The sequence below is a fragment of the Notolepis coatsorum genome (genome assembly GCF_963971535.1).
Source record: "Notolepis coatsorum genome assembly, chromosome: 10".
Classification (NCBI taxonomy): Eukaryota; Metazoa; Chordata; class Actinopteri; order Aulopiformes; family Paralepididae; genus Notolepis; species Notolepis coatsorum.
Window position 1 is genome coordinate 98287991 of NC_140174.1, and position 72089 is coordinate 98360079.

Genomic DNA, 72089 nt, shown 5'->3' on the forward strand with positions numbered 1-72089 from the left:
TAGAAAGCATACTCACCAACTGCATCACAGTCTGGTACGGCAACTCCACTGCCTCTGACTGGAAAGCACTGCAGAGGATGGTGAAAAACACCCAACGCATCACCGCTGCATCACTCTATCCTGCATGCTATTGAGTCTATCCATCACAAACGGTGTCTGAGGAAGGCGTTGTCAAGGACAGCATTGTCAAGGACACCTCTCATGCCAATCATGGACTGTTTGCTCTCCTGCCCTCCGGGAGACGCTACAGGAACCTCCGCTCCAAGTCAAGCAGACTCAGGAACAGCTTCTTTCCCTCAGCTGTCATCTCCCTGAACTCTGTGCCACATTGACAGCCCCCCCCCCCCCCATACTATACTGTAAACTCCGAACTCTGACTCCATGCCTATACACCCTTGTACCCATACTGTACGACTCTGAACTAATAATCCTAACTATCCACCTCATACTATAGTCTATCCATACTCTGTATGATAGCATGTACAACAGTGCTGTATATACAACATATATAGTAATTTATATATTTATATTTACAGCATATTTATACACACATATCCATATCTGTCTGAATATATCTGCATATAAGCCTTCTATATAGCTACTTATGAAAGGTGCTATACAAATAAAGTTTATTAAAAGTGTATTACTTTTATACACCTCTACATAACTGTATGATAGCATGTACAATAATGCTGTATATACCATATATATGTATTCTTACCGTATATATATATATATATATACACATCTGTCTGTACATGCCTGCACTTGAGCCTTTTACATATCTGTAGATATTAGGGATGTTCGATATTATCGGCCTACCGATATTATCGGCCGATATCGGCATTAAAATGTGATATCGGAAAATATCGGTATCGGTTTAAAAAAAATATATATATATATATTTTTTTTTACATTTCTATAACCTTTATTTACCCAGGCAAGCAAGTAAGAACAAATTCTGGTTTTATTTATTGTCAAAAGTATACATAATGTTGTGTTAATTCCACAACAAGAGATATGTAATGTTAATTACCTGAAATTATTCCATTTTTGGGGGGGGGGGGGGGGACCCTGCATATATCGGTATCGGTTGATATCGGTATTGGAAATTAAAAGTTGGACAATATAGGTATATCGGTATCGGTAAAAAAGCCAATATCGAGCATCCCTGGACCCTAGTAGATATCTATATCTGTACATATCCCTTACCTATTCTTGCTAGTTACGGTGCTAGCCAGTATGACTACTACCATACTATCTTTATACCTGCATCACTGTACATATTAATATTACAACTCTGTACATACATCTGATTAGGACTACACTAATTTATATATTTAATGCCCATGAGTTTAATCACTTGTACATTGTATATTTCTATGGCACTTTACTATTACATTTGCACTCTGGTTGGATGCCAAACTTCTTTTCGTTGTACTGTACTTGTGCTGTATGATGACAATACATTAGCATCTAATCTAATCTAATCAAAGGCCTCTTGGCGCCACAATTGAAAAAATTATAAAACAGGAAATAGTGTCTAGTTGTTAGGGTAGTGATAACTGGAGCCCAAGAGCAGAACACAGGGAGAGGAGAATGAGGCGGGTTAGGTTGTTTAATATCAAGGTACCATGCAGACAGGGCTTTTAGAATGAAATAGGAATGTGCGACAGGTGCGAGCAGGAGCACTCCTCGTGATCCACGGCCACGGGAACGTCCAGACTCCAGGCGGGTGGTGTCTCGGGAGAGTCGGGACTACAGCATAGACCGAACGACAGGCGATCCGGCTGACAGCGTGTGGAAACAGGAGCAGGAAGCTGCCCATATAAGGGCGTGGAAGCAGTAGGTGCAAGAGAGGCCCTGGCTGTAACTGTAACACTAGTTCCTAATTCATTGTATGTAGGCTACAATACAACGTCGATATTATATTGTTACAGTGACGCCAAGTATCAATATTTAAATTGTAAAATGTTTTAGCTTGACAACCCCCTTTTGTTGCAATAAAAAAGATTGGAGTGAGCCTAGTGAGGTGAACAGACTGAAAACGTTGTCTTTATTAGATAAAACAGATAATGTATATATATATCTTTTGCAGATGTTGTCTATTGGGGACATCATTTAACATAAAAAGGTAATAAATCGCAATACACTGATTGGACATCCACATGTCGGCAAAGTGCTCCTTTAATTGTTGTGAATTGTTAAAGTTTAAACAGACAAAAATACCACATCTATGACCAAAAGGTTGCCGGTTCAATCCCCCAGGTCGGCAGGAAAAATCAATCAAACTCTGCAATAGTTTATAGTTGTCCCCCTGTCCAAAACCCATCATGCTAATAGGCCTACAATCAGTAAAACATTTGTGGACTTGGTAAATGGCTGCTTTTTTATATAGCGCTTTTATCCAAAGCGCTTTACAATTTGTTCCTCACATTTTTTAAAAATTTTTTTATTATGTTTTTGGTAGATATTCTATTGTTTTTTTCGGACAAGTCCGGCAGAGAGAGAGAGGAAGTATGGGAGGATAGATAGGGGAAGACATTCGGCAAAGGTCGCGGGGTCCGGGAGTCGAACCCAGGATGGCCGTGTTGCACCGCAGTGCTGTATGTGGTGCGCCACCCTTACCCTGGCGCCCCTGACTACTCTTTTTCTAATTAAATATACCCTTACTGGGTTTGAACAAGACCTGTTCAAGACCATTGCTCATTATCGTAAGGTTATGTATATAACCAAGTTCTATGAATTATGGCAACGCTCAGCATCATCTGCACTGTACTTCACTTCGTGCACGTGCACTGAATACAAAATTCCACCATGTACCTTTACATCCCAACATTCGTCTGGCCACACCCCCATCCGCTTACCTTCATAAGCAGGTGTGTGGTCACCTACTCGCCTCCTTCCCAAACTTTCACCACAAGGCGAGATCAAGGGCCGCAGCGGCGTCTGATGCTGAGCGTCGCCATAATTTATAGAACTTGGTTATATACATAACCTTACGTTCTATTTCATTATGGCTTTCGCTCAGCATCATCTGCACAAGAGAGGCTGAGCGGGAGCCATAGCCCGACAAATGTACCCCGCTGAGGCCCCCCACAACCATCAGACCGGGGAGGACCGAGCCCCCCGACCCTCCCTAATGGAGGATACCCCCCCTATTGGAGGCTTACGGGAGGGAGACGGATCCGACCGTGCGAAGAAAAACTCAAGCAACTCAACGCACAGGGTGAGCAGACCGTGGCTTGACCCCACGACTACACACACGCACAACCCGCATGCCACCAGAAAAACGAACGGAAGGAACAACCTCGTTACTGCCCCCAAAACCCTGTTGCAAGGCTGTAGCAGCGGAGCGCGAAGGAAGACCCAGACCCACTGAAGGGACTGGATCCCCTGGAAAAAGGGGGCCCGGAGAGGTCAATGACGCCAGGCATCAAGACCCCACCAGGCGGTCACTTAGTGACACCGCCCCCCACATCGCCAGCGTATTCGGATAAGGCCCCTCCAAGAGCGGGCCCTTTCCCCCCAATAGCACACCGCCTGGCACACTGACCCTGCAGAACAGGCAGTCAGCATGGCCGTAAGCACACAAAAAGGTTAACCAACGGAAGCAGGCAGCGCACCGGGGAAACCAGGCAGCAGGCTGTAACCTGAGCCTGGAGCACTGCGGACGAGACAGGCGCCAAAGGAGTCAGCTGAAAACAGCCCCCCCCCGGCGGAAGGGGCGTATGCTGGCGTTGTTGATCACCATGACAAAGCCTCCATTAAAAAAAACCCACCCAGAGGGGTCGAGGCAGAGAAGGCTGACATGATTGGCAGACGTCATGAACATGCAGGGGCACACTCAACCGGGTAACCCGGGAGTTGACTCTGCTCCAACACACCAGGGAATCAACCACCCTCTCGGTACACAGACAGTGGTTGTTCCTATAACCCCTCAAGAAAAAACTCCAAAACACACCTGCGGGTATACACTGGCTATACCGCAGTACAAGTGTTTCAGGTAGAGTTATTCCAGGCCTACGGGTCGACGAAACATTACTTTGGACCGGGCCCGGCGGCTCGGGAAGCACAGGGTTACCAGAGGAGGTCCAAGACCACCCCAACAGCCCCCTCTTCGCCACGTGTGAGAGAGGAGCGAAAAGAATGGAGAACCAGCCCTAAGCACACCGCACTTGGTATTCCCAGGCGGTCTCCCATCCAAGTACTAACCAGGACCGAACCTGCTTAGCTTCCGAGATCGGACAAGATCAGGCGTGTACAGGTTGGTATGGCCGTAAGCCATTACGATAGTGCAGAGTACAACATGTACCCAACAAAGGGTCTCCATAACGCCTAACCCTGTGACACCCGGGCCGACCCGGCATTATTCCCCCCGAAAAAAGCACAAGTCCCTCAGGGTACCAGAACAGCAGATCTGCATCCCCGGCGGACAACGGGTTAACTGACCTGGACCAGCGCGACCAGACCAGTCCCGTGCCCTAACCACGCCGACATGCCCACTCCAGAAGAGGGGGTAGGTATGCGTGTCGATCTAAAACATGAAAAGAGGGCGCCACCCAGACGGTCCCATTTGTACCGCGCTCAGTGGCCCACCCCAAGGGCGTGAGACCCCTCTACCTATGTTCTGATCTATTCCATTAACATCCCCCAGATATGAACGAGAATTCATCGAGACAACCTAGTAAACTGGCGCTCGGAAGAGACAAAACTCCATCCCAGTTGCCCTATAAAAACGCTGTTTTAATAACGAGCAACCAAGGCGCGCTTAGCCCCTGCGTGATTCTTAACAGAAACACCCCGAGCCAGCACTATGTACGCGTCGAGACCCAAACACATCAATGGATAGTCTAGCAAGACACCAAACATTGTTCCTCCAAGTCGCCTGGGAGAACGACACGGAGCCGTCGTGCTTCATGTTCCTTCCTCTTTTTATTTAAAAAAGAAAGAAACACAGACTGACATGAATCCCACGTGACGCAGCTGAGGGTAATTTTTTTTTACATTTTTACATCCCACCACCCTCGCCACAGGGAGGAGACGGAAATCCCCAGAGAGACTTCCCACGCGAGCTGTATAGATTGAAAAGAATATATTGCAACATTGAGCTTTGTAACACTTGGGTTAGGGCTCTCCGAGGAGGAGGCACTGAACCAATACACACTCAATAATCGAATTGAATCGAATATACACACAATAGAGCAGAACTCCTTTTTGAAGTTCTACTCACCTTGACAATCTGAGGAGGAGGCTCTGAAACTCTGAGGAGGCTCCCTCACAGGGAAGGAGAGTCCGAACTCACAGAAGGCACTTCTCCCCGAGGAGGAGCTTCGTGAGGAGGAGCTCTGACAACTCCCTGAAACAGATCCATAACATGGACCTGAACAACCCACGGAAGTCTTACCAACAGAGACGCGCTCAGTGACGTACTCTATGGCGGGGGAATTTCCGCGGTGCACACGCCCAATCTTCCAGGGCGTGGGACCAGGAAACTCCCCCCCCCCCCCCTCTTACCCTGTAACGTGCCAAACAGCAACGTGACAGGAACCTTGAAGGACAGGAGGTTTTAACCCCTGACCAATCAGAAAAAGGGAGGAAAGGATTACCAGTTCACCCCTTTACGACCCCACACCCATGATACGATGTAATGACAAGTAGAGCATGACACAGTCATAGCCTGCTACATGAAGCATCGAACAGTCTCACATAGCTCATGTGCTAACCTGCTATCTGATTTTTACTAAGGAAAAAACACAGAACAGAGAGGGCCCCCTTTAAGAGCCCCGGTACCAAACTTACACATGTGCTTCTGTGGGCCAAACCTAACCCAGTTGTAGATCACAAGACACACACAACCCTTCATCACAACAAAAAATGGCAAAAGTACACTCTTGCTACAGAGGAACGCCGTTTCTCATAACGAGAGAATACAGAATCCTCGATTATGTATTGGCCACAGGCCTTGCTAAGCACACATGATAAGTGACCAAACAATCTTTTCTTAAGGAAAAAATAGTTTCTCAAGCGAAAAGCACAACCCCAGCAATTAAGCTGAGGGTTACATCGTATCCCCACAAACACAGTGACACAATATATTGTAAACAACATGTCTGAGAGGAGGATGGGGAAGCCCCAGGGAAACCGGGGGGATCACCCCTCCTTCCTTACCCTTGATACGACCAAGTTGAACAGGTAACCCTGTTAATATGTGAACACACTGTTCATTGTCATTACAGGCTGAGAAAGAATTCTTTCCTCAATCACATGTCACTAAGCATAGCTTCATAGGTTAATTAACCCCCTTAGTTGTGAGTTCACGTTACATGAACACACATGTTCTCATCACAACTAACCAGATCATTTTTACACATGTAAACAACAACTCGATTTCTATGGAGAGAGAAGCTATACCAGTGACAAGACAATTCACACACAACACGCGTCGTATCCTCAATGTATTGCAGCAACACACGTTTTGGAAAACATCGTTATTACAAAACATTTAGAAGGGAAGGAAAGAAGAAGTGTTTAAAGTCCGGTCGGGACTCCTACCCTGAGCGCAGGCCAAGAGAACTGCAATCTGGCTAACGGGACACCGAAGTTGAACACAGCATCTCCTGTGTTGGCGACGAGGGTAACGTCACTGCGCCACCCAGCCGCTACGTTTCTCCATGTTGACGCAGTCCTCGCTGGCAGGGCTCCCGGTGTAGGTTCGACTAACATCCTCTGTCAAAGATGACGTCGTAGTCAGAGTGTTTAAGGCATGTTATAGTCATAGAAAACGTTCAACAGTGTAACATTAAGCTAACAGCCGTCCGACTGATAGCAACAAGCTAACGTTTACTAGCCTGGTAAACACAGCAAGCTAGCGCCGCAGCTAACAGCTGACTGGCTAACACAGTAGGCCACAACTAGCACGCCAGCTAAGCAGCTATCCGACTGATAGCAACAAGCTAACGTTTACTAGCCTGGTAAACACAGCGAGCTAGCGCCGCAGCTAACAGCTGACTGGCTAACACAGTAGGCCACAACTAGCACGCCAGCTAAGCAGCTATCACCTGAACTGTACACAACGACATAACAAGCCACACTTCAGACAGGCCGCTGTCCAAGTCCCTCCCCTAAGAGGGAAAAGAAAAAAGAATGTCAAACACAGTTTTCAACGGTGATCCAGACATACAGCGGGGCCAGCAGTGCCCAGCACAATTCCCATTTTGGGCTGCAGCCGAATTTGAGCATGGAACTCCCGATAAAGAAGATCCTATGCCCACATTTCCTTGTTAGGGTGTACTTTCATTTTTATGTGAAAGGTGGGGCCTGCACGGGACAGAGAAGCATCCGCTCGAGAATCCTGGGTTCACCAGGACCTGGTCGCGGCCCACTAGATTGACCATCATGGGCGTCAGACCAAGATCCTCCAACCGCCGTTTAAGCCGAGCAGAGGACCCCAGTCTGGAGTCGGCGTTTCGTAAAATTGTCAGCTAACCCCCACAGCATCAACAACAACCAGAGCTCGCAAGCAAAACAGTACGTACCCCACCCTGGAAACAACCGCTTCTCACAACAGTCGGTGCTTCCCACAGTCCAGCTGTATGGCCGGAGGGCAACCCCATCCAGCCGCAGCAAGGAGGACTGTAGCTGGGGAGCATGTCAGCGGCGTGAGCTCCTAATACAAAAAAGCCGCTGAAGGTCAGAATGATCATCATCTTCCAGACACTCCAGTAACGAAGACAATATCGCCGTATTTTCTCGAAATAGTGAGAGAGAAAATAAAGATATGATGTCAACGTATCTTCCCGTTCTTTTGTTTTCCAACTTTCTTCTACTAACAACCTCGTCAAGTGGGGATCTACCGAAGGCACTTCCTTGTGGTGAAAGTGAAGAAGGAGGCGAGTAGGTGACCACACACCTGCTTATGAAGGTAAGCGGATGGGGGTGTGGCCAGACGAATGTTGGGATGTAAAGGTACATGGTGGAATTTCTTATTCAGTGCACGTGCACGAAGTGAAGTACAGTGCAGATGATGCTGAGCGAAAGCCATAATGAAATAGAACTGCATATTGGGTTCAATACGTCAAGTCGTGACAGTTTCCACAGGGTTAATCAGAGGTCTACAGGCATTCATGAATATGTTTAATTCAAGGATAACTCTGTGATTTATAAATATCACAAACACAGACATGTAAAAAGTCAGCGATGATGATCAGGTCAATGTGGAGTAATATGATCTGCTTTTTGTTGATGAGGTCGTGAATGCGTTCATCACCTTGGTGATCCTCTCTGGGAAATGCTTTTAGGGTGTAATGAGTGCCTGAAGTCCTGCCATGTTGTCAGGGTCAAGAGGAGGGAGATGGGAAGTTTGGCTCTTGCTAGCATGACCTTGTCCTTGAAAGATGTAGAAAGAGAGAGAGAGAGATGTGGAAAACACAGGAAAACGTTTTAATCAATGGGCAGAATGAGAATCCAGTCCCAAGAGGCATGAAGGACACTGTAGGTGGTAAAAGGAAAGAAAAGTGATCTGTGTGTATGTGTGTGTGTCAGTGTGTGTGTACATGTGTGTGTGTGTGTGTGTGTGTGTGTGTGTGTGTGTGTGTGTGTGTGTGCGTGTGTGCGTGCGTGCGTGTGTGTGTGTGTGTGTGTGTGTGTGTGTGTGTGCGTATGCGTATGCGTGTGTGTGTGTGTGTGTGTGTGTGTGTGTGTGTGTGTGTGTGTGTGTGTGTGTGTGTGTGTGTGTGTGTGTGTGTGTAGACGTGGGCGGTGTGTGTGTATGCATGTGTGTGCAGGCAGGGGTAGTGTGTGTGTTTGTAGATGTGTATGTGTGTGTGTGTGTGTGTGTGTGTGTGTGTGTGTGTGTGTGTGTGTGTGTGTGTGTGTGTGCGTGTGTGCGTGCGTGCGTGCGTGTGTGTGTGTGTGTGTGTGTGTGTGTGTGTGTGTGCGTATGCGTATGCGTGCATGTGTGTGTATGTGTGTGTGTGTGTGTAAGTGTGGGTGGTGTGTGTGTGAGGGGGATCAGGAGCTTCCCTTGCTTTTCCCACAGAGATATATTTGAAACTTTCTGTGATACGAGTAGATGACACACGAGGAGGATGAGGTGGGTGACAAGGGAGGGAGGGAGGGAGGGGGAGAGGGAGGGAGGGAGGGAGGGAGGGAGGGAGGGGGAGGGAGAGGGAGAGGGAGGGAGGGAGGGAGGGGATGTATTGATGAAGGGAGAGGGAGAGAGAGTGGGACTGCACAGTGAAAAAGAGGGAGTCACCTTGGGAGGGACAATTGGCAAAAAGGCTGTCCTGTCGGACTCAACATGACTCAGCTGTAACACAATTAAGGCCTCAGATCGCATTTCCTGACTTTAGACCTCTCTCCCTCTCTGTGTGTGTATATGTGTGTGCAGAAATGGCTCTATCTCTGCATAATGTGTGTGTGTGTGTGTGTGTGTGTGTGTGTGTGTGTGTGTGTGTGCGTGCGTGTGTGTGTGTGTGTGTGTGTGTGTGTGTGTGTGTGTGTGTGTGTGTGCGTGTGTGTGTGTGTGTGTGAGAGAGAGAGGGTTACAGATTAAGTTATATAAAAAAAACAAATACATACCTTTATAATTTCTTGCTACTTTATGTCTTTCTGAGTTGGGAGACTAGTATTAATAACTGAGAGTTAAATTAACAGCTGTGCATTTTAAAGCTTGTTCATTATGCTGCTATTTCGTGCATGTTCATGTGACATCTTTCTGCTTCTGCAATGCTGGATCATTTATATGAACTTTGGGATCACATCAGAGTATCGCCCGATTTTAGCCCAGACGTCTAATAAATACTGTTTAGATGCCCAAAACGTGACATGTCTATCTCATCAAAATGTATGTAGACATCTCACGTTTTGAAAGAAGCTGCAGGCTCTGCATCATTACAATTTATGAATTAGTGTTATTCAAACAAGACGATTTTAATTACTTTGAGTTTGTTTTATCAACGTTTTTAGGAAATATTATTAGCAACGTAACAACACGCTCCTAGCCTTCTCAGTGTAGGCTTCAATCTGATGCTACCTGGACGGATCTATGGTGTGTTCCTGCTCTCATTAAGCCAATAATATGTCTGGCTAGCCCACTTTTAGACCAATCAATTAATTTGATTTCATATTTTTATATTGTGCATCTCTGGACATTTAACGTTGTTTGGGTGATAATAAATATGTAATAATGTTAGATAATGTTAGTGCTAGAAGTGGGCTATATAGCCTTGACATAGTCAGACATCAAGAAATTCCAATTCAAATATATTTTTTGCACAGTATATGTGTAATAAATCACGGAATGTCCATTGAAACGGAGCAAGTTCACTGTTATTTATTAGCTAGCTAGCTTACATACTGGTTACAGGTGTACAACAGAACATCTACCAACAGGTCCACTGCCTAGAACGTCTACTCAAGTCAATGTATGGTCATAAGGCGACCTGTTACAGGTCACTGTCGTGCACATAACCGTATTAACTATAATACTATGACAATATGGACTTAATTGGCATCTCACACATTTACAGTTATTTGTGTGATATTATAAATATGTAATAATGAATTAAACAGCTTGTGCAAAAACTGGTCTATATTTAGCCAGGCATATTCTGGACTATATGAAGGCCACAACATAGCCTCAATGTTGAAATCGGGTCTAGTGCTTACTGGGAATAACATTTTATATCTGTTTAATTGAATGTTGTATTTTAGGAAGAAGGGAATGTCCACAACATCTAATATAAAGCTTTACTGGGCTGTTTGGTGTGGCATAGTTAAATTGGCATGACACCAATTTGCATTCTCTGCCTGTCTAACTCAGGATCTCAGTTATTCTACAACATAATCTCTGCCACAGTGTAATCTCTGTCTCACAGTGTAGGATCTCCCCCTACTGGACTGGCCATTAGCAACAGCTTCTAACAGGTGAGTATCATCAATATTATTTACAGGTCAGTGTCTGGAGGCGTGAATACTTTCCCCAAGGTGGTTGTCCTTCCGCGTTCGGTTTGCACGGCTTCTCTCAGCGCCCAATCGCGTTGCGCCTAGCCTTCAGTTCCACAGCCCAAGTCCTTCAGTTCCACAGCCCATTTCCTCGTATTGTTTTAATCTTTCTATATTAACGTAGCCCATTTCCTCGTATTGTTTTCATCTCTCTATATTAACGTAGCCCGTTTTCATCTCTCTATATTAACGTAGCCCATTTCCTTGTATTGTTTTCATCTCTCTATATTAACGTAGCCCATTTCCTCGTATTGTTTTCATCTCTCTATATTAACGTAACGCGCTATTCATATCAATCGACATCACATCAATATAAATAACGTATTGTTTTCATCTCTCTATATTAACGTAACCCGCTATTCATATCAATCGACATCACATCAATATAAATAACGTATTGTTTTCATCTCTCTATATTAACGTAACGTGTAACTCCTTCCAAGCACAGCAGACACAAGTGGTTTCTTTCTACGGGTTTATTGAAAGCTTGGTCCTCCAATCCACCTCTAATCCACCGTGAAAACTTAAAACAGAAAACATAAGTCGCGTTAGGTCGCCACAAACAATAATATACACAGTATGGAAAACAACACGTCAACAAAGCAAAATACAAACAAACATTAGATACCTCGTTGGCTGCATGCTACATAAAAGGGGTTTTCATTCTTCTGTTCTTGTCAACAGTCTTGGTAGAACCAGTACAACTCCGACCATCCCTGCCGCTTGCTCGCAGGTGCCGTAATCAGTCCCCAAAAGTAAAACGCGAGAGCAGCCTAACGGGACACCATATATAACCAGACGTCAAAATGAATATACTATAAATGGTAGCTGTAAGGGACCAAGCAGCCAGACAAGGAGGACACAGTGGTTTTGCCAAAAAATAAGGGTTTTATTTTACCCATTTCAAAAACAGCCAAAGAATAAGGGTTTTATTTACCCATGCAAAAACATAATTTAAATATAACATAAATGGTCCAAATAATACAGCAGGACAAAACCAGACCTGAACAGAACGGAAGACAATGACAACTAAGAACACAAAACTATATATAGGCCCTGGCCAGATACATCTAATCTAAGTGGGCTAATTGATAATTAATATTTTACTAAATAATATGTTACACTTCTAATTAATCTAACAAACAATAAACACACAACACACAACACAACTACCAAACTGCACAACTAATAATCTTAATTAATAAGGAAATACATATAAGGAAACTAAATTACAATACAATAAACCCCCCCCGGCATCTCCCGCAACATGGTTTGGTCCACCCCCCCCATCCGGCCATTTAGGACCGATCAGTCACAGCTGCTCTGTTTGCCCAGAGTGGGGATGGCTGGCTGCAGAGTTGGAGAAAACAAACAATGAACAACATGCATGCACTTAACCATGTAAGTCAAATAATAAAGAATGGATATGATATCAGTACGCAAGTCTATGTGTCATGTGTCATTATGTGAAATAGAAATTGTGTATGTGTATCATGAATGTAAACGTGTACAAACAATACGGTTAACATGTGCGGGTGCGGTGCACAGACGTATCCGTCACATACTCCCCCTCCTCTGGAAGCCCGCTGGCACAGCGGGACAGGTAGTCAGCAGTCACATTGTCCTTGCCCAGGATGTGGAGGACACGGAATCTGTAGGGCTGCAGGTCGAGATACCAGCGAGTGATCCGGCTGTTGGAATCCCTCATCCTCTCCATCCATGTCAGCGCCTTGTGGCCAGTCTCCAGAATGAACTCGCATCCCAGAAGATAGTACTTCAGAGAGGAAATGGCCCATTTGACTGCCAGACACCCCTCCTCGATGGTGGAGTACCTCGTCTCTCTAGGAAACAGCTTCCTACTGATGAAAACCACGGGGTGTCGGTCATCAGGCGGGCCCTGCAGAAGGACGGCCCCTACACCCCGATCTGAGGCATCAGTCTGTAGAAAGAAAGTCTTAGTGAAATCTGGGCAACACAACACAGGGTCACTCCTTAGAGCTTGCTGAAGGTCTTTAAAGGCCAAAACAGCCTCTTCTGTCCACCTCAACGGGTTGGGACAGTTCTGGCTGAGCATGTCAGTGAGGAGGGCAGCCCTGGCAGAGTAGTTGGGCACAAATCTATGGTACCAACCTGACATGCCCAAAAACGACCTCAACTGCTTCCTGGTTTGTGGCAGGGGACACTGCCGAATGGCTTGGACCTTGTGGACCTGAGGCCGGCAGACCCCGTTCCCGATGACATATCCCAGGTACTCGGTCTCGACTCTGGCGAACGCACATTTGGAGGGGTTGATGGTGAGGCCAGCCTCCTTGAGACACTGAAAGACCCTCTTCAGGTGTCCCATGTGATCTGTCCAGGTGTTGCTATAAACAACAATGTCATCCAGATAGGCTGAGGCAAACCCTGACAATCCACTGATGACCCCATCCATGAGCCGCTGGAAGGTGGCCGGTGCACCATGCAATCCAAAGGGCATCACTGTAAAGTGGAACAGGCCCCACTGTGTCCGGAAAGCAGTAAGCTCACGGGACTTGTGGGAAAGGGGAACCTGCCAATATCCTTTACATAGATCAATGGTAGTCAAATATTTGGCTTGACCCAGGCGGTCAATCAGGTCATCGATACGGGGTGTTGGGTAGGAATCAAATTTTGACACTGAATTCAAATAACGAAAGTCAATACAGAACCTGATCGATGCATCCTTCTTTGGAACAATGGGATTGCACCACTCACTTCGGGACTGCTCGATGATGCCAAGGGACAGCATGAGGTCAATCTCCTTCTTGAGGGACTCTAGCAAGCGTTCAGGAATGCAATAACTCATGCGTTTAACAGCAGCATTGTCCTTCAGCACAATCTCATGTTCTACTACCTGTGTACGGCCAGGGTTCTCCTGGACCACCTCTGGATCACATACAGCTTGTACCTGAGCCTGTCGTTCTGGCGACAGATGGTGTAGATCCAGGACAGGCTAGGTAGGCTCCGGTAAGTACTGCTCTCCAGCATCATCCTCCTCTACCCTCCGGATCAGCAGCACTGGTAGACTGTCTGGTGGCTTTGGTCGGGGGACCCACTCTCTCAGTAGGTTGACATGTAGGTTCTTGGTAGAACGGCCACGACCTGGGGTGGAGATTTGGTAAGTGGTGGAACCAAGTTTCTTGATTACCTTGAAGGGCCCTTGCCATTTTGCCAGCAGCTTGCTTTCCTCAGTAGGTAGCATGACCAGCACTTCCTGGCCTGTTTCAAAGCTCCCCTCCCCGGCAGACCGATCATACAAGGTATTTTGCCGTCGCTGGGCCACCACCATACTCTCCTGGGCCAGAGCAGACATCCTTGTCAGCTTCTCCCGCATCTGAATCACATAAGAGACAACATCACAGGGTTCGTTTACCTCCTGGTCCCTCTGCCAGACATCCTTCAGGAGTGAAAGAGGCCCCCTTACCTCATGTCCATACATCAACTCAAAAGGTGAATAGCTGGTAGAGGCCTGTGGTACTTCTCTCCTCTCCTTTGCTTGCAGGGTTTCCGTGGTTTACCTGGTTCTGCCCCCACCTCTACATCATAGAATGGCAGCACAGCAAGTGTCTGATCAGGTTCGGTCGTCTGCTTAGCCTGAGCTCGGGTGAGGGCAGCATTGCAGGTCTGACGGGACTGCAGCAAATCAAACAGCACCGGCAAGTCGTTTCCTAATATGACAGGAAAGGGTAGGTTATTGGAAATGCCAACAGTGAGCAGGTAAGCTTGTCCCTGTACCTTAATATACAGATCAGCAGTGGGGTATGCCTTTTCATCCCCATGCACACAACATATGGGAACTGTTTCTGAGGTGCGCACTTGATGGAGTGGTACATACTGCTGATGAACCAGAGTTTGTGCACTACCCGTGTCAATCAATGCCCTGAGCTCCTGGCCATTGATTTCCACTGTGATCTCCCTTGTGGGCTGCTCATACTTCCACTCGGGCTCAGTCCTGTATCGTGGAGCATAGCATAACTGGGTCAGCTTGACAGGGTTTTTAGGGCACATGGGCTTGGTATGCCCCTCCTGCCTACACAGATAACAAACAGGCACTTTTGGGCTGGAGTATCTGACAGTCATTGGCGGGTTTCCCCTTTGGGGAAACTTACCCACATCGGTGGATGCTTGGCGAGTGGCCTGCGGGAATGAACCCGGTCGCCACGGCTCCTTGGCTACCTTCCATGCAGCATTGGTCCATGGTTGGTTATTCCGTCTGGCGGCCACAAAGATGTCAGCCAGACGAGCTGCTTCTGCTGCCGTGCCAGGGTCATGTTCCCGGATCCACACCTGTAGCTCAGGGGACAACATTCTCAGAAACTGTTCCAATATCATGGTTTCTCCAATGTCCTTCACAGTCTATTTCATAATTAACCTATTTAATTAGACTGCACCTAATCTCTTTGTGCAATTCTTATTTAACCCATTGTATAATTAAACTCTATTTAATTAACCTGTATATCTATATTATTATTATAATAATAACCTCCAACAGAGCATCACTCTAACATACCACAGAGCAGGTCGGTTCCCTGCCCTTAACTCACATACAACAGAACAGGTCCTCGCTCTAACATACAACAGAGCATCCTCGGTTCCCTGCCCCTAACACTGTGTTGTCTCTCTGGTTCCCAACACCCACGTACACGTACTCATACTCTTATCTAACATACAACAGAGCAGTCCGTTGCTCTCTCCTAAACGGGGCAGTTTCGTCGCCCTGGAGCTGTCCGTTGCTATACCCTACACGGGGCAGTCTCGTCGCCCTGGAGCTGTCCGTTGCTCTACCCTACACGGGGCAGTCTCGTCGCCCTGGAGCTGTACGTTGCTCTACCCTACACGGGGCAGTCTCGTCGCCCTGGAGCTGTACGTTGCTCTACCCTAAACATGGAGCAGTCCGTTGCTCTGGAGCTGTGCGTCGCTCTATTCTACACGGAGCAGTCCGTTGCTCTGGAGCGGTCCGTTGCTCTATTCTACACAGAGCAGTCCGTTGCTCTGGAGCGGTCCTTTGCTCTATTCTACACTTTGAGTTCCTTTACAAAGTTCTCACATACACCACGTGTATACACACAAGCAGTTGGTAATTTGAAATGTTTTACTCCTTAATTAAATTAAACTCTCTTTATTTGAAACACTAGTATTACTATAAAAATAGCACCCTTTTTGTGCTCAATCTGGAGTCACTCCCCCACCCTTCCACTAGATGGTCGTAGAGACCTATATCTAAATATTCCCCTATGGGTAATGGAAACTCCCCAGCACTACCCCCCCTCCGCCACTAGGTGGCGACCTACTCCTCCTCTATTTGCCTGTATTATCCCACTGTCCCCCCTAGATGGTGGCAAACTCAGTCTAGAGTATTTTAGCTGACTGACTCTTATCCGTTAGCCTCCTCGTGGCTCTGTTCAGCCATCTTGTCTCATCCTCCTCGTGGCCCTTTGCGGCCATCTTGTCTCTGTGCCTAATGGCTACTCTCTCAAACAAACGGCCGCTGCCCTCCTTTTTCAAGGCCTAACAACAAAACAACTGTCTCTTAGAGTCTCGTCGGCCAAACAGGTCATAATGATGTCTGCAGGTCACATGACAATAGATGATCTACTAAACATGCAAGTACTGAACAGGTCAAAAATAGACTGAATGCCAAATGACGGTAGGTCTGAAAAACGTAGGTAGATTCTCCCGACTCACAGTCCCACGTTCCCGCCTCCTTGTGAGGAAAACAACCCTTATTGTACAGACCAACAAAAATGGAATTAACCCTTAGAAACACTGCCTTCCTTCACCGGCCCGTTTGTTTTTCATTCTCTGTAGATAAAACTCTCGATTTTCAAAACACCATGTCTCTCTGCTCATATTATTACAGCTGGCCTCTCTCAAAACAACCGTGTGTGCACAGTGAACTCACATCTTTCTCCTAAGCGCTGTTTCTCTTACAGCGCTGGTTCGCCTCATGACCGCTCGAATCGACTCTCTCCCATGGTTGGCTGGCCTCGCTTGCCGGCTTGGCTCGAGTCCATGATGGCTGTTGTTCACTTGTCACCGTATTGAAAAGTCTTTTTCCGTTGTTCTTATCTCTTGCAAATCCGGGTCACGGCACCAACTGTTAGATTCTGATAAATCGGCCAGTATCACGTCTTCATCTGTTTGGCTTGTGTAATCATCTCCCCATCTGCGTTGTGTTTTTTCTTTTTTTTATCCACTTTTTCTCCCATTTTCTATATTTTCCTCCCATTCCAATTTCGTATCATCCAATTCAACCCTCCCCTGTCACGAACGCTGTTTCTTGCCTCCCACAAGCCGGCTGCAATGTGGACTAAGTCATACATAGCACAAGTCCCCTCCGGTACTTGAGGTAACAGCAGTCGCATCTTTTCACCTGCGCAGCTCGATCTCTCAGTGGCGAGGAGTAACGCGTGGGAGGCTCACGCTGCCCCCGACACTTCCTGATTCTACTGCGCAGGCGCACCAACCGACCTGTAGGAGTCGCTGTCCACAACGCCCGATCCCCACCCGATCCCCACCCCACCCCCTAATACGGCCAATGTGTATTAGTACGGACGACCAGCTAAACTGAAAGCAATGTGGAGCGCTGGGATCGAACAGGCGATCCCAGTGTCTCCGCATTCATGGCGAGCGCCTTGCCCACTACGCCACGTAGCCGCCTCCATCTGCGTTGTGTTTTATCTCTCCGACGTCTCATACACTGGCTGATACAATCCTTATCATTCCCCGTTAGTGCCATCCGCAAACCATAATAATCCTCCACCTTCGTAAGAATTCGACACTTTGACACAGCGTAATACCTTACAAGGAGAATCGTTGTTTATTTGATAAACAGAGACCTCATAATCAGATGGGAACCAATTCGTATTGTCCTTGTAAGATCTATTCTAAAGATCCTTCGGTGCGTTCAGTCTATCGTCCTTCTGCTATTCAGTTCAATCGTAGTCAGGCCTGGTCGTTAGCCAAGACCATCCTCGTGTTAGCCGAAGCTAATGATGATGTGGCATCCTTCCCCCCCACCCCCCCTCTCCGTGATGAGAGGAGAGAGTCTCCTCTGTGTGATCTCAGTCCTAGTCAGATTGTAGTCTGCCCTTAGTCGCTCTTGGTCTGCCCCTACCCGGAACCACTGTCAGCTTTATAGGATCTTCGTCATAGCAACGACGGCCGCCCCTCTTCTGGTTGTCATGCGACGCGCTGTCATGACAACTGCTAACCTTTCACACATTTCAAACGCAGTTTCTACTGTCAAACCCTCTCCTTCGCTCTGCCCGCTGCTGTTATCTCTTGTTGATGTGCTGTGGAATTCAAAACATTCTGCTCTGCTAATGCGGCCTGCCTCCTGCCTCTGAAACCGCTGGTTCCACCACCGTCTAACCCGTGATGATAATGGTATTACCCTCTTAAAGCTTGTCTCTATATATCAGTTTATAAACCAAATATACATTGAAAACCACCAGCGATTTCCTTCAACATGGCATTTACATAAACATGTATTACACATATTACCATCAGCCTACAGTATATTGCTAAAAATAGAATTAAAACGTAAAATACAACATTATTAATAAAATATACAAATACAATATACAAAATTTACAGACACACTAAAACTACACTACATTAAACTAGAACCTTCCTTAGTTACTCTGGGACATTTTCTAGGAGGCATTTCCTAACGTTCACCTTGAAACTATACAGGTTCACGATCTGTTTGGTGCTCAAAGGCAACTCATTCCACTCCTGTGCTCCTTTGTGAGCAAATGAGCACTGTCCCATCTTTGTTCTACACCTTGGAGGATGCAGGTTTGCTATGCTAGATCTCGTTCTGTGTGATTCACTAACACTAGGAAAATAGTTACTAAAATATTTGGGGGCCCTGTTATTTATTATTTTGTGTACCATGTTGAGCCTAAGCTGGGCTACTCTGGCCTCAACTGGTAGCCAGTTGAGCTCCTGAAAATGTCTCCTCCCAACATCACGAGGTCCTAGGCCCATCACAACCCTGATCAGCTTATTCTGTGACACCTGTAGTTTCTTCTTTAATGAAGCTGACAGTCCCTCAAACCAGGCTACACTAGCATAATCAAAATGACACTGCACCAGGCTGTTGGCCAGTAGTCTAAGGCTTTCCCTGTCAAGAAGATTGGCCTTTCTAGCCAAAAACCTGGTGCGGGCATTTACCTTACCCAGCACCTGTAAGGCCATTCCCTCCCCCCCCCAGACTGTCATCCAGCATACAGCCCAGGTACTTCACTGCCGTTCTTGCTGCTATAACCTCAGACCCTAATTCTACCTTGAGTTCAGGAGCCTTTTTTAATCTGGGTTTAGATCCGAACAAAATAGACTCTGTTTTGCCTAAGTGAAGTGAGAGCCTATATTGTCAGACAGCCAAATCCTGACCTTAGAGAGTTCCTCTCCTAGCCTTCTTTGGAGTGTACTCAGATCCTTATGGGAGATGAGCAAAGCTGAATCATCTGCAAATAAGAATAAATTACAAGAACATGCTTCTCTCATATAATTTATGTACAATAAAAATAGCAATGGTCCTAAAACACTTCCTTGCGGCACCCCACAAACTATTGGTTTGGCATTCGACAAAAAACCATTGACCTCTACCCTCTGGTCCCTGTCTGTCAGATATGAGGCAATCCACTTTACAGCTGTATCATTCAGTCCCAGAGCTTTCAGTTTATTAAGCAGTAGACCATGATTTACTGTGTCGAAGGCTTTCTGGAGATCAAGTAAGACCATTCCACACAGTTTCCCTTCATCCATCTCCTTTCTAATAAAATCAGTCAGATAAAGGAGGCATGAGTCTGTAGAATATGACTTCCTAAACCCTGATTGAAATTCATATAGAAGATTGTCCTTGCTAACATATTCTGATATCTGCTCGTGCACCACTCTTTCTAAAATCTTGGACGTGACACTCAAAATGGATACTGGCCTGTAATTACCAGGCTCAGAGCTATTCCCTTTTTTATACAAGGGAATAATCTTTGCATGTTTAGTACCACTTGGTACAATGCCTTGCTCCAGGGAGAGGTTAATAAGATGTGCAACACAGGGAGCTATTTCCTGTGCCCCATCTCTTAAAAACGTTGCAGAAATGTTGTCCAAGCCAGTGGCTTTTGCTATATTAAGCTCGGCCAACATTTCTGCTACTTTCTCAACTGTCGCTTTGGTCAAGGTAAACGAATTGGCCAGTACCCCTCGGCCAGAATAAAACCTCTGAATAAACTCCTCTCCATATACTCCTGTCTTAGGCGGCAATGCATCAACAAGCTTGTTGGCTACTGAGGTAAAGAAGGCATTAAATTCATTGGTCACCTGTGCTTTATCAAATTCTATTTTACCTTTGATATTTAGGCCAATATTGGGCTTGCCACTGCTGGCTTTGCCGCCACAACCCATGTCTTTCAGAGCTTTCCATAGCTTCTTATGTTCATTTTTGTTTTCCTTTATTAGATTCATGTAGTACTCCTTTTTGGTTTCCTTAATCCTTCTTTGAGCTTCATTTCTGCGTTGTTTATATACATCAGCATCTGCTTGCTCATGGGATTTCTTAAATTTCAGCAAGGCCTCCTCCCTTTGCTTAATAGCATTTATAATTTCTGGGTTAAGCCATGGGCTTGATCTCTGCTTTAATCTAACTTGCTTATATGGAGCCATACTATTCACTACCTGAAGGAAACAGTGGTTAAACATATCCCAGGCACCATCAACACAATCATTTTCCAACACTGCACACCAGTCCAGGGACGCGGGAAGGGGGGGTGCGGGGGGTGCTGCAGCACCCCCTCTCAATTATGGCAGTATTTATATATTTGTATATACTGTAACTGTATAACTGTAACACTGTATATTATAAGTTTATCCTGCTCAAAGCACGTCACCATTTTAATATTGTGTGCATTGAGCCGTACTGTATTGTAGCCATTCTCCAATCTGTTAAATAAAGTTTTCATTCATTCATTACACTACTGTATGTACACAATCATACGTGTAAAACCGAGTAGATTTTTGAGTGATGACAGACTGTCACAGACTGATTGAATGACAGGTTAAACAACTAATTGTATTCACCTCCCGTCTCCCGCCCTTCCCACGCGCCACGAACCACTGAGCTACTGTGATACAGTGCTTGCGCAGTCAGTCGATTTGAGCTAGTAGTCAGACTTTGCTAGCACAGAATGTCTCACTCGTAGAAAAGAAAAATATCAGATTTATTTTCGAAACGTCCCGCCGGTCCCAGTGACAGTCCCACTAAATCTGATAAACGTCAGAGAGAGACAGAGACGACAGGTTCAGCCTCAGCATCAGGTATTGAAGAGTTAACTGAGTCTGTTCCCCTATACCCCCCCTCGGGCGCCAGGGGCTTCCACTGAGGGGTGATGCAAATAGGGATGGGGTGTTATGGCAGCTCATGATGGAAAGAGTGCGCACCGAGTCTGATCCCGAGTTGAAGAATTGGCTCCAAAAGAGAGACAACTGGATGTCCAACAACATCCAAAACGAAATCTTACAGCTGCTTGCCCATGATATTCAGCGACAAATTAGAGGCAAAGCATCCAAAAGCCCAATATTTGGCTTGAGCGCTGACGGAACCACTGATGTCACTCACTGGAAAAGAACAATTCTCGTGTAATATACAGTTAGCCGATGACAACTTGGAAGCTCAGAACTTCTTTTGGGGTTTTTACAATGCCCGGCCCAGACACAACAGCCGAGACGCTGTTTTTGTGTATAAAATACTTTTACGCCTCGACCTGCCCATGGAGAGGCTGGTAGGATACTGTTTTGACGGGGCCAGCAACATGTTTGGGGGGTACAGGCTAGACCAGGGGTTCCCAAATTTTTCAGGCCGCGACCCAAAAAAAACGGTGTCAGAGAGCCGCGACCCCCACTATTATAGGAGGTAAAAAAAAATATTTTAAATGGAAATGTATGGTTGAAACATGCAAACGTTCAAACGCACACACACTAATAAGCATTGGAGGCTTTTAACCAGGGCCGGACTGGGGAAATCATTCAGGCCAGGAAATATAGCCCCAGTCAGGCCACTTTTTAAGCAGGGGGTCTGGGGGTCCCCCACCAGGAATTTTTTTGTTACAAAGACTTAATTTCCTGCATTCTGGTGCAGGCATTTTTTTTATTTGTACCCTTTAAATGCCAGTGTTTGTGATGGCATCACAACTTATTGTTAAAAAACAGGCTAGCATATGTATGATTAGCAACAACACAGATTTTTATGGATTTTCAGTTTTTTGTAATTGATAAATACAATATTTTATTCAACTTCAGCCCTGATCATAACACCACATATTCATTTTATAATTCTAACCCTTTAAATGCCAGTGTGTGTGATGGCATATATTTGCAATATATCAAATGCAAATTACATTTTTCTGGGGGGGATTATTACAGGCTAGCATGTGTCAATGATTAGCAGTTTTTCGTAAGGATCCCGCCTCCACCAATCACATGCGGCTCCCTTTGTGTGTGTGTGAGAGCAAGAGAGAGAGAGATAGTTCTCCAACTTGTGTGAGTTGCAGTGATCTCCTGGTTGTTCCCCACCTAGGTTATCTAACTATTGCGCTGGTGCAAATAGAAACACTGGCCTGGCCTGCTTCTAAGTTCAGTGGCCTGACCAAAAAAGAAAAAAAAAAAAAAACGTTTTTTTTTTTTTTTTATCTGGCGACCCCCCAGCACCCCCTGCCGTTTTATAGTTCCCGCGTGCCTGCACCAGTCCATGTTCCTAAGCTGCTCCCTAAAGGTCTCAACACAGTAGTTCTTGAAAGATCTAATTTTAATGTTTTTATGGCTAGAACATTTTTCTCTATGAACCTTCCTGGTACAGTATGTGATGAAGTGGTCACTGATACCATAAGCAATCACACCATGTTGTGAGATATTGCATTTGTCTGACACCATGATAAGATCTATTGTAGTTTGGGTAGTTTTACTTATTCTGGTGGGTTCATTAATCAGCTGAGTTAAAGGAAAACTCCAACATTTTTGGAAATAAGCTTATTTAACATCTTCCCTGGAGTTAGACAAGAAGATACATACCTTTTTTGTCTCTGTGCGTGCATTTAGCTTTGGGAACAGTCGCTCCGTTAGCGTAGCTTAGCTTCATCACTGGAAGTGAGGGAGGACAGTAGCCTGACGTTCCCTACAGGTTTGTTGATATTCTCATTCCTTCAAAGGATCCGAACCGATTGAAGTTTATGGATACCATGACTTAAAATCCTCTTACCTTGACGATTAAAAGCCTCCCCAATTTAGAAAACAGTAATCCAATGGCTGGTATTGATAATAATACTAACTGCTGCACGCTCGGAGCTAACCGGAGCTAACACAGAACAGGATGGTAAAGCAAATATAATGACTTCCTTTCTGGGGTTTTCAAAATAAAAGTGCGATGTTTATAGCAGCGGAAAATGTTTATTTTGTACATTATCTAACGTTAACACGAACCTAAACTAACTTTAGGTTAGTTGTAACGTTAGTTTAGGTTTGTGTTAACGTTCGATAATGTACAAAATAAACGTTTTTCGCTGCTATAAACGTCGCACTTTTATTTTGAAAACCCCAGACAGGAAGTCATTATATTTGCTTTACCATCCTGTTCTGTGTTAGCTCCGGTTAGCTCCGAGCGTCCAGTAGTTAGTAGTATATTATCAATACCAGCCATTGGATTACTGTTTTCTAAATTGGGGAGGCTTTTAATCGTCAAGGTAAGAGGATTTTAAGTGGGTATCCATAAACTTCAATCGGTTCGGATCCTTTGAAGGAATGAGAATATCAACAAACCTGTAGGGAACGTCAGGCTACTGTCCTCCCTCACTTCCAGTGATGAAGCTAAGCTATGCTAACGGAGCGACTGTTCCCAAAGCTAAATGCACGCACAGAGACAAAAAAGGTATGTATCTTCTTGTCTAACTCCAGGGGAGATGTTAAATAAGCAAATTTCCCAAAATGTTGGAGTTTTCCTTTAAGTCAAACAGTTTGCTAAACCTAGTAAAAGCACCATGCGTTGGACAGTCCTTGTTAGATACATCAGTATTAAAATTACCCATTGAAATACATTCGTTTTTCGTCACACCACAGCTAGAAAATACATTCTCTAGATCAGTGGTGCCCAACGATCGACAGGTAGATCGCGGGCTGATTTCAAGTAGATCTCGATTAATAAAATTTGATTATTAAAAAAAAAAAAAAAAAAAACATTTTTGCAAAATCAACTCTGCCTCTCCTTGTTAACTACAACAAGCAATGCTGTTTGTTATTTAAGGTGAGGTCGGACTCGGCACTGACAGATTTGTGTTCATTATGCTGCTTTTATAAAGCCTCAAATGACGGCTTACAATATACAATTTTGGCTGGTAGCTCTCGGCTAGGTGGTAAATTAAAAAGTAGATCTTGGTTCAAAAAAGGTTGGGGACCCCTGCTCTAGATTATCATAAAATGCACTTTGATCAGGTGGTCTATAACATACTCCCAATAGCACTGGGTTTGTTTTTGTCAGGTGAATGTCCAGCAGCACAACTTCAACTTCATCAACCACGTCTGTCCTAACAGTAACATTTATATCATTTCTCACAAAAGCACAGACCCCCCCTCCATTACGACTGCGATCCTTTCTGGCTACAGAGTAATTGGGTATTTCTATTTCTGAATCACTGATACTGGGATCAAGCCAGGTCTTTGCGTGATGGTCTCTCTCAACTTCGACAGGCACTTGAGATGTTCTTGAGACACAGGGTCATGTTCTCCAGTTCTTTCTGAGAAGTCTGATTCAAGAACTCTTATGTCTGAGGGAGTCATTTCTTTTACTTGGGTTCGGCTCACATAGTGTACTTCAGTTTTGAGATTAACAGAACGTTTCACACCTGCTGTTACTCGTCTCAATACTATGCAATGGCTGATTCCGATGTCTATATCAAAAAGCAGGGTAGCCGGACCAGCACTCTCAGGTTCAATGTTTTTAATGGCAGCCTGAATAGGAAACAGACATGTAGAGATAGAAGATAAAACAGACAAAGTATCTTATGTGTCTACTTACAGCCCTATCACAAGAGACACACGGAGTATTGTCAATAAATATTGGCATATTCTGCAGTCCGACCCTCTTATAGGGGCAGCGTTTCAACATTCGCCTAACTATTTTTATAAGAGACAAGCGAATCTATCTAATCTCCTAGTCAAAACTGACTTGCCCTTAAAGAAACCTTCTCATTTTATGTCCAATATCCCAGATGGTAATTTTCCCTGTCAAGCCTGTGTACAGTGCCAAGGCATGATTAAAGGTAAATTTTTCGCACACCCTATAACGGGGAAAAATATACCTGTCAAAGGACGGATTACGTGTAATTAGTCTAATCTGGTGTATTTGCTAAAATGTCCTTGTAATTTTTCTTATGTGGGCAAAACAACGAGAGCCTTTAAATCAAGAATCAGTGAACACAAATGTGCGGTGAGAAATTCAGATGTCAAGTCGTCGGTAGCTCGACATTTCTCCAAGTGTAAACATACCGTCAACGATCTCAAATATATGGGACTAGAGTCAGTACTCAGGCCCGCGAGAGGTGGAGACAGACACAAGTTGCTGTTGCAACGTGAATGTTATTATATCCACCTGTTCAATTGCATCGAACCTAGAGGAATGAATGAAGAGAACGTTTTAACCTGTTTCCTCTAACCTCCTTATACCTACATTATTATTTCTGGTTTAATAAAGTTGTTGTTTGTTTCTAAACAAGAGGTATGTTTCTCAAGGATGCTCAATGTATAATTTGAAACAATTTAATTAAATATGTAAAGGGGCTCAATTAGCCCTAGAAACTAAGGGCATGTTATATGTTATATATCAAGTTTCTGGTAATTCTGTTTTGTTTAGTTTTGGTTTATAATATAGATATGTTTTTGATATGGATATATTTATATATATATGTATAATTTGTGGATTTATGATTGGACTCTACTTTGATAGGTCATTCCTTTGGTCACATTGCACAGGCACACCTGCGTCGTGATGTCATTTCCTGCCGTGTCATGTAATTACCTGCCAGGTGTATATAACTACCATCTTGAATGTATTTCCATTGCTAGCCATATCACTGAAGAAGGACATAGTCCGAAACATGTCTGTTTCCTATTCAGGCTGCCATTAAAAACATTGAACCTGAGAGTGCTGGTCCGGCTACCCTGCTTTTTGATATACCGTAATTCCTCTAATAGTAACCGGGTCTCAAATACAAGCCGGGTCTCTATTAATGGCCGGGTGCGCTCTTGAGCTAAGCAATTATAAGCCGGCCTCCTAATACAAGCCGGGTTACTAATATACTGAGCTGCATACTGAGCTAGTTACTTGATTTCACTGTAACGTTGAAATGACCAGTGACCACCTGTAATTGCACTGTTTACTATTTCATACAGTACTTGGTTTCAATAAATGAACCCAGTACATTTTACTGGGTTCAAACTGACACAAAATGTTGATTTATTCATTATGATCCGTTTGAAAATTTGAAATATAGGCCTCCCTCTTATACAGGCCTCCTCCTAATACAAGCCTGGTACCCGCTACAGTTGAAACAAATACAAGCCGGGGTTACTATTAGAGGAATTACGGTACTCAACTTTATGGGATTACAGCACCCAGTGTCAGAACTTGAGAGCGCGGTCTAACTTGACTATATTGATTCCGATGTCTACACAGGGATTCCCATGGCCAACAATACTCCATCCAAGGTCTCTAAGCTGTGCATAAGGCTGACTTTCTTCGCCAGACACAACTTCCCTTGGAAGCAGGGCTTGTGAGCAGTCGTACCCAATGAGCAGACCTACTTTGCAGTCCTGCATAGGTGCAATCTTTCCTTGGGACCACGCTTTTGCAGTTCCATCTGTTGGTATGTGAGTTCTGTTGGCTGGAATGAAATCCTGCGTGTAGACTGGTGGTAAAGATATCTTCTTACCAGAGTAAAAGCCACGGATTTGTAAGTTGTTTACTCAGAGCTTACTACTGTGGTTTTTGAGGTCATAGTAGAGAGCTTGACTTTGACTTTGGTTGCTTCCAACGCTTCTGCTACTTCCCTTATAACAAAGGTTGTGTCGCTTTGAGAATCCAACAGAGCGTAAACAAGGACTTCTTGTGTTGGTTGAGTCGTGGATGAAAGCCAGACAGGAATTATTGCAGTTGTTTGTGTGTTAGCTTCATGAAGTATTACTCTATGTGAAGTAGAGTTTGTGGCTGTTTCTTTGCATTGTGTTGATTGAGGTCTTTCTTTGTACCATTGTTGACTTGTACTTGGCTTGTCTTCATTTAGCTTAGCTTGTGGTGGTCTTTGTCCTTCTTTGGCTCGCTCCTCATGCAGACATGTAGGATGCTGCTTGTGGCACATGTCGCACACATTCCTACTGTTGCAGCTCTTTGAGTAGTGACCAGACTTGAGACAACCAAAGCATAGCTTTCCAGCTTGAACAAATTTGACTCTGTCTGAAACAGTTTTCTCCATGAACTTCCTGCATTTGTGCAAAGTATGCCCTGACTTCTCACAGAAAATATATGACAGTTTTTTCATTGGAACATGTTGAGTGTACTGTGGATTACTATTGTGTACATTCTTTTTATATCCAACAGGGGGCGATAGAGTCGTGATGAAACCATGACGTTTTCTTCCTGTCTTGACACCAGCGACGGAAAGTTCAAAACAACACGATACTTGTCACTCAGAAGAAAGCAAACAGTGTTCGTCTAATAATGACAATGGCCATGTGTTTATCGCAGAGATGGTTGCTTGAAAATAACGACATAGTAAATAAATGGAAGGTGAGTTGGCTTACCAGTAACCCTGTTCAAGTTGACGTTACCGTTAGCAAGATTAACGCTAGCTGATTGTCTGTCAACTCTTCTGTTCTGTGTACACCATGATAGCAACCTGACTAACGTTAGAATGACCAACTTTGATTTCTTACAGCAACAGGACAGTGGAGACCAGGACCAGAGCAGATTAAAACTGTGTTCCGCGGAGATTCTCAAACTATTAAGAATAATTCGAGGTGAATCTTGAGAATTCATCATACAGAAATTTAAAAAAATGTGAGCTCAGAAAATGCACATCATCATTTTCTCCCTCGTCACCCTCTCTTTTCCCTCCCGCAGGTCAGCGTATGGCAGTCCTTGGACTCCTTCCCCAGCTGGAGTTGACAGTGGTGTATAATGCCTGTGTGCTCTCTCTCAGCCAGTCTCTGTTCTCAGAGGCAGAGCAGCTTCTCACACAATGCCTGGAGACGGGTATAAGAGTTAATTTTGTGAAGTATTTTTTGTAGGAGCCACCACCTCTGCTTCTTTGCCTCATCACCGTTCTCTCTCTCCTCTCCTCTCGACTAGTTCTAGAGCCAGCAGGGCGTGAGTCGGTCACTTCAGACCCACCTGTGTTCTGGCGAGCCGTTCTCAAATCCCTGGGAGACACAGACTTAAGGTTTTGCACCCTGCAGCTGCTCTGTCTGCAGTGGGCTATCTGGCTGTCCACCTGCAGACTAGAACACATACAGGCCCTGCAGGTGTGTGTATTGTTGTTGTTGTTGTTGTTGTTGTTGTTGTTGTTTTATCTCCACACTCTGTTAGGCATAATGCTCTGTGTGCCATTGCTGCAGCACGTATTTTTAAATAATTAATTCGGTATGAGATTTGCTACATCTGCATGATGCAGGTGTGTGCACACGCCCATGCATCCGTATGTATGAACCTAAGACAATGGTACCTTGAGGATGCCATGCGGATAACAATGCTGTCTCTTATTCACATGTTGCTAGTTTATTTCCAGATATGATCTAGGATTTTGTCCACAACAAGCCTCCGTTTGCATCAACGGGATTAGATTATAAACACATTTAGGTCAGTAAATCAATTTCTCAGTGGTATTCTGCTGTGTTGTAATCCAGATCTGCTGAACACACAAGTCCTAATCCTCAGACAAAGGCACTATAGTATACAGTACGTCCGCAGCAGTGATCGCACCTGATGGAATCTGTCACTAATAACATAAATATGATCTCTTCTCTCGCTGCGTTGTGCGTAACGTAGGAGGAACTGTCGTCTCTGTCCGAGGAGCTGGTCGCTGGGTGCGAGGAGAGGACAGAGGGTGAGAGGAGACTCACGGCTGCGGGCAAGTCCTCTGAAACGGGACTAGTGGTGTTGGACCCCAGGGAGCTGAAGGAGCTGCTGCAAATCTGCACCGTTATCGCTCAAGGTCGGCACCAATCCAGGCTTCTTCTTTTTTTTCTACTGGTTAAAAGAACACGCTAACATTTGGGGAAGTTATCTTATCGTCTTCTCCAGAGAGAGACAAGAAAATAGATACCATTTGTTTCTCTGTGCGTGCAGTAGAAAGCTATCTGGCTGCACGTTAGCCTAGCTTAGCACAATGAATGGAAGCGGACATGGCCGGTTAGCCTAGGCATTGTCCAACTAACACCTCTCCCAAAGGCTGACCGGCCATCTCCGCTTCCATTCATTGTGCTAAGCTAGGCTAACGTGCAGCCAGATAGCTTTCTACTGCACGCACAGAGAGGAAACTGGTATCTATCTTCTTGTCTCTCTCTGGAGAAGACGGTAAGCTAATTTCCCAAAATGTTGGCGTGTTCCTTTAAATATACATTTTAGTCATAATCCGTTGTAGAGTGTGACTTAGAACTTTCACTTGTGAAAATAATTTCCTATTTCACTGTTCGTAACCAAGGGCTACTTCCCCCTGTGATGTTTTGTCAGGTGCAGAGTGGCTGACTGAGGGTCGTAGTTCAGAGGCTCTGCCTGTTCTTCAGAGAGGCTGCTCCCTGCCGGCCCCCAGACCTCTACTGGCAAACGCACACTTCCTCTCAGGCCTCTGCCTTGCCCGCATGGTACAGTGGTACACACACACAGGAAGTGACAAAGTATCTTCCTCACACACTGAGCATGTAGCATTGACGCATACCCACATAATAATAATAATAATAATAATAATAATAATAATAATAATAATAATAATAATAATAATAATAATAATAATAATAATAATAATTGTAACTGAGGGGTACAATTCCCTGACTGTATTAATCAAGTATGGTATCATTAAACCACTACCGTCTTATGTACATTATACTGGCCATACCGTACACTAGTATATGATGAGAACACTTCCCCACAATGAATCGGTTCTACACAAAGTTGTCTTTAAGTATTTATTAGCAGCAAGAATACATAATATACTTTACTTGAATGCGCTTATAAGGCAAAGGAATGTGCGTAGGCAAATCAATAATGAATGTCCATTCTCATATTACGCATGAAATAAGAATACAACCTGAATATTAGGAATTATATCTATTGTACTCTGGTAAGGTAGCAGGGGATACTGGTAGGGGGGTTCCACCGGTTGTAAGCCAGCAGGGGGAGGCAATGCTCTAATGCAAAGTCTGGGTCAGCGGGGACTCAATAGGCTCCTGGAGGCGGTATATTACTCCCTGCTCGGCAGACGAAAGGCAGCGACTGTAATCCCAGTGTGCGCGCAGCACAGGTGGAAGCCGGTCAGCCTCTCCAATAGAGACGGGCTCGAATGATGGTCCTCACGGGCAGGTCCCACAGCAGTGGGTGTAGACGATTCTTCTCCGATCCAACAGCCTGGTTCAAAGCAATAAGAATAATAATCCAGTTGGAAAGGGGCTCCGCATTCACCGGTGCAGATCCTCCGGTGCGCGGCGGTTCACATCAACTAAGTCGAACTTGACGTCATTCAACCAAGCTCCGATACTCCACTATCCTATTCGCACGCGGCTATAAGTGCTCTATTTAGACACACAATTGCTCACTTCACTTGGTCTTTGACTCGTGATGAAGGCTTTTACTAGTAAGGAGCGAACGATACGTTGAACAAACGTATTAGGATAAACAAGACTCTATCTTGGGGCAATACGAGCCCTACTTCACCGCACGTTGCATAGTGGGTGAGGCTTCACTTGTTACTAAGACTGAACTGAACGGACTGCGGACTGAACTGAACTACTTCTGTATTCACCTGCGCCATATTTATATGTTGGGCGAATAAACTAGTACCAGCCTCATTTCTGTCTAGTAGTCCTGGGCAGAGCCGGGCATGTTGAGACAAGCCTTGACGGTAGCTTTGAACTCGACTCTGGGGGTAAGACACTGGCGCTGGTGGCACGCCATCCAATAAGAGAACGAAATATTATGGTCTGTAGGCTACTAGGTTAAAGGGATATTCCGTGTATATGTACAAAGAATACACAAGGGATATCAAACGATATACAAATATTATGCAATATATATCAATCAATAAATACATATATTCGGTTTAATCTGACCCTTTGTAACAGCCGCCTCCTAATTAGTCCCACCTAATTAGCTAAGCAGAGACAGATTAACCGCACTGTCCACTACTCAATGTCCATTGTGAGGGTAGGCAGTTCACAAAGTCAGGGGTCATGGTCGTCATTAAGCGAGTCGGGGAGCCTTGGCGACTCTATCAGCCTCGCCACGGGTCGGTTGTAGGTCCGCCCTTGGACGAGCAATTCTGCCGCTCTGACCTTTCCGTCGGCACCAGTGGTCACTTTGCTTACGCGGCCGGCCGGCCACGCAGCTCGGGGTAGTGACTGGTCTATGGTCATGACGACTGGACGGGATGAAGGGGGGCTTAGGAGGAAGCGGGCCTGAGACTGCTTTGATCTGTGCTTGGCTGTGCCTCCTCCTCCTCCGTCTGTTTCTCTTGTTTGCTCTGTACCCCGTCTGAGGAGGGGCCGGTCCCGGCCGCCCCGTCAAGGAGTCGCTTGGGGTGCTGGGTTCGAGGTCAGCTACGTCTGAAGCGCAGCTGAGGGGGGTGGAGTTCCGAACTCCCTCTGGTGCCCACGGTTCTCTCACGGGCCTCTCGCTTAATGTCAATAGCCTCTGCTGTACGAGGGAGTGGCCGGTGTCGCTCGCCTTTGTGTGTAGGCAGCGTGTAGACGTGGGTTGACTGTCAAGTCCGTAGAGGGGGCCCTGGAGCGTCCATCCCAGTCGGGTCTGAACCGCGACTGGGCATCCTTTGGGTCCGATGTGGGCCGCCTCAATTGGGAGAATGAGGTCCGCGTGGTCGGAGCCGATGAGCAGGGTCGGTGTGGCGCCGTCGATAAGCGGTATAGGTAGTTGACGTAGGTGCACATACTTAGCCATCAGCTGTGGGATGGGGTAGGTGTACTCAGGGCTGTACGCTAAGCTTTTTCACTAGGGGCACACTTGCCCCTAAATTAGAAATTTAGGGGCAAAAAATATGTTTTAGGGGCACATTTTTAAATAACAATTTTACCATTATAGTGCAAAAAAATATGTTCCTCCTGCCTCATTACTGTGGTCCTTTTATTTAACATTTAAGTGCTTTTGTTGTCAGGTTTGTATCTTTTATAATGAACCAACTAGGGCTGGGCGATATGGCCTAAATATGATATCACGATATTTTCTGACCTTTCGGCGATACACATCACAATGTTTTTTCTTTTTTACCCCAAACAATTCATTATGAGGTTTACCAAGACAGTATGAGTTTGCAAGCTAACATTAAAGACAAAATAAAATACCCATGCATTTAGCATTTTTATATTATATATTAGATTTAGATTATTGGATTATTAGATTATATATTGCATATATTTAGCAATGAGATATTATATGATTTAGATATGAAATATGATGAATTGAAAATGGGGGACCCTGATGTAAACAAGACAAAAGTCTCTCTGGTCTGCATCCCCTTAACAATTGTATGTATTGAGCTGTACTGTACCCATTCTGCAATATGTTAATACAGTTTTAAACCAATCAATCAATAAATAGCATTTTAGCATTTTTATGAAACTACTGTATATTTGTATGTCTCTAAATGTTTTGATGAATTGAAAATGGAGGACCCTTATGTAAAAAAGCCGAAAGTCTTTCTCTGGTCTTCATCCTCCTGTACTGTATTGTACCCATTATGCAATCTGTTAATAAAGTTCTCATTCATTCATTCTGACGGAAAACAATAATTTTGATTGACAGTAGTCTGCCAATTACGTCACAACGCTTGCACCCGCCCTGCTGTTCTTAGCACCAATCGGCAAGCGCATTCGTTTTTGACTTCCTGAATGCCCCGTGTGCTGACATCAACAAAGCTACTTACATTAGCTCCCCGCGGCCCACGAGTAGGAGACCAGTGCTCTGCAGGATGACTAAATGAGGCATAATGATTTTACCTCAACGAATGTTATAATAAAAGCCTTTCCATACATCTGTCTGATTGAAAACTTTATTAACAGACCGCCGAATGGGCATATCTCAGCACAGGCTGAGATATGAACGAGTAACGTGTGGACCAGATTGACGCGACACAAGGTTTACACAACAGCCCCCACCCCTTGTTTTATTGTATTTGTACCTGTACTACCTGCTGTCAGCTGTTTATCTCTCTCTGTGAGCTTGATTAGCTCACGTTAGCTAGCGTTAGCTCCGCGGCTAACCCTGAACTAAATCAATGACATCATTTCGAGTAGTTTTCACTGCACATAGAAGCAGCCAAACAGCGGGATAATTTCGGGAGCATATGGCCAAAACCCAGTTAGGAACCATCGATTCCCATCCCTACTACTAACTTTACTTTTCTTCATAGCTAAATCAGACAGTCAGCCAGTCTATCAGAGTGAGTGCTCAGTTGATTTCCCCCGCTGATCATACCTGAGTGCTCAGCGTCATCACACGCCTTGGATCATTTAGGAGTGAAATGCGAATGCAAGGCTTGAAATCCCTACTCGCAAGCCCGCCCCCAAATATTATTTACCAATCGCAACGGCCAATTAAAGGGGCAATTTGCGATGAGATCATCGCAGCGTACAGCCCTGGTACTGAGACAAGCCTATGTCGTGGCTGGTGAAGACGTTGGTTATACTATACTGCTTCTCGGGCTGGTCCACCGCTGCTATCTTGAAGGAGACCCTTTCACCTTTTATGGTCTTCTGGTCCCTTCTGATGGTGCGTATGGTCATGGTATCTTTGACACCCCGCAGGCCCAACTGGGCTGCTGCGGAAGCGAGGAGGAGAGTCTTTTCAGACCCATCGTCCAGGACGGCGTAAGTGTCCAGGACCTTGTCCTCGTAGCTCAGGAGCACTCTGACCACTTTGAGGAGCACTCGGGGGGGGGGTCCCGCTCTGCTTGGGGTCTATGTGGAGCACTCCTGTTGGTCGGTTGCCTCGTCGGGCTATTCTTATCATGTTATCCTCGCACAAGAATCGGCGGTGACCAGCTTGTGGGGGCTCAGACGCAATCCACTGCTCCATTTCGGCGATGGTCAGTTCCGGGAACACGTCGCACTGGTCCAGCCAGTGTCCTCCTCGGCAGTACGTACAGTCGATCTTCCATACCTCCTTTGCCGGGGGGTTGTCACCTGTCTGTGGTGACACAGAATCTATATGGTGCGAGTCGCACCGTGACTCCCAGTGTCTGCTGTAGCAGTCGGGACACCAGGGAGCGGTCTGGTGGCTCTTCGGTACTGGTGCCACCGCCTCGGCATGGTACATTACCGCGACGGGCCCACTCTGTTGTCCTGGCTGACGCCTGTTGATGTCATGCAGGACCTCCAAGTGGGTGCCACCGCACCTGCTGCACTTCTTCTTCAAGCGGCACTCAGCTGCTAGGTGGCTGCGCGCGCAGCGGAAGCAGCGGCGGTGGTCCTTGATCCACTGACTCACCTCGTCCGTGGTCAGCTTCCCGAAAGTGTCGCATTGGTACAGCCGATGTTCTCCCTCACAGTACTGGCACTCAATCTTCCACTGGTCCTCTTTCGTCGAGGGGGTGTGGTGGTTCTTGTGCTGCGGTACTGATTCGGCTTGGTGCATAACGGTCACCAACCGGCGGTTATCCGTTGATCCCCGAGGTCCGAGTCTTGGGCTTGGTCCACTCCATACGAACGTGTCGAGTCGTAGGCTACTGACCTCCCTGGCGAGGAACTCAGATAGGTCTAGGAGGGATGCCTCTGGACCATTGGGGTCGCGGTGGTCTCTCTGCCGCCGAAAGCGCTCTTGTCGGGCGGGAGGGAGCTTCTCTAGTATCCTCTCTACATTAGAGTTAGCGTACAGTTCATAGATCCCTTTTTCCTTTTGGGACCCCAGCATCCCTACCAGGGACTGTACCTTGATAGAGAGGTCATCTAATGCTCTGTTGTCTCTGGCTGGGGGGAGACGGTCAATGTCTCTTATCTCCTGTATCACATAGTCCCATATGCGTCCATAACGTTGGTCGAGGGCTACTAGAGCCGCGGTGTATGGGGTAGTAGAGCTGGAATATGCCAGCGCTATATTGTGCGCTCTGGGCACCTTCAGGTGCTTGAGTAGGATAGCATACTTGTACGGTTCATCTGGTACGTCGGACAGCATAGTCTCTAAGCACATTCGTAGCTCTGTGTACTGTGCTCTGTTCTCGTGTGTGAAGTCCGGGAACGTCGGTGTGCCAAGGTACGATGCCATGGATGACTGGCACATCGGTGAGCGTTGGGGGAGAGGCCTCCTAGGCGAGTCTCCTCTTACGTGTCGTCTTGGGCTGGTGCTTGGTGGGTACCAAGGGCCGGGTACCCAGGTGCTGTTCCTCGGGGCTGGCGGTGCGTCAAACTCACCCGTGAGTGGAGTCGGGGGTTTGTAGCGCAGGGCCTCGGGGCTGACTTCTGGGCTGTACTGGGCCTCCTGGTCCAGAGTACGTTGCTGCTGGTCGGGGCTGTACTGGGCCTCCTGGTCCAGAGTACGTTGCTGCTGGTCGGCTTGACATTCCTCCTCTTCCTCCTCCTCTTCCTCTGCTAGGACCTGGAGTCTTCTGTTCAGTCTCTCGGCGTGGTCCGGTTCTTCCCGGTTGCTGGGTCTCGTATGGACCGGCCGGGGAGGGGGTTCGGAGACGTGGACAGGAGCCTCCTGTTGGCGGGGTCCCGGGTCGCTTGGTCGGGTAGGGGAATGTGTCCTAGACCCTTGTCGTGACGATCTCCGGGAGCTCCGTGCGGAGAGAGGGGGTGTCGCCATGGCAACCAGTTTGTCCATCAGCTCCGCCTGCAGCCGGTCGCGCTCTGCCTCGCGCTGGGCATGGGCTGCGTCGCGCGCTGCTTCGCGCTGGGCATTGGCGGCGTCGCGCTGCGCATTGGCGCTGGCCTGGGCAGCGTCGCGCTGTGCGTTGGCGGCGTCGCGCTGGGCATTGGCGCTGGCATGGGCGGCGTGGAGCTGTGCATTTGCGACGTCGCGCTGTGCATTGGCGGCGGCGTGCTGTGCATCGGCGCGGCTTCTTTCAATGTTCTCTTCCGTCTGAAGGCGTCTGGTCTCCAGTCTTATGCGGTCGTCTTCACTCCTTTGTTGCGCCTGGAAGCGCTCTCGCTCGGCTGCAAAATGTTCGCGCTCGCGCGTCTGTTGCGCTTGAAGTCGATCGCGTTCGGTGGAGGCTGCCAGGGTGGCGATGAGTGCCTGCGCCAGCATCTTGTCCGCCTCGCTGGGGGAAGACGCCGTTCGAGGCGATCGGCTCCCGGCAGTACTTGTTGGAGATCCGTTCTCCTGTCGCGTACTGAGGAGATCCATCTCCTGGGTGCGCGTCTCTTCTTGTGGTGGGTCGGGTTCCATCCCGGGAGGGCTTTCTTTATCCTGGAGCTCTCCGGGGACTACCTCGTCGACGTTGTCTGGGGGTAAAGTCATGTCATGTCCCTCCTGGTCCCCCCCGTGAGCTTGGTCAGTTACGTTAGAACCCACTGGGGTCTCTACTGGCGGGGTAGCCTGGTCGGTAGGGTTTGGCATACTTTTACTATCCGCTTTAGTTATTTTATCCGCATTTAACTTCCCTTTAAAGCTAGGTATTGGACTGACAGTGTATGCCTCTAGATAGGGAGGTGGCTGCCGTCTGCGCTGCGGGCGTTCTAGCTCGGGAGAACCGTTTGTGGAGTGTTCATCATCGGCCATGTTAATATTAATATTATATTAATATTACGCTAATTCTTATCTCCGGCTCGAAGGACCAATTGTAACTGAGGGGTACAATTCCCTGACTGTATTAATCAAGTATGGTATCAATAAACCACTACCGTCTTATGTACATTATACTGGCCATACCGTACACTAGTATATGATGAGAACACTTCCCCACAATGAATCGGTTCTACACAAAGTTGTCTAAGTATTTATTAGCAGCAAGAATACATAATATACTTTACTTGAATGCGCTTATAAGGCAAAGGAATGTGCGTAGGCAAATCAATAATGAATGTCCATTCTCATATTACGCATGAAATAAGAATACAACCTGAATATTAGGAATTATATCTATTGTACTCTGGTAAGGTAGCAGGGGATACTGGTAGGGGGGTTCCACCGGTTGTAAGCCAGCAGGGGGAGGCAATGCTCTAATGCAAAGTCTGGGTCAGCGGGGACTCAATAGGCTCCTGGAGGCGGTATATTACTCCCTGCTCGGCAGACGAAAGGCAGCGACTGTAATCCCAGTGTGCGCGCAGCACAGGTGGAAGCCGGTCAGCCTCTCCAATAGAGACGGGCTCGAATGATGGTCCTCACGGGCAGGTCCCACAGCAGTGGGTGTAGACGATTCTTCTCCGATCCAACAGCCTGGTTCAAAGCAATAAGAATAATAATCCAGTCGGAAAGGGGCTCCGCATTCACCGGTGCAGATCCTCCGGTGCGCGGCGGTTCACATCAACTAAGTCGAACTTGACGTCATTCAACCAAGCTCCGATACTCCACTATCCTATTCGCACGCGGCTATAAGTGCTCTATTTAGACACACAATTGCTCACTTCACTTGGTCTTTGACTCGTGATGAAGGCTTTTACTAGTAAGGAGCGAACGATACGTTGAACAAACGTATTAGGATAAACAAGACTCTATCTTGGGGCAATACGAGCCCTACTTCACCGCACGTTGCATAGTGGGTGAGGCTTCACTTGTTACTAAGACTGAACTGAACGGACTGCGGACTGAACTGAACTACTTCTGTATTCACCTGCGCCATATTTATATGTTGGGCGAATAAACTAGTACCAGCCTCATTTCTGTCTAGTAGTCCTGGGCAGAGCCGGGCATGTTGAGACAAGCCTTGACGGTAGCTTTGAACTCGACTCTGGGGGTAAGACACTGGCGCTGGTGGCACGCCATCCAATAAGAGAACGAAATATTATGGTCTGTAGGCTACTAGGTTAAAGGGATATTCCGTGTATATGTACAAAGAATACACAAGGGATATCAAACGATATACAAATATTATGCAATATATATCAATCAATAAATACATATATTCGGTTTAATCTGACCCTTTGTAACAATAATAATAATAATAAATGTAACTGAGGGGTACAATTCCCTGACTGTATTGAGAGTATGGTATTATTAAACCACTACTTAGTTATGTACTTTAATTACTGGCCATACAGTACACGGTATATCTGGTGAACACCCACACAAGAATACAACAATGACACCTAAAGTTCTATTTGGAGGGATTTATTATTATAGCAGCAACAATAGGTTACAAATTGAGAATTATGAATTGCGCTTATATGGCGAAGAACACTTAAGTAGGTCAAGAGCGTAAGTCCATGAGCATAGTAAGATGGGTATAACTGACGCCACCTGTAGCATAAGAATTACATAAGGCACACTCGTAGTCAGCTGGAGATACTAAGGGGGTTCCCTCCGGTTGTAAGCCGGCAGGGTAGAAGAATGTTCGGATGCAAAGTCTGGGTCAACGAAGAATAAAGAAGCTCCAGCTACGGGAGGCGGTACATTACTCCCTTGATCGGCAGACAAAAGCAACAGCTATAATCCAGTATGCGCGACAGCATGGATGAAAGCCAGCCAGCCTCTTCCTAGAGACGGGCTCGAGTGATGCTCCTCACGGGTAGATCCCACACAGCAGTGGGGTAGACGGTTCTCTGCTCCAGCAGCCACAGTACCAAAGCAATATAATCCAGCCGGAAAAGGCTCTGCATTCGCCGGTGTAGATTCTCCTGTGCACTATACTTCACATTAACTAGGTCGAACTTGACGTTATTTCACTAAACTCTGACACTTTTACTATCCTATTCGCACATGTTATAAGTGCTCTATTTAGACGCAAAGGTTGCTCACTTCACTTGGTCGTTGACTCGTGGTGAAGGCTTTTAACTTTGGGATAAGACGATACGTTACTTTGAACGAATGATGAACTGAATGAACCGAACTGCTGCTGTTTCCACCTGCGCCGTATTTATACGTAAGGTGAATTATCTAGTGCCAACCTCAGTTCTGTCTCGTATTACTGCGTGAACCTGGACATGTTGAGACAAGCCTTGGCGGTGGCTTTGAACTCGCCATTGGGGGTATGGCCGTTGGCGCCTAGGGGTCGCTGTCCAATAGGAGAACGAATATTATGGTCTGGTTTGTACCTAGGTAAAGGGATATTCCGTGTATATATACAAAGAATATACAAGGGATATCAAACGATATACAAATATTATACAAGGTATCTCAAGTAATAAATATATATATTCGGTTTAATCTGACCCTTTGTAACAATAAAAGTTATTTGTATAGCTCCTTTCAGACAGAAATTGCAGCTCAAAGTGCTTTACAACAGAAAAAGACAGGCATGGGGCGCCCGAGTGGCGCACCACGTTACTGCGCTGCAGACCTACGCGGTCGACCCGGGTTCGTTTAGTTTAGTTTATTCGGATCCCCATTAGCCATTGCCACAGGCATAGGCTACTATTACTGGGGTCCACACAAATCAATACAATACAATAAAACAATACAATACACCTCAATAACACATACAAATATTATATAATAAAATATCTAAGTTCAACAATCACACATACCCATCTACTCAATCATGTTTCAAGGCATATATGTTCACTTAAAACACAACAATACATCTCAATACAACATACAAATATATTAAAAATCTAAGTTCACCAATCACACATACCCATCTTCTCAATCACCCACTATGTTTACTTAACTGACAGTACCATTCTTTCTTATATGATTTTTAAGGTGTTTTTTAAATGTCTGTTTTTCTTCAACCCTAGTTAATGCAGGTGGTAAGGAATTCCATGCAGTCATGGCTCTATACATCAGTTATTTTCATTGCATTTGTTCTTGGCATCTTTACAGTACATCTTTCCATTGACACATGCCTGGTGGAGTAACTGTGTCTGTTGATTGTGAATTGTATCTCGTCATATAGACAAGCAGGTTTTTTGTTCTTATATATATTTCTAAAAAACATGGATAACATGGATCACTGACTCTGGAGTTAGGAATTCTGCACATCTTCTAATTAAAGCCAGCCCTCTCCCCATCTTTTTTGTTATGTTATTTATATGCATTGACCAGTTTAGAATGTCCAATGTTATACCTAGTAGCTTTGCTTCTTCTACCTGTTCAATTTCAGTTCCCCCCATAATTATTTTTAATTTTGGATTAGCAATTAGCATATGGTGAGAAGTTGAGAACCCATTAAAATACACTTTGTTTTTGCTATGTTTAAAACCATTCTATTCGCTCTAATGCACTCTTCTACTTTTTGTAGCTCTTTATTTTGTGCCACACCCAGATCTTCCACAGAGGACGCCGCCATGTACAGGGCTGTATCGTCCGCATATATAGCCACCTTCGCTTGCTCTAAAATTAACGGCAAATCATTTGTATAAATGGTGAATAACAGAGGTCCAAGGCAGCTTCCCTGCGGAATTCCATATTTAACTTTTTTTGCTTCAGATAGGCTACCGTTAAAAAACTCTCTGGTTTCTACTGTATAAGTAGCTAGTTATCCATGAAACTGACGATGAAGCAAAGCCATAGTCTTTAAGTTTCTCCAGTAGTAGTTCATGATCCATGACATCAAATGCTGCACTGAAGTCTAACATCACTGATCCTGCTAATTTCTTTCTATCAATATCCATTAGACAATCATCTACTAGCTGTGTCAACGCTGTCGCTGTTGAGTAACCATCCCTATAGGCATGCTGAAAATCAGTATTCAATTCATTGTCATTGAAGTAACTCTGAATTTGTGTAAACACTATTTTCTCCATTATCTTCGCTAACACTGGTCAAATGCGACACAGGGCGATCCCGGACGTACATTTGCCGCATGTCCTCCCCCCATATCTTCTCCTGTCCTTCCTCTCCTCTGCTCTCTGTCGGTCATGTCTGACCAGAATAAAGCTGTAAAAATGCTAAAAAGAAAATGCTAAAAAATACAAAAAAAAGAAAAGACGGGCATAAAATGAGCACATGAAGTGCAGACATATAAAATCAGTTTTTCACATCCCAATAGGCCACCTTGTTTATGGTTTGATTCAGTTTTGAAAATAGACAATAATAAAAACAGAGTAAAATAGCGCAATAGTGCAGTGCAATCAAATAGTAGAATATAATAGACATAAAATGAGCACATAAAGTGCAGATATATAAAATTGTTATGGATTAAAAGCCTTAAGGTCCCCCTATAGGGGACTTTTCTTTTCTTTATCATAAATCGATCAATAGAGACCGATACCCCAATTATCATATCATTGGGTATCATTGGAAAGCCACACATTGGCTACAACCCTGTGCAAAGATTTTCGAGATCGCCAAATGATTGACAGAGCTAGAGCCCCGGGAGTCGGGGGTGGTAATGTGTACTTTTGCGTACTTTGGGGCACGCCTCGCATATCGGCATGTAACTCGAGAACCGCTGAATGGATTTTGTCACCTGAAAGGGCAATCGACAGGCAACAAATAGGGCTTTAATTCTATCTATATATTGTATTAAAAGAAATGCACTGGCGTAGCGGAGATTGTGCTCGTCACCAATGCAAGAGGTTGCGGTCTCGACTCCCGGAGAGTCAGCATTGCCTTGGCTTGAGCTGATCGCTATACTAACTTGTTTGGCTGAGTTAGGGGGAGGGAAGCCGTGGGTGGGTCCTGGGCGTTGTGGACAGCGACCCCTACAGTTCGGTCGGGGCGCCTGCACAGCGAGGGTAGGATCTGGAGAAAGGTAGTGTGACCTTCCACATGTTACACTCTCCCGGTGAGAATCTGCGCTGCCAGGCTGGCTGCCGGCTGGCTGCACATGTGTCGGAGGAAAACATGTGACAGTCTCCGGCCTTTTTTTGTAGCCAAGAGTAAAGACCATAACCCTATCAAAAACAGTAGTCAATGTGTATATTTTCATTTTTACCGATGTTTTATACGATTTATCGGAAATACTAATTATCGTAAAAACCGCAAGGAAATGACTAAATCCAGATTCAGCCCTGCCATTGGAAAGAGGAGCATTTCCCCTATCCATAGATGTATGATTTGGCCATAATAAGGTCAAGGTCAAATATGAATTTATAATTCAAATTGATTATCATTAATTACTGTATCTACAAATCCTTCTGTTTAATCATCTTCCCGTGGTTCATTTGCTTAGATTTTTTGTACACCTGATCTCAATAAGGTGGTGAATGAGCTCCGTGAGCATTTTCTCCTACCCGTATACATTTTTGATCAAAGATGCAAAAATCATAATTTATATTCTCCTTTGTTTCATCACAATTTACTCAAGCCTAGTAACAGACACAATATTTCTGACACTGCAAATACATACCCCCAGGTCCCTAGATGTTCCTAGATACCAAGAACATGCAAATTGACCTTGCAGAAGTGGAGCAATCTTCCATTTACTTAGGCATGTACCTTTAGGCGAAATACGCTTACAAGTTAACAGTTTAAAGTCGTCTTTACCTTCTCTGTTTGGTATCCACAGTTTAAAACCTGACAGTCTTCCCTCCTGTTTGATACCCACTTTGACCCTCCGAACCTCCCTCTCAGGGCAAACATGACACACGTCAGTCTTCAGCTAATGTTGAGAATGTACCGCTTTGCTTCTGGTCTCAGGGTCGGCCCCAGATGGCATTGCAGCACTATAGGAAGGCCATAGAGACGGATCCCTGCTGTGTGTGTGCTCTGCACCAGAGCATGCTGATCTACAGAGACCTGGGGAACACACAGGCTGAGATACAGGCCCTTCGGTTGCTGCACTCGGTGGGTATTGCACACACACACACACACGCACAAAGTCATAATGATATACACATATTCTTGACTGTATGTGTCTGAGGTCTGCAAACTGAAACACTGATCTCCTCTTTTCTTCCAGACTCTTATGCTTCCGTCTGGCACAGACTCCCTGTCAGTCGGAACTCTTCTCTGTCCTTCCTTACTGCTTCGCAGCCAATCCCTACGAAGGCTGCTCGCAATCCCCTCCCCTCTCAGTGTGCTTCACAGCCTGGCCTTGAAGTGTGTTCTCCATGGAAGGTGAGATGGCCAGTAAGGGAACACAGCCTCTATCCTGCACTACAATTGCCTTTACTCAATATTGCAAAACATAGTCTACATTGAAGTGTGTGTGTTTTTTTTGTGTGTGTGTGTCTCTTAACATTACCAAGCATTATACCTAATGTTAGTTAATATTACTTGTAGCAAATCATTGCAAATGTTTATATTGGAATATATATGAACTGGAAACTGTTGCACTGTTAGGTGTGGTAGACCAGGAGGACCAAATTATGTCAAACAAAGAGGAAGACATCTTTAATTATTGTCCTTTGGTGGATTGTGTTTCCCATCGGCTCGGGAGGTAGAGCAGTCGTCTGGCAATCCGGAGGTTCCCGGTTCGATTCCCACTCCTCCCGGGCAGCGTGTCGATGTGTCCTTGAGCAAGACACTTAACCCCTAATTGCTCCCGATGAGCAGGTTGGCACCTTGCATGGTTGCCTCCGCCGTCGGTGTGTGAATGTGTGAGTGAATGGGTAAAATGTGAGTAACAAATTGTAAAGCGCTTTGGATAAAGCTCTAGATAAAAAAGCAGCCATTTACCATTTACCATTTCCCCAGGGTCTCAGAGGGTGTGGAACATTACCTGGACCTTCTGGCTGCTCTTCAGTCAGATGACCAGCATACAGTATGTCCTCTATCCGACTTACATATTCATAGGCATTACTAAAGCATCAATGAATATAATGCATTTATTTTTCTTCTTTCTTAAATATTATCTGTGTGGGGAGTATTAAATATTGAGTATCGTTTCTGAAAACTTAAGTGCCACTGATATCAGCTACTCTTCCTGGGGTCAAACACGTAACATATAAAGTTTATAAACATGACAATAGATAAGACATTTACAGATTATCAGTGAGAAACCATAAGCATACATAGTCTTAATTTCCCCCAATTCATTAGCACTGGATATACATGCAAAGTAAGCTCTTATCACCTATTTGTAAAGGCTATTGATATTCCTATCACTAAAATAAAAATAAAATAACTGCCTTTTAAATAGATAGATAGATACATACCGGTAGATGGATTTGTGCAATTTACAGCATCATTATTATTTGGACTTGTCTCCTCCCTGATTATGCGCACATCTCTGATGTGGCAGAGAAATCCTTCTAAAAGTCAGAATAATGTCTGTTCATATTGACAGCTGCCTGAACTGTGTTTGTCTCAGGTGCACGCTGGGCTCCCTACCCGCCCGAGGTTACCTGAGCTCTACCTGGAGGCTGGCTACGCCTTGCTCAAGGCCCAGCGACCAGCCGACTGCACGGCACTGTGTGATGAGGTCATCAGCCTGACTTTGGAGCTGTTACCAGAGAAACTATTGCTAGAGGAGCGGATGGAGTGCGAGACGGAGACCGGGGACGGGTCTCCAGATGGGCTGAGCTCAGACGGGGACAAGCTGGAGATGCTGCTCTGGGCTGGAGCTGCACACCTCCTTCAGGCCCACTGCCAATCCCACCTTAAGGACTGGAAACAAGCTGTGACTCACTACACAAGGTCAACGGGATTTACATTAGATTAGAATCAAATGTATTGTCATTATACAGCACAAGTACAGTACAACGAAAAGAGTTTTGGCATTCAACAAAGAGTGCAAATGTAACAGTAAAGTGCAATAGTAATATACAATGTACAGGTGATTAAACTGGGTATAAAATATATAAATGAGTAATACTGAGTGTAGTGTTAATCAGATGTATGTACAATATTAATATGTACACAGTGATACAGGTATAAAGACAGTATGGTCGTAATCATACTGGCCAGCAGCGTAACTAGTAAGAGTAGGTAAGGGATATGTACAGATATTGATATAGTATCTACAGATATGTAAAAGATATGTGCAGGTATGTACAGACGGGTGGATATATATATATATATATATATATATATATATATATATATATACGGTAAGAATAAATGTATATTGATATACAGCATTATTGTACAGCTATCATACAGAGTTATATGGGTTATATATGCAGGTGTATAAGTAGGGATAGGAGGATTATATTCAGACATATGGATAAATGTGTATTTGCTGTATATACAGCACTGTTGTACATGCTATCATACAAAGTATATGGGTAGACTATAGTATGAGGTGAGTAGTTTATTATCATTATGATCACTGTGATTACAGTGTAGGGCAGTTGTAGACAGTGAAAGCACTAGGTTTTTCTAGTGTTTCAGTTGCTCTCTATCGCTAACATATCAAATAATGTCCTATTACAGGTGTATCAACCTCCTGGTAAAAGTGTGCATTAAAAAGAAAGGTGAGTTATTTTTCAGGCTTTAATGTGTCAAAGAGTCTTTGGAGAGGCTGCCCTTTTTACACAACCTTCAAATGCAGTTTTTTTTTTTTTTTTTTTTTTTTTTTTTTATTTATATTTTTGCACAAATCTTTCCATTATTTACAGTATACCTTTTCACAGCATAATATGCAACATCCAAGATTCGCCTTTTTCATTTTTGTGACAACATACAAAACATGCAAGAGACTCATACAAATACACTAATAACTGACATGGAAATTAACACTTTGACTGCCGGGAGCCGTCTTTAGACGTCTTTGCTGGCCATGCTAAAGTTGCCGGGGGACGCTGTACGTCGTCTTTATATCAATATTTCAAAAATCTGCGATCGGATTCATAATGTCCCTCCGCTGGCCTGAGATACACCAGCAGGACCCACTGAGCTCTCTGGCGGTTCAGGAGCTCCATCTGGTGGCCGATCGCGCAACCGCTTAACAGGAAGCGCAGTAGAGGTTGTGCTAGATGTCCGTATTGCTTCCGGCCACTCGGGATAGGTTCCGGCACTCTAGCTCGTCACACTACATAGTGATCGATTGCCAATAACTCGATAAACAACATGATTTGGACGTATATACCATTATACAAGCTGGAGATGGACCGGGTAATAATATATCCCATAATGATAAAATGTCTACTCGCCGATGATCGCCCAACGGCGCGCGGAGACTGGGGTGAGTTTCAGCGTGTAACGTTACCGTCTTCGATAATAACTGATATTATCAACATTTGACCCACATTAGATGATTGGTATAACGCTGCCCACGGAATTATAAACGCCCCCTCGCCCATCCGGTCAACATCAGATGACGTGTAGTAACTTCTAGAAGTACGTCTAGTTGGAATTTTTTATATCGCGCTGATTGCCATCAAACTGTATTTCATCATCAATATAATGCATTTGGGGCTATATATCACGTTCTGGAGAAAGCTGCAGAAAGAGATGAAAACATACTTATACATTAGACCATACTTTACTATGAATATGTGAATGAAAAAGTTTAACGTTGCTACACAATGAACAATACATATAGGACTTTGAATGGGCCCTAATAATGGCAATGTAGCAATAGAATTTAAAAAGTTATAGCCCTGCAAAGAAGGGGACTTTCTCCATAGACAAATAGCGCTGGCAATCTATGGTATATCATTAATTTAACCTTAGGCAACCAAAGTGTTAAAGAAGCACTTACAAAAAAAAAAAACATACTATACATTGTGCATATACATCCCTGATATATATATATATATATATATATATATATATATACGTCATACGTTACATGTAGACCGATCTACCTGCGAGCAGGTATGTGCTGCATTTTTTTTTTTTTTTTTTTAACGTTTCAGCTACGTATGTGTGTGTCTCCTATATACTTGTGTATCCCCCTATGTGTCAGTGAAAGCCTATATCTCAACTATGTGTATATGTAGGTGTATGTATGTCTATTTCCTATACATGAGTATGTGCATGTATGTGTGCCCCTGACGTGTATACCTTATCCTTGTGTATATGAGTGCGTGTAAACCTATTATGTACACATATGAATATGTGTATCCTAGATACTTGTATGTGGCTATATCTGCGCACATGTGAGTGTGATAGAGACAGTGACCGTTCCATAGACACACCATCCGGACATAAAATATATGTACACATATACATAATATATTATAGAGCACAAGTACCATCAGATCAAATCCCCTTTTTCATATTCATCCTTGACAATATTGTAATCCCATCTTACTCATTTGTCCTCAGATCGTTCAGTCAGGTGTAGAAAACTGTCCCATATCTCAGCGAAAATATCCTCTCTCCCTGCGACTCTATACGTCACCCTTTCATATGATGCTGTCCGAAACATTAGTTCCATCCATTCTTTAAAAGTAATATCAACAGGTGATTTCCAATGTCGTAATGCAATTCTACATCCTGATATCATGGCCATTCTATACCACATTCCCCGGTATTTAGGCAGCTTAATCCCTTTCGGTACTATACCCAAAACACATGCCATTGGGGCGTTATTTATCTTCACATTCAGGACCTTACTTAGGAATATCACAATTTGATCCCACATTTTCCGGACCTTCTCACATTCGTACAACATGTGCAGTAAAGTGCCTGTCTCCTTCTCACATCTCCAGCAGATGTCACTGTCCCTTAATTTCAGTCTGGCCAGTTTACTAGGCGTCCAATAGCTTCTGTTCAGTACTTTGTAAAAAATAAGTTGTGATTGTGCCTCCCTAGAGAATTTACTCCATTTGGATACCAGTTTCTCCCACATTTCCTCAGTAATATCCTCATGTACATCGTTCTCCCAGCTCAATCTCAAACCCGCCAATTTGGGTGCATTGTATTCTCTTATAACATCATAAAATCTTGACGCACCGCCTTTCCTGCGCCATCCTTTATAGAATATTTCTTGAATTGCAGTAATTGGGCCGCACTTTGGTCCTCCTATTGACGACGATATACAATGTCTAATCTGTAGGAATTTATAAAAGTTTTTATTATCTATATCAAAATCCTCCTTAATATCCTCAAAAGGCAAAACCCCATCCTCCCCGGCTATATCACCTAGTACATGTATCCCCCTTTTAACCCAATCGTCCCATATGACTGATTTCTTCCCAATCTTTAGTTTCTTATTATACCATATAGAGGCTCTCGTAGTTAAGTATGGGCTATCACCAGTCATTTTGTGCGATTGATTCCAAGTTTCCCTGATAAATGCCATCAAAGGGTTTTTAAGAGGTATAGGTCTGTCTGATTGTGTCAGGAAGGATTCCAGAGATGAGGGATATATCATTTCCTCCTCCATCCTGACCCAAGCAGGTGCCTCCTCAGGCGAGTGATTCAGTTTGGAGAGCTGGGAGAGCGAGAATGCATAGTGATACCAGTCTAGTTTAGGCAGGGATAAACCGCCATTTTCCTTTGCTGCATACATTTTGGCCCGTCCAAATAGCTGCCTTTTGCCCCCCCACAGATATACATTAATGACTTTGTCATACTGTTTGAGTAACTGGGTCGGGAGAGTCAGCGGCAACATATATAGGATATAATTTAATTTGGGAGCTAGTATCATTTTCACTAGGTTTATCTTTCCCAGGAGGGACATATTCATTTTGGCCCAATTCTGGGTCAGAGCACTAATGTGTTCGATTATAGGGGCAATATTGGCTTGCATCAACTCTTTCAGACCTGGGATCAGCTTTATTCCTAGGTATATCAACCCTGACGGCATCCATCTGTATTGCCACCCCCTTCTGATATCAGGGGGACAACATTTAGAGAGAGGCATTGCTTCTGACTTGCTCCAGTTGATTGTGTACCCAGATATTTCGGAGAAGGACTCGATAACATTTCCAATGATCCCAACTGCTGTTTGGGGATTGCTGGATACCAATAAGATATCGTCCGCATATAAAAATAATTTATGTTCTACCTGCCCCGCTATTATCCCTTTGATGTCCTGATTAGTCCTCAGTGCGATAGCAAGTGGTTCGAGGAAAAGCGCAAACATTTGGGGAGAAAGCGGAGAACCTTGCCTCGTCCCCCGCCCTAGGTTAAAGGGCGAGGATACGATCCCGTTGGTCAATACTGATGCCATCGGATTTGTGTATAACAGTTTTACCCACCCAGTAAACGATGGACCGAACCCGAAGCGCTCTAGCGTGTGAAATAAGAATGCAAATTCCACCTTATCAAAGGCCTTTTCGGCATCCAATGAGAAGGCCACTGTAGGTTCTATATCATTCCTTACCTTCCACATTATGTGTAGGAGTCTGCGGATAGTATCAGCTGAGTTTCTCCCCTTCACAAAGCCCACTTGATCTGAGTGCACCAAAGTTGGTAGTACATCTTCTATTCTATTCGCAAGTATCTTTGCCAATACTTTTTCTTCCAAATTGCTCAGGGATATAGGTCTATAGCTTCCACAGCATTGAGGGTCTTTGCCCTTTTTCTGTATTAATGTAATAGTGGCAGATCTCAAGCTAGTGGGCAATCCCCCCTTTATCAGTGAGTCCTCATATACTTTTACTAATCTTGGAGCGATTATATCACTGAATTGTTTGTAGAAATCGGGAGTAAACCCGTCGTCTCCTGGTGCTTTACCCAATTTAAGGCTGTTGATTGCCGCGTGTATTTCTTCTATCGAGACCCCCCCCTCCATTGATTTTACCTGTTGTTTCGATAATGACGGTAATTTGATTTTGTCGAAGAACGCGTCCATTTTTAGCTGATCCACCGCCTTCTGTGGGGTATATAAGTCCTGGTAGAAGCACCTGAAGACATTATTAATTTCCTTTTTGTCCGTAATAATCTTGTCATCTTTATTACGAATCGAGGATATAATATTCTGATTATGCATTTGTTTAACCCGATTCGCTAATATTTTACCCGCTCTCTCCCCTTGTTCATAATATCTTTGGTTGGTCCTAAATAACGCATATTCAGCCTTCTTTTGATATATGTTGTTCAATTCGTATTTGGATTTGCTTAGGTTCCTCCACGTTTCTGGGTCTGGTCTTTGGCTGTGCTGTTTCGAAAGTATTTTAATTTCCTCATCTAATGCTGTCATTTTTTGTTTCTCCGCCCTTTTTAGTATCGCACCGTATTGTATGAGTCGTCCTCTCATGTAAGCTTTACATGTGTCCCACATTATGCCACTATCATCTATTGACCCTTCATTAAGTTCCCAAAATTCCTTAAATATAGTTCTAATGTACGTACACGATCCTTCATTTAACATCAGGTTATTGAATCGCCATCTCCGAGATCGTTGCCCTTCCATGGATGTGATCACTAAATCAACCGGAGCATGGTCAGATATTACAATGTTCCCTATCCCAGTACTTGCAACCTGTTCTACCAGTGCGCTAGAGATCAGGAAATAATCTATTCTAGAGTATGAGGAATGTGGGTGAGAGTAAAACGTGTAGTCTCTTTCTTGTGGGTTCATAACCCTCCAAACATCCACTAGACCCAACTCCTCTATCAGAACACCAACCGCCAGTCTCCCTGTGTTGTCAGCGGTCTTGGGTTGGTACGATCTGTCTATCAAGGTGTTTCCAACCAAGTTGAAGTCCCCCCCTATGATTACGTTGCTATTCCCTATTTTCCTGATCACCTCACATACCTCATGGAAAAAGTCTGAGGACGACCCGTTGGGCGCATATATATTAGCTAAAGTAGTCCTCTGTCCCTCTAAATCAGCATCCAGTATAACCCATCTTCCCTCATCATGTGAGAAACTATTGTGTACCTTTAGGTCTAGGTTTTTTCTCACCAATATTGCCACCCCCCTCTTCCTAGAAGAGAACGTGCTATAGTATATTTGTCCCACCCAATCCCTTTTAAGCTTGGCCGACTCCTCCTCATCCAGGTGTGATTCCTGAATTAGTGCAATATCTGCCTTTTTTTGTTTCAAGAACGTCAATATCTTCTTTCTCTTAATGGGATGATGACATCCGTCTATATTCCACGATATTATTTTAATCAGCCCCATATTTCTCGTAATGCATCTCCCCTGTGCAATCCATGACGTAGTCTAGTGCCCGAGACTGTGAAGATATATATACAATAGTATAGCATACAATGAAATAAAAAAGAACATATAAAAACATAAATACACTTCCCCCCCCCCACATTTACCCAAGCTACGTTCGATATGACCCCAGATAGAACAGTCGTACCGAGGGTGAAATCGATACTCACCCATGCACCTTGGTCCCCCTCGACTAACAGAGGAGTGCATACGGCACGAGGCAGATTGCCCAAAACTGTGCCCCTATTATCTTGTAAACCCTGACGTAACGTATGGCTCACACTGTAATCTATATACAGTGCGATCAATTCAACTGAACTTGACAAAACGGTAACGTTTCCAAGCATTAACATTTGTATATCTTTCAGATATATCTTGGTACATTGTAACTTCTATGACATAGCCATGATGGCCTGTGGTTCATTTCGTTATATTTTTCCTGTATCCATCTGGGATATTTCCCCTCCCATACTTTTATTATATTCTTCTAACCATTGCCCTCTATTTTCATTTCACGTCTTTTTTTTTTTTTTTATTATTTTTCTTTCTCTTTTCCCCCCTTTTTGTCCTTATCTCTATATACATATTGACATTTTTTGATGTTATTTACTCTATGACGATGCCCCCGTGACTTATCTGTATTCATGCGCTTCATGAACTTTATCTCAATTGTCCGCCTCCGACCGTCCCCGTCTGAATCCCTGCAGTTTCTCCCGGTATCCGTGATGACCATTGCCCTGCTGTGTGGGGCGCTCAGTCCCCGTCGTCTGCATGTCGTCCCCCGGTCCCCGTTTTCCTCCCATTGTCTGCCAGGTAGACAGCCGCATTATCTCCTCTCGGTCCGGGTCGGTAGTCGGGTTCACCACGGTGATCTTGAATCCACGCTTTGCCATATCCGCCGTCGCCTCCGCCGCGCTCTGGTACAGGCGGGTGCCATCTTCGTAGAATACCCTCATCTTCGCTGGATATGGTGTCTGGAACTTGAGATTCTTCTCCTTCATTATTCTCTTGGCCTCGGCATATTCTCCTCGCTTCTTCAGTATTTCAGTGGGGAAGTCATGGTCGACATAGAAGCGATCGTTGCCACATGAGACGTTCTTCTTCTGCCATGTTCGGCGTATTATCTCTTCCTTCATTTTGTAACTCCCAAACTTAACCACGATTGACCGTGGCTTCAGCTGTGGGTTGTTAGGCCTCGGGGCCAGTGCCCGGTGTGCTCTTTCGATACGAAGGTCCATGTCATGAGGCAGACCGAGGGCATCTTTAAACAAGCCGTCTAGAAATCCATGCATGTCTTTCCCCTCTTTTTCCTCCGGGATACCATACACCCGCAGGTTCTCTCTCCTCGTTCTGCCCTCTTGGTCGAGCAGTTTAGCCTCCACGTCGGCCTGCCTCTGCATTAGCTTTTTTATTAAAACCGTCGCCGCACCAAGCACATTTTCATTTTCTCCGATTCTCCCCTCAGTTTCATCGAGCCTGTCCTTCATTTTGTTCATGTCATTTCTTATCTCCCGAAATTGACGCTCATTGTCTTTTCTGAAGTCTTTGAGCTCGTTGTATATGTTCAGCAGCGTGGCTTCTTGTTCACAGTCATCGTCGCCATCTTTTCCTCCCGTTACTTCGTCATTCTCTGCCATTCCGTCGTCCTTTCCAGTTGTAATCGTGGTCGCCCTACGTCTCGTGATAGCCCCTTCTGTCATCCCTATTAAATATATACCCTGGTGTTTTTACTAAATGTTTCTCGGGGCTACATCATTTTGCTGTCGGGGAGCTCGCGAGTTAAGCAGCCATGTTCTTCCGCGGTCAGACCGGAAGTCTCAAATGCTGTTTTATATATAATTCCTGAGTATTGTTTTATATAAAAATGTGTTTTTCCATTGGTAGATGATTTACATTTTATTGATGTCCAGCTGCAGGGTTCCAGTCCCCGGGCCCCTGTGAGGATGTGGCTGGCAGGCAGGGGTCTGGTCTGTGCACACTCCAGAGGCTGAAGGGACTGTCGCTGGCTGGACGGGGCATCAGCTTCACTCAGAGAGATCAACTCAAAGAAGCACTCCGGGACCTCCAACTCAGCCTGCAGACATCACCCGGTACATTAAACCCAGATCTCCCAAGCTCACGACCCTCCACGCTGATAGAATCTCTTCCCGTATTGGTCCTGTCGTACAGTATGTGTGTTTCAGAATGCTCTGTGTTGTTCCAGGGTGTGCGAGTGCCGGGCTGTGGCTTGGTGAGGTGCTGTGGAGGCTGGGGAGGAGGCGTGAGGCAGCAGCCTGCTGGGAGAAGACCTGGAGCTCTAATGCTGGATCTTCAGTAGAGTTAGGAGACCATAATTATTTCCAAAGTCTCAGCTCCTTATTTGTAGTTTGGTATCTTCATTGCCTGTGTCAATGAAAGAGGACGCAAAAGTGCTTAACTCAATCAGCGCCAGACCCGAGGATAGTCGGGTTAACTCGCCAACCGTTCAGCGCCAGACCCGAGTATAGTCGGGTTTATCGTTATTTCTTTTATTCGATATTTTTATTCATTTCTCTCACACGGACCTCGGGGTTACCATAGGGAATCACTCTGAGATCGCTAGAGTGCAATACCAGCCGCATCCTGGTAGGTGGCAGTATCGCCCACCCTTCTAAACCTTTTTTTCACACCCGGTGTTACATTTAATTCACTCCGGGCGCAGTTTTCTTGGTCAGGCGAGACATCGATGACATTGAAACCCGTCCAATGCCCCCGATGCATGTTTTGTGGTGGATTATGTCGGCGACACGATGGACACCAATACTGGAAATCGTGATCAGACAATTGGAATATTCTTTTTGGGGTACCTCCTAGTGACGGTAAGGACTATATGACATCAACCCTGCTTTGATCCAACCATGATTTCACATTGATCGCAACGACCATGTGTAACATACTCCAGAACGTATGCTGTTGGTGACACTTTTAGTCAAATTCATATTGAACGATGGATAGTTCTGTCAAATGAGCCATAGTATTGTATCCATAGCTATAATATAGAATATAGATATAGCCCTGCAAACTAGAGTTGTACCGATACCAGTATCGGAAATGCCTCCGATACAGCCTAAAATGCTGGTATCGGTATCTGCGAGTACGTGTCAAATCTATGCTCCGATCCCATATGACGTAATTTATCAACAACACGTGCGGTATCCTCCTGCTGAGAGTGAGCATTATAAAACAAGCGTGTTTTAATAGACAGTGAATTAAATGAATGAGTTAATAGTAAATTCAACTGTCCTTTATTACTTCAAATGAGGCAAATCAGTGAAAATGAAGAAAGTAATGCAAGTAAGAATTTATCATTTTATATTATCTAACCTATAGCTTCTTTTCCTTGTCCAGGGCTCTGCCTCTGTACCTCCAGGATCTCCAATCGGTTCCTTTCCTGGACCCTACTGTCCTGCACTGCAGAATCAAGGAATTTGCTCAGACCTAGAGGCCTTATTTGACCTATTTCACTTTGACGTCACCTTATAAACACAGCGTCAAAACAGGGGTACATTCAAGGTTTATAATTGTTCAATGACTTAAAAGAAGTGATCGGTCGAAAATGTCAGATGTCAGACTTAAACAAATTGGATGTTGCGCTGCTTTACCCTTTGCATATAGTGGAAGACATTGAGGTAGAGAGGTTAGTTCAGTGGCTTAGATGCAGAGGCTTCACTGACTGCAGTGTCTGTTTTGATTGAGTCACTAATGCAGAAACGGGACCAGTGGTGGTGGAACTGATGCAGAAGTAAACAGCTGCTGGGGCTGACACAGGACCAGTGGTGGTGGAACTGATGCAGAAGTAAACAGCTGCTGGGGCTGACACAGGACCAGTGGTGGTGGAACTGATGCAGAAGTAAACGGCTGCTGGGGCTGACACAGGACCAGTGGTGGTGGAACTGATGCAGAAGTAAACGGCTGCTGGGGCTGACACAGGACCAGTGGTGGTGGAACTGATGCAGAAGTAAACAGCTGCTGGGGCTGACACAGGACCAGTGGTGGTGGAACTGATGCAGAAGTAAACGGCTGCTGGGGCTGACACATGACCAGTGGTCGTGGAACTGATGCAGAAGTAAACAGCTGCTGGGGCTGACACAGGACCAGTGGTGGTGGAACTGATGCAGAAGTAAACAGCTGCTGGGGCTGACACAGGACCAGTGGTGGTGGAACTGATGCAGAAGTAAACGGCTGCTGGGGCTGACACAGGACCAGTGGTGGTGGAACTGATGCAGAAGTAAACGGCTGCTGGGGCTGACACAGGACCAGTGGTGGTGGAACTGATGCAGAAGTAAACAGCTGCTGGGGCTGACACAGGACCAGTGGTGGTGGAACTGATGCAGAAGTAAACGGCTGCTGGGGCTGACACAGGACCAGTGGTGGTAGAACTGATGCAGAAGTAAACAGCTGCTGGGGCTGACACAGGACCAGTGGTGGTGGAACTGATGCAGAAGTAAACAGCTGCTGGGGCTGACACAGGACCAGTGGTGGTGGAACTGATGCAGAAGTAAACAGCTGCTGGGGCTGACACAGGACCAGTGGTGGTGGAACTGATGCAGAAGTAAACGGCTGCTGGGGCTGACACAGGACCAGTGGTGGTGGAACTGATGCAGAAGTAAACGGCTGCTGGGGCTGACACAGGACCAGTGGTGGTGGAACTGATGCAGAAGTAAACGGCTGCTGGGGCTGACACAGGACCAGTGGTGGTGGAACTGATGCAGAAGTAAACAGCTGCTGGGGCTGACACAGGACCAGTGGTGGTGGAACTGATGCAGAAGTAAACAGCTGCTGGGGCTGACACAGGACCAGTGGTGGTGGAACTGATGCAGAAGTAAACAGCTGCTGGGGCTGACACAGGACCAGTCCCCTAAAGACCTTGAATTTGTTCCCCTGGTGCAACACTGTTTATATGGTGATGTAAAAGTGAAATAGGTCCATTAGGCCAGGAGAAGAGAACCATCTCTCTCACTGCACAGGATCAGCTTCCTACGGCCTTTGGGCTGAACCCTGAACCCTGCTCCATACCAACTCAGACATGTGCTTGACCTGTAAGGGCTACTTGAAACTGAACACAAGGTGGATGGAGACTGTCCAGTTACAGACAAATGATTTTATGAGAAAACGTCGGCTGTCGAGACCCATAGTCACTTACTTGGCTTTTGTGAGATTAAGTCGGCCTGTGATGAGTATGAGCAGTAAGATGAGTATATCGCTCAGTCAAAGACGTTACAACAGATAGTTATGGAAGACTTTAAACACGTCTGATTATGTTTTTGTAATAAAATAAAAAACTAAAACATGCAGTGTAACTATTTTGTTTAATGTCCGCATCTGTCACTGATAGCAGGCATAATACCTATAATAATTATATTTACAATATTTCACACATACAGTTATTGCCTTTTAGTGGGGTGGCATAGCTCAACATATCAAACCAATTGTTCATTTTGTGATAAAAGCAACAAATTTGGCAGATGTGTTGATAGATATATTGGGAACAAAGCTGGATATTGGGGCATTACAAACTAGTACCCTGGTGGCTGTGGCAGGCATTTTTCAAAATGGCCACCAGCGCTTAGTCAAACTTTCTTATCCCATTGGATTTGCATGCAATAACGGATATAATCTAGATCCCACTAACCCTAAGAACCAAATAAAATACTCACTCAACATTCTAAGGACATTTACAATTTTTTTTTAAATTCATTTCATATTATTAATATATAGTGGCGTGAATCAGTAAAACATTTCTCGTAGCAGGCTGCAACTTAAAGACGTAATTTCAATATTATAGCATACTAAAGTGCAAATGTTATTTATTTAAGTACAGTGTATGAGGTATAAGCTGGCCCCAAGCTTACATTGCAAAACAAAATTTAAATTTACAATGATATTTTTATATATTATTATTATATTTTTTACCACATGGTGGCGCTGGTGCATTATCACGGTGGCGCTGTGCACCTATACCATTGTTTAGGGTCACCCTTGCCTTGTTGCTGCTATTTCCAGCTGGACACATGCTATGTCGCCCACCTTTTTCCCAGTCTGTTTACGGAGGAGCTACAGGTAGGTTACTTTCTTCTGTTTGACAAGTTGTGAATGAATACAAGATAAGAATATAATATTTAGAATATAGATTTTTGTGTTTCTTCACTGTATTGCTGATTATTGTGAGTAGCGCTGTATTTTGTGAGTTTATTCATCTACATTTTTACGTCTTCACAACTGCTGCGGTTGATAATATTGACCATAACCCTAGCTCAACTACCTCAAAGGAGTCCTTTCATGGCACAGGTATTTCACTCCTTCAACACCCTACATTTGCAGGTCAAGGAGTTGACCGCAGCATTGTGATTGTTGGAGGGTGTGGAAGCCAAAAGACAGTAGGCCTTTTGCCAAGCTACTACACAGAAGTCCCACCGGTTGTCCGTAGCACAACAAAGGTACCTGTACCACCTAGCACTGTGGCATCTCAGACCATAACATCAAGGAAGAGTACTGCTGGCTAGAAAATGTGCGGAAGAGTCTTGCAAGTGTTCCACGAGAGTGCCCACACAGTGGCAATGATCAAACACTCCATGGACGTAGTCAGAAATGCAGTTCAACATCTGAATTCTGGGCAGACACCAGTAGTAACATTTGATCAACCCCTGTATGGTATTGCCAAGCAGATCCAGTGGAAGTGGCCAGAGATGTATGGGGAAGACAAATTTGTTGTGATGTTTGGCGGCCTGCGTATAGAGATGGCAGCTCTGAAGACCCTGGGTGATTGGTTGAAAGGCAGTGGCTGGGTTGAAGCACTGGTACAAGCAGAGATCACAACAGCAGGCATTGCTGACTCCTTGCGTGCAGCACATGTTGCTCGCACCAGACGTGCCCACCAAGTCACTGTGGCTGCACTATATGTCCTGCAGTATCGGGCCTACAATAACCGTAATACAGACACAGAAGATGTGCCTTTGGGGTTTGATGAATGGTGCTCAAGGAGGGAGAGCTGCCCTCAATTCCAGTACTGGGTAATAGTCATGGCATTGGAGCCTTGTGTATTGGTCTATGTGAGATCCCTGCGGCAGTCCTTCTTCAGCATGTACCTCGATGCTCTGACAGAACTCATCCCCAGGTTCTTTGCTCTGGACCATATGAACTATGCCCGCTGGATCCCGGTTCATCTTCGTGACATGACTGAACTACCAACAAGACACCTAGATGCTGCCAGAGAATTTAATGTTGGCAATTTCACCATTTAAAAGACCAATCCCCATTGATCAAGCACATGAGCAAAATAATGCTTGCATCAAGAGTGATGGAGGGGTGGTAGGTCTTACAGACAACCCTAGTGCCCTCTGACGGTGGATGGTAGCTGGCCCTGAGGTTGCAGCGCTGATTGAGGACTTTGAAGATGCTCACCAGCTCATGGGAAGACAAGATGGGGTGCTCCACCATGATCAGACAGCAAGTGTGCAGAAAGCATTTAGAAAAGATGTCTGCTCACTCGTCAATGTAATAGAAGAACTGGGCAACCCATTTGAAGAGGAGAGTGAAGACCTGCTTGTCCTTTACAGCAAAGATATTGCAGATCCATCGGCAGTGGGGACTGTTAAGAATGCACAGACGATTGGCCAACAACAGTTCCAAGCATTCACAAAGGAATGTCTTGTGGAGAGAACAAAACCCATTGATGACACAATCCACCGCAACCGGTTGAAACGGTTTGTTGGCTCAACGCGAAAGACGACAAGTAAGGAGAAGCAGCAGCTGACATCAATGAAAAGTGATGTTGAGTTTTTCACGACTCTACATTAGCTGTCAAACAAGAGATGGAAACCTGGAAGACTTCTTCCAGCATGAGAACCAAGCATGGCCACCAGCACTCTCTGATGGAGGAAGATTATGACTTGGGACAAAGAGTGACCTTCTGAAATGCCTGGAGGACCCGTCTCCAGCTCAAACTAAAGCCCCTGATGCGATCTGTGTAGTTCTTGATGGAGCTGCCATGATTCAGATGATGAAGCCAGCAGGTGCCAAGACATTTGATGAATATGCACAGCAGGTTTGCATCCCATATATCTATTCTCAGCTGTGTCACGTGTGGACCTTATCTGGGATACTTACAAGGATGACTCCCTGAAAGGCACAGCAAGAGCCAAGCGTGGAAAGGGTGTAAGGAGACATGTGGTTGGGAAGGCCATACCAGGAAACTGGCAGAACTTTCTGCAGGTTGACAGTAACAAGACGGAACTATTCAGCTTCCTATCCAAGGTCCTCCTTCAGGTGTTCAGTGAGGAAGACAAGGAGGTTGTCCTCACTGATGGGATGGGGGTGCTCAGCACACAGCCACTGCAGGATCTCCACACCCTGGCCCCATGCAGCCATGAAGAAGCAGATAGTCGTATGCTACTGCATGTATCACACGCTGCACTGCATGGCCACCACAAATTGCTTATTCGCACTGTTGACACTAATGTTGTGGTCTTGGCTGTGTTTGCCATAACACAACTACCAGCTGGATGTGAACTGTGGCTAGCATTCAGAACTGGCAAGAGCTTTTGCTACTTGGCAGCCAACCAAATAGCTGCGTACCTCGGACCAGAGATGTCATGTGCCCTTCCAATGTTCCATGCGTTGACAGGCTGTGACACTGTATCCAGTTTTGCTGGACACGGAAAGAAAGCAGCATGGTCAACATGGAAGTCACTGCCGGACCTGACAGATGCACTACTGATGCTGGCAAATGGACCAAAGGAGATCCCAGATGATGCAATGAACATTATTGAGAGGTTTTTCATACTTCTATTTGATAGAACCAGCACCTGCACCAAGGTGAACCAGGCAAGAAGGAAACATTTTCCACGTAAAAGCTTGGCACAGAAAATCCCGCCTACCCGAGCTGCTCTGGTGGAGCACGTCAAGAGAGCAGTCTACCAGGGTGGTCACATCTAGGGGAAGACACTGCTTCCAGACCCTGTGCTCACATGAAACCACCAATAAATAATATATCATCACTGTCAGTGTCATCCGTTTCTTGCACTGTTCTCACACCACGTCCTTTTTTCTTGGATAGACACATTCTTGCATAATGGTTGTCCCTTACATTTGGCACACATCTTCCCATAAGCAGGACATTGTCTTGGTTTGTTTTTCACCACACCTCTTACAATTGAACATCTCCCGGTCAGTGTCTCTAATGTTAGTTGTCATCTTTGTCTCTATATTTGTTCCATCGCCCTTCTCTCGCGGACAGGGCGTTCACTGCCTCGCTCTCCTGGCACTCTGCTCCGTGCGCATGCTCACTGAACGTAATTGAATGTTGACGCGCTAGCTCACTGGCTTGACATATCCTTATAGCGCACTCCAACGTGAGGTCCATTTCCCTCAACAATTTCTCCCTGATTTTCTTCTCATTAGTCCCCAACACTATCTGATCCCTTACCATAGAGTCTCTGAGAGCACCAAAATTGCAGGACTTTGCCTTTATCTTGATCGGTGAGAAAGTTATCAAATGACTCACCCGGGTTCTGAAAACGGCAACGAAAGATGTACCTCTCATACGTTTCATTTTTTCTTGACAAGCAGTGCTCGTCAAACTTTTGTATGACTTTGTCAAACTTGTCTCCATCCTCAGGCTCAGCATACACAAAGGTGTTGAAGACCTAGGCTCTATTGCCTCCGTGCCGGCGATGGTGAGTAGCATAGCATGGCTATTTTCCTCGCATCTACACTCTTGTCCACTCCAGCAGCGGCGAGATACAGCAGGAATTGCTGTTTAAACGCTCTCCAATTTGCATCCACATTTCCCGTCAGTTTAAATGTGCCGGGCGGCTTAAATGATGATGATGATTCCATCTTCTTGCTTTTACTCCTGGTACCATGTAAAGATTGTAGTCTACTATCAATAAGACACTTGGTTAGTTCTTTATGCTTGCTTCAGCCAGCTGTTTATTGTCTGAAGGTTGTACACAGGTGCACTAATTATATAGCCCTACCAGTAACCATAGTTACAGGTTGCATGATGTTAGACTGCCACTTAGTGGTAGCAGCTATGATAGCACCTATCATTACAATCACCAATTGACTGTGGGTGGGTGAAGACAGAAGGAATGTATGAGCCCCACTGGACGACAATGCCACAAGCATCACAATCCTGCCACGAGCTGATCTCTTGTGGCTACAAGAGTGGTTGCAAAAAGCCCTGCCGGTGCAAGAAGGTTGCACTTCAGTGCACAGGCCTCTGCTTCTGTGATTGAGAATGTGCCAGTTGAACCATTCTTCGATAGTTTAATCGGGCAATATAGTCCATGGGCCAGACCAGATATCGGTGCCACTCACGGTGAATAAACTTACATATAATTTTTTCAAAGATCTATGTCTGTAGATGATATTTTTGTATGATAGCCCTTCCAGAGTGGTAGCTTAATCATACTTATCAAGTCATGAAGTATACCCACCCCCTCAGGAAATCGCATTTCAGATGTTGGTGCATATCCTGCTTTAGACTCACGTAGAGGACATCTGTCAATGTTTCACAATATTGTGTTTGGTATCATTTTAAAGGGGAATATGTAATCTTTCATTCAAGCTAAGATGTGAATCTTTCTGACCAATATAGAGGTCACTGGAGCTCTTTGAACAGTCAACAACACACATTTTTACACGATTTTCGCCTAAATGATATACTATCTTTTAGCCTTGTGTCATCTAGGAGCAATAGGGACACAAAATACAAAATCTACAACACTCTCAGGACCATAAGGATTCAGGAAATGTATAATATGCCTATACTATTTCTTATCAGGGGTGATTGTGAGCCTTAAATTAGAAGAGCGGTATTAGGCTCCTATTAAAACTATACAGAACAGCCACTAGGATAATGTCACAAAGTGGTCTGTCTTTATCATACATATACAGGACATAAAGGACACCACAATGAGATAAGGAACCACTTAGAGTTTTATGAACAACCTATTAAACAGAACAACATTATATACTAAATGTACATTGAATCACTCAAACTGCTCGTCTCTCTCATCCTCTGACTCCTCGAGTTCGAAGTCAGGTTCTGGATCATCCTGCAGTTTTTGGTTGCTGCATGTCTGTAACTTGCACATATCTGTGCATGCCAGTCCATTTGATAAGCATGTGCAGCTTGGCATTTTGCATGAACGGACACACTTGCATCTTAGCAATTCCAAGACTACATCTGGTGCAGGTGGGGAGCGCATCCAGTAAATTTCCAGCTTGCCCTCATCGTCTTTCCATCCATGCTCTGTAGGACTTGAGACCACAGGGTTAGACTGCAGACTGCTCTTCCAGATTGCTGCCTGATAGTTGGCTCATTCAACATGCAGGAAGAGACAGTCCCTACATGGTGGAAGCTGGCTGGACTCGACCTCTCCCCTTTTGGTACAGAAGAGCTGGTAGCGCAGTTGGTTCACCTCTACTGTGCTGCTGTTAGCAGAGTACATGTGACATGTAAACTCCTCAATTCTCTGGAACAGCTCCTCACTCACATCCCATGACTGCCCTAGTCCACTGAAGGTTTCTTGGTAGGAAGTATCCTTCTTCACCATCTTCAGGGCATTCAGCTTCCCCCGGCCAGCGAATGCACTGACAGTGTCACAGCCAGTGAAGGCGTGTAAGCCAATTAGGCTGTCACAGAGGCTGTCTCCAACTGAGCTTGCAAGTTTGCTGATGTTCACATATCGTGTGCGGTTCTGGGTCCCACACTTCATGTAGATGGGACAGGTGATGTCCTTCTGGAAGGCAAGACAAAGCACCATGACATCAGCAGAGTACATGTGACATGTAAACTCCTCAATTCTCTGGAACAGCTCCTCACTCACATCCCATGACTGCCCTAGTCCACTGAAGGTTTCTTGGTAGGAAGTATCCTTCTTCACCATCTTCAGGGCATTCAGCTTCCCCCGGCCAGCGAATGCACTGACAGTGTCACAGCCAGTGAAGGCGTGTAAGCCAATTAGGCTGTCACAGAGGCTGTCTCCAACTGAGCTTGCAAGTTTGCTGATGTTCACATATCGTGTGCGGTTCTGGGTCCCACACTTCATGTAGATGGGACAGGTGATGTCCTTCTGGAAGGCAAGACAAAGCACCATGACATCAGTGTCCTCAGCTATGATGATGACTGCTTTTGAGCCCATGTTTGCAGCATCTGATGCATGCAGGAGCAGGCGAGTGTCAGCTTCGTCATGTGTTGATTGCAGTTCTGCTACTTCTTCACACCCACCATCTGTCAACCTGTAGCAGGTTTCCTCACAGGTTGTGTACAACACTTTGCCATGCAGCCTCTTTCTGTATTGTGGGAGGTTCCACTCTTCCACCAGAAACTTGATGAGACTGGTCTTGTTGGAAGGACTGCACAGGAAAGTTCTCCACTGCTGTACGTGGTGTCCTCCTGCCAGGTTCTTGTATTGGACCGTAGTGTCTGCACCCCGGTTTTGTCATTCAGCATCTTTGATTGAAGTCTGGCGGTAAACATAAAACACAACATCCATCCTCTGACTCTGTGCCCCCTCGTGGAGGACCTGGGTGAAGAGTGACTCTGCCACCTGTCCAAAGGTTTTGTTGTTGCCATTCATTTTCTGGACCAGGCTCATCCCATCAATGATGGAAGTGGATGGTGTTGGGATCTCTTCAACAGGAGACACATTCTGTTCCAGCTCTCTGGCAAGTGCAGCCTTGTTTGTTTTTCGTAGAGACCCATCAGCATTTGCAAGTGCCCATGGCAGTGGGCCCAGTGGGTGGGCAAGGACATCTTTCATGTCTATCTTCCTGCTTTCAGCCAACAGGATCATGTGGCTGAACAGGTTTCTGTCTGCCCTCAGCACCACATCCTGCCCTTTCTTTCCTTTAGCTTTTTTTGTGCCGACACTGGAGAATGTCTTCAGGCTTTGCTTGGTCATCTTGTCATAAACTTTAAAGATGGTGGGTCCTCATCTAACCTTGTTTGTTTGAATACCTGGTATGCCTCTTCTCCTATCTCATGAGCTCTCAGGAGATCTCTTGTCACATCAGGTGGAGCCATGAAGCCAGTGGACAGGCTAACCAGATCGTTCTCATCAGGGGACATAGGATTGAACCACTTGTTCTGCATAAGGTCAAGAAGAGACTGGACATCGGCTTAATCTCTCTTGATTCTTGGACGCTGTAGATCTGGATGGGACAGTTTGGACGTGCCATGATCTGTCAGGTCTCTCAGCTGTCTGAGGTACATGCTTCTATACTCAGCGGTTAGGTAATACTTGGCCACAGCTCCTGACTTCAAGCTGAATCCCTTCGTCCCTCCAGCTGTCTGGGTGTCTTTGTTCACTGTTTCTTCTATAGCTTGGTCAACTGGGATCCTGCCAAAGGGATTAGTGGGGCCCAGTTGGACAGAGAAACCTCCTTTCATGAATTCTGTGTACACATCTGGGTGTGTGATGTACAGCTGAGACATCTGGGCGTAGTAGTAGGGGAGGTAGCGTGCGTAGTTCATCCTGTCATAGGCAAAGCACCATGGGATCATTGCTCGAATGCTTGCCAAGTGTAGCATCCAGTCTCCCTCTCGGGATGCTCGGATGAGCCCCAGCAAGATTTCGACCATGTCCAAATAGGACACCCAGAAGCTGGAGAGGCTGCTGTTCCCACCTCTGAGGAACTTGCGGTAGACTTCAAACAGTTCTATGATGCGTGCACAAGAGCTGTTCTCGAGGGCTTCCTTCAAAGTGGCTTGTGAGACATTTTCCCCAAGGCTGTCAATTATCTTCAGTGTTTCATCCAAATAAACCATCTCATTCAGTTGTTTCCAACCAAGAGAGGAAACCCTTCCATGTCAGTCGCATGAGAGCCTCATACAAGAGCTTGTGTAGTCGCACTGCCCTGTTGTACTTGCGGCCACCCATGACCCCAGCAATGGAGCCTTCTGCGATCATGCCAGACTGAATGCACAGGTCTTGGAGTCCAGCATCTTGGAAACGCTTTCCTATGATTGCCAGCAGTGTGCAGATGGTGTGAAATACCCCAAGTCTGATGATGATATTCTGGAACTTGCCCAGCATGTTTCCATGTGATCTCAACAGCCTTTGCATACAGGGCTTGGTCAAAGACACAGACAATCTTTGTCAGGTCTAAGCACTGCATGATGCTTGTCACTGCATATACCATGTCATGGCCGAATGACTGTATGAGCCGCAAAACTCTCTGGGATGCATGATCAGGATCATTAGTGCCAGAGAGTAGATAGCACAGGAAGACTCTAAGGCAGTGGTTCTCAAACTGTGGTACGCGTACCACTAGTGGTACTTGGTGGTACTGCTGGTGGTACTTGAAAACATTTACAAAAAAGCTAATAATTTTTTTTTTCAGTCAGGCCACTGAACTTAGAAGCAGGTCAGGCCAGTGTTTCTGGTTGCGGCGGCGCGATAGTTAGATAACCTAAGTGGGGAACAACCAGGAGATCACTGTGACGGAGAGTAGTGCAGTCTAAACAGTCATAAATCTTTAATTCAACTTCAGCCCTGATCATAACCATTTATCTTTTTAGATTTTTTGTAATGTCAGATAAAAAATGAAATACTCCCACTTTTCTGAAAAGAGTTGGTGTTAAATCTGACATTACAAAAAATCCATCAAAATCTGTGTTGCTGCTAATCATTGTGTCTGTTTGAAGCTTGTCCTTGAATGAAGAAGTGATGGTCAAAGTTGGTCTGACAAAAGTTAACAATAAATAATGGTATTAGGAATACATTTGCCTCCTGCGTGAACTGTGCATAGCTGAATAGACTGTATTTTAACGCCGGTCATATGGTGGTACTTGAGCCAGCTACGTTCTCAGGTGGTACTTGGTGTAAAAAGTTTGAGAACCACTGCTCTAAGGGATTCTGGAATGACAGGACATTCTGCTTCTGGTTTGATGTCAGGTGGCCAGGCTTGAGGAACATCTTGATTATTGATGTCCTCTCTCAGCTTGATGGCTGTGTTGGCTATGACATCTTGGGCACTAGCACTTTTCAAGGTCTGAAGCTCCCTTTTAAGAGACTGGTTTTCTTTGGCAAGTTCATTCATGGACAGTTTAAGGCTCACAATGACCCGTAACAATGAAATAGTATAGGCATATTATACATTTCCTGAATCCTTATGGTCCTGAGAGTGTTGTAGATTTTGTATTTTGTGCCCCTGTTGCTCCTGTATATGTATGATAAAGACAGACCACTTTGTGACATTATCCTAGTGGCTGTTCTGTATAGTTTTAATAGGAGCCTAATACCGCTCTTCTAATTTAAGGCTCACAATCACCCCTGATAAGAAATAGTATAGGCATATTATACATTTCCTGAATCCTTATGGTCCTGAGAGTGTTGTAGATTTTGTATTTTGTGTCCCTATTGCTCCTAGATGACACAAGGCTAAAAGATAGTATATCATTTAGGCGAAAATCGTGTAAAATGTGTGTTGTTGACTGTTCAAAGAGCTCCAGTGACCTCTATATTGGTCAGAAAGATTCACATCTTAGCTTGAATGAAAGATTACATAGTCCCCTTTAAAATGATACCAAACACAATATTGTGAAACATTGACAGATGTCCTCTACGTGAGTCTAAACAGGATATGCGCCAGCATCTGAAATGCAATTTCCTGAGGGGGTAGGTATACTTCATGACCTGATAATTAAGATTAAGCTACCACTCTGGAAGGGCTATCATACAAAAATATCATCTACAGACCTAGATCTTTGAAAAAATGATATGCAAGTTTATTCACCATGAGTGGCACCGACAAGTGAAATTTTGGCCTCTGGCCCATGGACTAATAGCACCATCACCATTTTGTGTGTGGGGGAGGGGGATTAAAAGGAAAATGTTTAATTATGTTTTGTAAATTGTTGTATATTTGTTGATTTTTAAAATTTTATTTTTTTATATAATAATTATAAAAAAAAAATATATTAATAAAACATGTTCTTCACTTTAAGTTGGATGTAAATACTATTTGTGGTGTTAAAAACATGGAAAACAATAGCTTTGGTGGCCAAAGTGTTCTATGCCAGTAATCTCTGGCAGCCATTTTTGGAAATGGTTACCATGGTCACCAAAATGCCAATCTGCAATGCCCCAATGGCCCAATCTGGACCAATCTCCGAGGCTGCAGCTGGACCCTATTGGAGTATCCATATATTTTCTAAATATATTAAGCTAAATATGTACCAAATTTGGTGCTTTTATCACAAATTGAACAATAGGTTAGCTATGCCGCCCCACTATTATAAAATCATTTCGTAGTGTTTTCACGATTCCTCATTATCAACGCGGTGCACTTCAATTGGAGGATGAAAGTTTGACGAAAGATGTTAATAATAATAAGCCAATAGACGAAATGTTTAGGAAAATAAGGACATCCCACGTATTTCTCAATTGGTTGAAGTTCTTACAATATTCTTACGTCAAGCTAAAAGCAATTTCATTGGCAGTTCATGGTAGTGGGCGTGAGTTTCGTTTCGCAGCTTCTGACGCGAGAAAAACGGTTCCGAGTAACATCGGCGTCGAATCGAGCAAGCAAAGAACGGCGTGAAGCAAGAATCATCATCACAGCTTCGCCATTTATTAGCTAGACTTTTTTATTTATTTATACATATTAATCCGGTTGGGCGACCATGGCTTCGGCGGCGGAGTAAGTTTAATTTGTTTTAATTTGTTGTAACGTTATCAAATGCGCGATTCTAAATAAACAAACAAACATAATTTGCTTGGCTAACATTAACTACATTTGTTAATTAAAGCTAGCATGTTGGCGAACACACTTCAAGCGAGCTAACGAGGTGAGCTTTAACCTCAGACGTGAACGTACAGTTTGTGACTATGGACATACGGACCTCACGAATCTTATTAACGGCTAATTGCTTTGTACCATCATCGTCTACCGCGGCGGCAGTTCGCTGAAAAATAACGCTGCCTACCTACGTGGGTGACGCTGCCATGCTAACAAGATAGCATTAGCAGCTAAACCAAGGCCACAACAACAACCACGAACCACCTCACCGGCATCATGGTTCAAGTTGGCCCATACAGAAAGGAACCCCGCTTTGTGACTAGCTGGCTGACGTTAGCGGCTAGTCAAGCTGATGTCAACGAGCGAGGAAAGGAAGCTGGAGCTGTCAAGCTACTCCAACCTGCCATGCTAACTACTATGCCAGCTAGCGAGGTTTTCCAAGTCTGTATCATTCCAGCAGATACACATTTAGCAAGGATCCATTAGTGACATTGGCAAAACTGTAACCTACTTGGCTAAAACGACGCCTCTATTTTTTTTTAGATTGACTGACTTATCGCAAACTATATAGTTTCGAAATTAAAGCGATCATTGATTTCCTCAGAGGGTTTCTAAAATTAAAATGGGGGGGGGGGATCCTTTTGCTGTGTCATCAGGGCTCGCTAGCGAGCTAGCTCAAATGCTAACGTTAGCCTGCTTCACAACACGGAAGGGAAACTATGAAACGCGGCGAAGTTCCTCGAGTTTTCTAGAAGAGCATCTAGACTCTGTTGTGAATGTAACGGGTCAACTGAAGTTTGGTGGAGGGTGCCACAGCGTGGCTGCACCATTTTAGCTTAAGCCATTTACATTTGACACCGTCTCAATGAGTGCACACACAAATACCTTGTTTACTCGCTTAATGAGAAACACAAAATTGTTCTGACAAACCAGACATTTGGTTTGAGATGGAAACCATTCCTATCTGACCTATATATCTCATTTCACAGTAAGATACAAGAGGATCTTTCCACTGCAATTCTGAAGCAGAAGAGCAGACCTAATAGATTGATTGTTGATGAATCCATCAATGAGGACAACAGTGTGGTCTCCCTCTCTCAGGTAAGTTTAAAAAAGAAACGTATGTACTTTTTTTCCCTTTACCTAAAGTCTCATGTCAACAATGAACATGGTCTCTCAGGATTACTGTGTAATTTATTTAATGTAACATTTTCAGGCCAAGATGGATGAGCTGCAGCTCTTCCGTGGTGACACAGTGCTGATGAAGGGGAAGAAGAGGAGGGAGTCGGTGTGTATTGTGCTCTCTGACGACACCTGTTCTGACGAAAAGATCCGCATGAACAGGGTTGTCCGCAACAATCTGAGGGTCCGACTGGGCGATGTCATCAGGTAAGAAATGCCCACTCTTCTGTTTTTCTTTTTGTGATCAACCTTTTATTAACTTTGAATGCATGTGGCGGTCAGGTGGCGTAGCGGAGATTGTGCTCGTCACCAATGAAAGAGGCTGCGGTCTCGACTCCCGGAGAGTCAGCATTGCCTTGGCTTGGGCTGATCGCTATACTAACTCGTTTGGCTGAGTTAGGGGGAGGGAAGCCGTGGGTGGCTCCTGGGCGTTGTGGACAGCGACCCATACAGTTCGGTCGGGGCGCCTGCACAGCGAGGGTAGGATCTGGAGAAAGGGAGTGTGACCTTCCACACGTTGTCGTTACACTCTCCCGGTGAGAATCTGCGCTGCCAGGCTGGCTGCCGGCTGGCTGCACATGTGTCGGAGGAAAACATGCGACAGTCTCCGGCCTCCCGGACCAACAGTAGGGGGGGGGTGCGCAACAACCAGGAAGGGGGTTGGGAATTGGCATAACGACTAACAGTGGGATGGGAGAAAAATCGGAAAAAAGGAGGGGGGAAAAAGATAATAATAATAAAAAAATAAAAAAAACTTTTAATGCATGTTATGGGGAAGAGGTATACAGTGATAACACTGATGCCAGTATGGGGTTTTGGCCCAATACCAGGCTAAAATACTGTGATATCTGACATTTCTCAATGCCAAATCCCAGAGACTCAGCGCCAGAAGAGAAAGTTGCACATTTCACTCAAGCTCCTCATTAGACCTAGTCGTTTTTGCTTTTTGTACGCACTTTGTATACCTTGTATTGTATAGTTTGTATAGATTTTAAAATCTACGATTGAGGAGCCGGGAAAAACAAGCATCTCACGTTTATCTGAATCTGTATATTTAAAAAAAGCTGTGACAATAAAATAATCGGAATCTGAAAATAACTGAGTAGTAGCACATTGTATTTTAATGAAAATGTAAGGATTATCTAGTGGTTCAATTGGAAAATAAAATGGTAGGTTGGCATTTGTTTAGATTAAACTTTCAACTGTAAAAGGAATGCTTCCTCCCTGCATTTTAACTGTTGCAATTGGTCAATAAATATGCAGTGAAGTATCGGAACTGCAATATTTCTGCTTAAAATGTCAAGCTGCTGCTGCTCACAATGTTCTGGTTCTCATCCCACTTAATGCACCATTGTAGAGTCAATCTTCATTTCACACTAGCAATTTTCACTAGGCATGTCCGATATTATCGGCCTACCGATATTATCGGCCGATATTGGCATTAAAATGTGATATCGGAAATTATCTGTATCGTTTTTTTTTTACATTTATTTACCCAGGCAGGCAAGTAAGAACAAATTCTGATTTTATTTATTGTCAAAAGTATGCATAATGTTGTGTTAAAAAACAAAAAGAGATATGTAATGTTAATTAACTGAAATTATTCCATTTTGGGGGGGGGGGGCCCTGCATATATCTGCATCGGTTGATATCGGTATTGGAAATTAAGAGTTGGACAATATCTGTATATCTGTATCGGTAAAAAAGCCAATATCAAACATCCCTAATTTTCACACTTTCCCTCAAAATCCCCACAATAAAACATAGAAAAGCTGCAGCAAAATAAAAAATGTCTGGTCGCAGTAATCACGAAAAAAAAAAAAGGTGATATTTCGGTCAGTTAAAACGTTTTATCAGTGTACCTCTAGTCAAAACATTGTCTCATTATATTGACGACCGACCGCCCCAACCTGCCCCTCCTACTCCACCCAGTACAGATCTCTGTTGGAACCGACATTGTACATGTGGGATAAGGAAACGCGTACACGTGTGTAATTCACTACTCATGACCTTTTTTTTAATAGAAGAATGGTATTGATTATTTTCTCTCTTCCTAGTATTCAGCCTTGTCCTGATGTGAAGTATGGAAAGAGGATCCACGTTCTCCCAATAGATGACACGGTAGAGGGAATTACTGGAAATCTTTTTGAGGTCTACCTCAAGCCATACTTCCTGGAGGCCTACAGACCCATCCGCAAGGGTGAGTATCTATTTTCATACTTGCGTGTGACAAATATTGCTGAATGGCTGATCATACAGGTTCCAAAATGTTAAGTAGGACTAAGCCGGCGTGTCCATAGGAATCCTCTTTTTGTTTTCTGCTGGCAGCGCTTTGGGGGTTTTGTATTCTTCTGAGCACAGGCTGTGGCTGCTGTTGTTGCTGGGCAGCCTGACCTCTCTTCAACTATGTAAATTGAAGTACTAATTCACCACCGGAAAAAGGTACATATTGTACGTTGTGCTATAGCCATGAGTAATATATTGAAAAGCTAAATGAGGAGAGCGAGGAGGAGGAGGGGACTGCTGGGGAGGGAGAGCCAACGTGGTTTGCGGTACGAGGTGAAAGCTGTCAAACCGCGAGAGGCTTGGGGAGAGGAAGTGAGTGTGAAAGTGAGATTCACTGCAACGACGTTGGAGCGACCGGTGGAATGAAACCCAGCGCCGTCAAACCTAATCGAAGTAGACAAGGTCTAATACGCTTCTGTGGCATTATAAATGCTCTAGTGTTTTGTCTTATTGAAAATTACGTGTCGACATTGTTAAATGATATAATGGCAGATTATCTATGTCAGCCACTGCACGTGGCAGTTAAAATATTTTGTCAAGAATATTATATAAAGTCTTGAGTCAATGTAA

The 72089-nt window shown here is 44.9% G+C and overlaps 2 protein-coding genes across 2 annotated transcripts in view; both read left to right on the forward strand.

Moving 5' to 3' along the window:
• Window positions 1-27727: 27727 nt before the first annotated feature.
• On the forward strand, window positions 27728-55064 carry fancg (FA complementation group G). The gene is made up of 14 exons (XM_084322698.1): window positions 27728-27859; window positions 28008-28089; window positions 28193-28324; window positions 28421-28593; window positions 29117-29282; window positions 29801-29931; window positions 42974-43120; window positions 43236-43393; window positions 43973-44039; window positions 44589-44914; window positions 45653-45693; window positions 53192-53371; window positions 53485-53599; window positions 54648-55064. Exons 1-14 carry the CDS (start codon window positions 27791-27793, stop codon window positions 54739-54741), a joined length of 1881 nt encoding a protein of 626 aa, XP_084178824.1. The 5' UTR covers window positions 27728-27790; the 3' UTR covers window positions 54742-55064.
• Window positions 55065-67804: 12740 nt separating this feature from the next.
• Window positions 67805-72089, forward strand: part of vcp (valosin containing protein) — a 75535-nt gene continuing 71250 nt past the window's right edge. The window contains exons 1-4 of the mRNA XM_084323543.1: window positions 67805-67952; window positions 69041-69152; window positions 69268-69440; window positions 71291-71433. Of these exons, the coding sequence (XP_084179669.1) occupies window positions 67936-67952; window positions 69041-69152; window positions 69268-69440; window positions 71291-71433 (445 nt within the window). The 5' untranslated portion in view covers window positions 67805-67935. The remainder of the gene's footprint in view (window positions 67953-69040; window positions 69153-69267; window positions 69441-71290; window positions 71434-72089) is intronic.

Coding starts and splice junctions, on each gene's coding strand:
- fancg (XM_084322698.1), top strand. CDS start 27,791: ATGACAATGGCCATGTGTTTATCGCAGAGATGGTTGCTTGAAAATAAC. Junction 28,594..29,116: donor AACACATACAGGCCCTGCAG/GTGTGTGTATTG, acceptor TGCGTAACGTAG/GAGGAACTGTCGTCTCTGTC. Junction 53,600..54,647: donor AATGCTGGATCTTCAGTAGA/GTTAGGAGACCA, acceptor TTCCTTGTCCAG/GGCTCTGCCTCTGTACCTCC.